The sequence below is a fragment of the Talpa europaea genome (assembly GCF_964194135.1).
Source record: "Talpa europaea genome assembly, chromosome: 11".
NCBI lineage: Eukaryota > Metazoa > Chordata > Mammalia > Eulipotyphla > Talpidae > Talpa > Talpa europaea.
Window position 1 is genome coordinate 72,722,790 of NC_140078.1, and position 69,785 is coordinate 72,792,574.

General features: G+C 49.1%; 5 protein-coding genes across 5 annotated transcripts; 4 read left to right on the forward strand and 1 right to left on the reverse strand.

Annotated features, from left to right (window-relative positions):
* Positions 1 to 4,390: 4,390 nt before the first annotated feature.
* LOC311180108 (serine protease 44-like) lies at positions 4,391 to 7,736 on the forward strand (the record flags this gene model as incomplete). The annotated part of the gene is made up of 6 exons (XM_084247770.1): positions 4,391 to 4,466; positions 4,539 to 4,715; positions 5,023 to 5,179; positions 5,865 to 6,052; positions 6,788 to 6,951; positions 7,500 to 7,736. 6 exons carry the CDS (start codon positions 4,391 to 4,393, stop codon positions 7,734 to 7,736), a joined length of 999 nt encoding a protein of 332 aa, XP_084103896.1.
* A 2,504-nt stretch (positions 7,737 to 10,240) lies between these two features.
* Positions 10,241 to 26,776, forward strand: PRSS50 (serine protease 50; the record flags this gene model as incomplete). The annotated part of the gene is made up of 6 exons (XM_084247771.1): positions 10,241 to 10,349; positions 12,917 to 12,943; positions 24,331 to 24,496; positions 24,947 to 25,221; positions 26,066 to 26,229; positions 26,543 to 26,776. 6 exons carry the CDS (start codon positions 10,241 to 10,243, stop codon positions 26,774 to 26,776), a joined length of 975 nt encoding a protein of 324 aa, XP_084103897.1.
* Positions 26,777 to 26,843: 67 nt separating this feature from the next.
* LOC311180110 (serine protease 46-like) lies at positions 26,844 to 45,642 on the forward strand (the record flags this gene model as incomplete). Its single annotated transcript, XM_084247772.1, has 5 exons — positions 26,844 to 26,874; positions 31,385 to 31,562; positions 31,728 to 31,987; positions 32,731 to 32,894; positions 45,388 to 45,642. The coding sequence occupies 5 exons, from the start codon at positions 26,844 to 26,846 to the stop codon at positions 45,640 to 45,642; spliced, it is 888 nt and encodes a 295-aa protein (XP_084103898.1).
* Positions 45,643 to 48,545: 2,903 nt separating this feature from the next.
* On the forward strand, positions 48,546 to 52,152 carry LOC311180111 (putative threonine protease PRSS50; the record flags this gene model as incomplete). The annotated part of the gene is made up of 4 exons (XM_084247773.1): positions 48,546 to 48,784; positions 49,753 to 50,036; positions 51,092 to 51,258; positions 51,919 to 52,152. 4 exons carry the CDS (start codon positions 48,546 to 48,548, stop codon positions 52,150 to 52,152), a joined length of 924 nt encoding a protein of 307 aa, XP_084103899.1.
* Positions 52,153 to 54,475: 2,323 nt separating this feature from the next.
* TMIE (transmembrane inner ear) lies at positions 54,476 to 61,606 on the reverse strand (the record flags this gene model as incomplete). Its single annotated transcript, XM_084247691.1, has 4 exons — positions 54,476 to 54,576; positions 54,858 to 55,007; positions 58,163 to 58,280; positions 61,511 to 61,606. The coding sequence occupies 4 exons, from the start codon at positions 61,604 to 61,606 to the stop codon at positions 54,476 to 54,478; spliced, it is 465 nt and encodes a 154-aa protein (XP_084103817.1).
* Positions 61,607 to 69,785: the final 8,179 nt, after the last annotated feature.

The window sequence follows — 69,785 nt, forward strand, 5'->3', positions numbered from 1 at the left end:
GGGGGAACTAGGAGCAACTCTGGTGTCCTGGCTGAATGACAGTGATCAATAAAGGGTGAGCATTGGGGGCTGTAGACATGCAGAGGCTGGGGAGGGTGTCAGGGTGGTGTGTCGTTGTGTGTCACCATGTGTCATGGCTTCCAGAGGAGTCAGCAGCTGAGGTATAGTTAGTTAGTTGAAGGGGAACAGTGCAGAATCTTAAGGCAATGATGGGGTGTGGTACAGAGTGGAGGCAAGTGGAACCCGACAATGGGGTTCAAATCATCTTCAGTAGTGAGTGGGGACTCTGTGTGTGTGTGGGGGGGCAATGCTGAAGAGGGGATGCTCCGGAATTCCCAACTGTAACTGAGGGACAACGGCTAAGATAGCCTTTGGGGAACTTGGGATCCAGTGGAGGAACAACTCACAGGAGCCACAGTGAGAGCTGGAAATGGGGAGAGGAGATGCAGGAGGCAGGCAGGCAGTGAATGCCTCTGGTGGCTGGAATATTGCTTGTACTGTGCTGGGGCCTGCCCTCTCCAGATGCTTGGGGCCTTTCCTGAAAGTAAGTAGTAACAATAAGACACGTTAATACTCACGGGGCACTTAGTGTGTGCCAGGCAACACTGTAAGCATTTATAGCATTAATGCATTCTCTCTTCACTACAACTACATTCATTCATTCATTCATTCACCTGGTGTTTATTGAGTGTATACTGTGTGCCAGGTATATTCCAGTTCCTGGAAAGACACAGAAAACTACCCACATAAAGTTTACCTATGGAAGGGGAAGACAGCTAATACATACATAAGTAAAACAGATAGCATGCCAGATTGTGAGATGCACTACAGAGAAAATTAGATGAGAATAAAGTGGGTGAAGAGGGCATGGAGGGAGGTATAATTTTTCAGAGGGTGACATGGGAGAGCCTCACTCAGGAGGTGACATTTGCATGTAGACCAAATGTGGTGCACTTCTTTTAGCTAAGAGTGCTTTTTACAGAAGAGAACTTGCAATTAATTACCCTCCTAAAAGAATTCCATTTTCTTTAGTAGACATGTATCACCAAATATCGAGCAGCAGCAATCAGTTCTTATATTTTGAAATTCATCAATAAAAATTCTAGAGAAATTTGTTTCTGTTGCTGTCGGTACCTACATAATACTCTTGCTTTTGACTCCTAGCCCACAAAGCTCAAGATATTTACTGTCTGGCCCTTTGCAGAAAAAGTCTACTGATCCTGGTGTAGCCCCAGTAGGTGAGGAAATGAGCTGGGTGGATATTTTGGGGGGTGGAAGGAATAGCCAGGGCACAGGTCAGGAGCCATGAGCTGGTGAGATACATCCAGGAGGCAGTGTGGCTGGAGCCCTGTGAGGAGGAGAGTGGTAAGTCAGGGTCAGAGGAACCCCGGGTGGATGGTGCAAGGCCTTGCACCTGTTCCTAGGTATTTTTGAAAAATGTCCATAGCTATCACTAATGGAATATCTTTTGGGGGGTTATATTTTTTAATTGTTTATGCTGCTGGAAAGAAAGTTATTGATTTTGTATATTGATCTTTTCCCTCAGGCCTCTTAGTTCACTCCTTTGTAGTTCTATTAGTTTTTCAGTTGGTTCATTGCATTGGTTTTAGAAGGCAATTACATCTTCCACAAATGATGCATTTTGTATCTTCCTGCCTATATCTAACTCATATTCTTCCTTTCTTCTCTCTCTCTCCATGCCCCTCTCTTTTCCTCCCTCCTCTCCTCTCACTTCCTTCCTTTCTCCTTTCCTTGTTCTTTCTCCGCCCTTCCCAGCTCCTCCTTTTTGCTTCCCTCCTTCCCCTGTCATTTCTTGCACCCTTTCCCTCCCTCTCTTGCCTCTGTCCCCCTTTCCTCTCCCCACCTTTTCTGATACTCTTCTCATGCCTCTTCCCTCCATGCTCCTCCTTCCTCTCATAAAAAATGAGAGTTTTGGTTTTCAAAAGAGCCTCCCCAAGAGGTGTGTCCATCATGTTTGCTGGCCTCCCTGGGGTAGGGCCCAGGAAGCATGGTCCCCTGACTGGGCCTGCAGGTGGAGGTGGGGACTAGAAGGTCATACAGAGACTCTAAAAGGTGAGGTGGAATGAATGCTTGTGCCAATCAGGAGCTGCTCGGTGGTAAGGAACAGAGCAATGATATCAAGGGACTGAACACAAAGGGAGCTGGTGGAAGCCATCCCTGGACAATCCAGCATCAGGTGGTTCCAGTGGGTACACCCAGGGCTTTCTGTTCTGTCACCCTCAGATCAGTGGTGTTAGTCTGGCTTCAGTGGCCTTGCAGGGGGGTCTGCACTGGCCCAGCCCGTCAATCTGTTTCCATTCTCTCTCAGGAGGATGATGGCATGAGGCTGGGGGTGGGGGACTATTACTTTGGAAATTTCTTGAGAAGAATGAGAAGGCTGTTTCTTCCTGAGGTCTTAGTAGTAAACTTTCCTGATTCTTACCGATTGGCACCTGCTATTCCTGACCCAACAGTTTTGGCTTTGGATGTGATAATGGTGAATCCCTCCACATTTGGGCACTTCTCAAAGACCTGTGGGCACCTAATAGAGACGAGTAGTTACAAAGTAGAGGAATCTTCGCTAGGGCAGCAACTACTCTAAGGCATTGGTCAATCATCAGATCCTGACATGTAGATACACAGCTATGCATATAGCATGAGCTTTTTGTTGCTACCCAAGTGGGATCATAACTGTAAATCATCAACTTGCATTTTTTACTGAACCGCTTGCTTCCTAGAAGTCCAAAATTAGACTTAGAGGGCTAATATCAAGGTGTCAGCAAGGGGGATTCTCAAAGCCCAGAGGACAATCTGTTTCCTTGTTTTCTCCAGCTTCTCAGGTGACTTGCATTCCTTGACTTGTGGTTCCTTCTTCCATCTCCAAGGTAATCTCTCTGACCCTTCTTTCATAGTCACATCACTTCTTGATTCTCCACTTTAAAGAATTTATGTGATTAGATTGACCTCACCCAGTTAGCCAAAGATAATATCCCCATTTGAGGTCCTAAACATGAATTACATCTGCAAAGTCCCTTTCATCCTGTAAGGTAATATAGTCACAGGCTTTGGTGATATGAATATATGTATACAAATACTATTAATATTGTAAATAAAGCTGCTAATAAACAGTATAGTACAAGACTCTTTGTGTCTATATGCTCTTGCTTCTTTTGGGAATAAACCTAGTGGTGGAATTACTGGCTCATAGAATAGATGTATGTTAACTTTGTTAGACATTTCCAAGAGTTTTCCAAATGAGTTGTACTACTTTACACTCCTTCCAGCAATTAGAGAAAATTCCAGTTGATCCACATCCTTACCAGTACCTGGTCTTTTTATTTGACCAGTTCTAAGAGTTATCAATCTAAGTGGTATCTTACTGAGGTTTTAATTTGCATTTTTCTTTTTCTGTATCATTTATGTCTTTATTTTTCGGGAATGCCATTACTGGGTTGTGTGGTAATTGAATAGTTTGTTTTCTTTTTTTAAATTTATTTATACAAGAACTGGGGTACAGGTCAGAGGCATGGGAGGGTGAGAGAATTCACCAGAGACAGAGCGGGGAGCAGAGCAGGCAGACTGACGAAATACACTGCTGATGGGGGCAGCGGGGGAGGCAGGAGAGGTCTGCCGCGCCACGTGGGTTTCTCCCTGACCGGGCCTGGAATCCAATCGACGGCTGCAGAGGCTGTGGACAGCTTCACAGCGTGGCGCTGAACTCGCTGCACCACCAGGGAGGCCCTGAATATTTTGTTTTCTAAGAAACAGCCAATGTGGTTTCCAGAGTGAGTATTTTACATTCTAACCACAATGTATGAATGATGGAATATCTCCGCATCCATACAGCCTTCGGTCTTGTCACTACATTTTAGCTCTTCGTTAGGTGTGTAGTGATACTGCATTGTGCTTTTAATTTGCATTTCGCTAATGGCTTTTTCATGTGGATGTTGATTTAAGAAAAGGTAGCTGCTATCATCTGTAATGCAGTGGTTAGTAATGTTAAGTGTAACAGTTATATTAAGGGGTTTTAATTTTTATTACAAATGATGGGGAGGGAGATGCTGGGAAAGGCCTAATGCAAGTCTGGCCGAGAGTTGTGGGTGTAGCTGGGTGAACAAACGCTGGTGGGGTGGCGGAGACCGAGGTCAGGGGATGCTGCTGGCTGGGGAGGCACCTCAATTACGAACCCACGCAGAGCTCGGAAGACCGAAGACTCATTTGAGTCACGACTCGGCGCTCCAGTCCCGCCCAGGCCGGGTCTTCCGGTGACGCAGGGACGGGAAGGACGCGTTCCCGCCTCGGGAGCTGTTTCCCGCCAACTCTTGGGCAGCGGCGGGAGCCGCCGCGAGGGCGCGCTGCGCGAGGTGGGGTGAGGCTGCCGGCCGTGCCCATGGCGCGCTCAGGCTCTTGCGGCGGCTCTCTGGGCCTTCTGCTGGCCTGGCTCCTGCTCCTTCAGCCCTGGTTCAGTGAGGCCAGGAAGGTTGAGGAGGGGGCACCGGGGGGCTCCACGCTGCCCTCAGCCTCTCCTCTCCCCTCAGAAGGCAGCCGCGAGGACCGGCTGATAAATATCAGGACTCCGCGACCTCAAGGGACTCTGGGATCCCCTGGAACTCCCGAACTCCACGTGACGGGCATGTCCCCCGACTTAGTGACAGAAGACTCCCAGGCGTCAGCTACACCACCAAAGGCCGAGGGAGCACCGCCGTTTATTTCAGGTGATGCTTCTGGGTCAGGCCCTGCCACAGGAAAATGGCCTGGTCTGAGGGGAATGGAACCCTGCCAGGGGTAGGGGTGGAGAATGGGGAGCATTCTTCAGGGAAACACTATTTTTCCCCGGGAAAGGGAAGTGTCTGAGTGGACCCAACCCTGCCCTTGAAATCTGAGAGGCCATGGCCATTCCTGGGGGATCTGAGGAGACAAGGTCTTGCTCTGAGGGTTCTGAGACTTCTGAGGATTATCTGGTGGTGGTTGTGGTGTCATTGGTTTTACTTTCCGTCCCTTCACTTCATGGACCTGCTCCAGGATGTGGCCATAAGCACTTGAGGATAGTTGGTGGAAGGCCAGCTACAGACACGAAGTGGCCCTGGCAGGTGAGCCTGCAGGTCAATAACAAACACATATGTGGAGGCTCCCTCATCGCCAAGCAGTGGGTGCTGACCGCTGCCCACTGCATATTTAGGTGAGTGTTCAGGGCTCCCAGCTTGGGCTACTGATCAGGGCTGGATATGGTCCTGTTCCCCTCTTTAGGCTTTCTTTTCATCATCTGAAAAAGGGACTATAGTCCCTGCTTTTCAGTATGTAGTCAGAGGTAGGTGAAATTAGGGCTCTAGGTAGCTTGGAGAGCCAAGACCCAAAGTCAAGTTCAAAGCCACTTCTTTTAAGGCTGTGCCGATTAGCCTTCAAGCCAAGTGGCAAGAAGGGGGAGAGGCCAGGTGGGTGACAGTATGTGGGAAAAGACTTGCCAGGGGAATAATTATGGGGACTATAGAACTAGGTTAGTGGTCTCAAGCTTTAATGAGCTTGCAGAATTTCTTAAAAAAGACTGCCTAACCCTAGCCCCCAGTTTCTGATTCAGTAGTTCAGTACTGGGACCTGAGAATCTGCATTTCCAGCAAGTTTCCTGGTGATGTTAATGCTGCTCAGCTGGGGAACCACTGTGGCCAGGAGTCTGCGGAAGGGATTTGATTTGGAAGGAGGGGGTGGCTGATGTCTAGCATTGGAGATAGGAACAAAGTAGGAAGAACCTAGAATATGTGGAAGGGGTGTTTAGACCCTCAAGGATCTCTCTGCAGCGAAATGGAATACACGGTGAAGCTGGGAGATGTGTGGCGTACCTCCAGAATGGCACTTGTCGTCCCGGTCAGAGACATCGTGATCCACCGGTATTTTGGTTCTTCGACAACAGTCCAAAATGACATTGCCCTTGCTTTCCTTGACTTCCCTGTGAATTACTCCTCTCACATCCAGCCTGTGTGCCTCCCTGAAAAGACTTTCCTGGTGCAAGATAATAAAGAGTGCTGGGTGACTGGATGGGGAAAACGAAACGAAACAGGTGAGACTGTGTAACAAGACTACAGCAAACTTAGACCGTGGAGAAGGCTGCCTGTTGTGCTGGGGTTAACCTTAAGCTAAAGTAAGAGACTGGAAGCCAATTTTCTAGCAAGTAGGTAAGGAAGGAGGGTGGAGAAGATATTGGTAGGGAGTAACCTGTTGGTATTACAAAGATCTGGGGTTTTCTCTGGGGGGATTTTAGCTCTGAGGGGGTTGATCTCTTTGCTAGCCTGAACTGTCCCAAACGAAAAGTACTTGCTTGATGGATAAAGTGCTTTCGCTGGGTGGGAGGAGGCCAGAGAACTCCTCTTAGTGAAACTATAGGGCCTCCTATCCCTTGGGCAAAGCCACATTTGGTACCTTTGGGGCACTACCTGTCTAAGAGTCTGTGATCCTGCACTAAAATAAACACACTTTACTGAAGTACAGACACTAGTCACTGTTACTAATGATACTCAGAGTGACAGACACTTGCTTTTGATTTCTCAGGCTTTTAAGACCTCACCTCTTCTTGTCTTGATAAGTTCTTCCTAACCTGTATTGATGTTGATTTTTACCTAATCTTCTCATGTCAATTTTGCTCTCATTTCCTCCTCTACTGTCAGATGGGGATAATATCCTAAGCCCTAAGAGGGTGTATCTATGTGAAAATACTATATTGAGACCAAAGTGGATGTCAGGGGCTCCTGTCCTGTCCCACTAAGGAAACCCGCTGACTACTAAATTGTCTTTACAGATAATGCAAAAGCAGCTCCCCTGACTCTTCAGGAGGCTGAGCTAAGTATTATTCGCCATGAGAAATGTAATGAGCTGCTCAAGAGAAAGTTGAAAAGCAATGCTGATTTAGTCAAGAAAGGGGCTATCTGTGGCTACAGTGAACAAGGAAAGGACACTTGCCAGGTCAGTTCATGGACCCTTTGCCACCTTTATATTTTGGTTGCCACTCAATGTTTCCTCATTTACAGGCAGTAGAACCTGCATTATTTTCCAGTCCCTCCATTTGCCCCTTGTTCAAGTTAAGGTGATTCAGGGGGACAAGCTGCTGAGGCTGGGTCAAGCTGGCCTGATCCTACCTTTCAATAGAGAGCAGCTAATGCTGCTTAGAGAGGGACAGGGAAGAGGGGAGATTCAGACAATAAATACCATAATTCACGTCACACATTTTGACTCCTCCTGTGTGATAAGCAACATATGTGGGCAAGGATTTTATTCATTATTATTATCTCAGAGCCTGTATTTTTTGGGGGCTATATTCAGTTTTTTTGTACACTTATTTTTTTTGTTAAACATTTTCAACTCTCAAATCTCATATTTTTAGAGGGCAGGTAGAAACGAGGGGTACCTGGGAAAGCCCCACTTGTGCCCAGCTGCCTAGTCCTTTGCAGTGAAACCACCCTGTTCTGATATTGGTCATCTTCCATTCTGTTTGTTTCTTGTTCTTTCTCCAGGGAGATTCTGGGGGGCCTCTGGTCTGTGAATTTAATAAGACGTGGATCCAGGTGGGGATTGTGAGCTGGGGTATTGGCTGTGGTCGTGGAGAATATCCTGCAGTTTACACAGAAGTTAGTTTCTACAAGGACTGGCTCATTGGTCGTCTAAATCAGGCTTACTCTCAGAACTCAACAGGTTTCTTCATCTTAAGCCTGTGTCTGGTGTTGCCCCTTGGCATTCTGGCAACCCCGTGATGATCTGCGCTCCTGCCTTCCTCTTTCTGAGCTTTCCCCTAAGCCTCTTCTCCGACCTCCCACACTGCAATGCCCTTTCCTCAAATTCCGGTTGGGATGCACTGACCCCACAAGATCCATACAGTAGAGTGGCAGCAAGATCGGAGTCCGAAAAGTATTCCTGCCTGGCACTCCAGTTGCCAGCCCTTGTCATGCCTACTCCTTGGCTGTGCTCTACCTGTCAGGAAGGAGGGTACAACCATCCAGCCAGGGGGTCAGCCGGCCTTCCAGGGGGAGCATGATGCTTCATGGACATCTTGGAGTACATCTACCAAAGAACAGACATCACCAGCACTAGACTTGGTTGTGGTTTCAGGACTCTCAAGCCGATCAGCTTGGTGATTATTCAGAGTGAGTTAGGAGGCCTCGAATGTCCCCGCTGAGGGGTAACGCCTGGGACCTGCACATCTGACTCGGGTGTCTTGGACCAGGAGAAGTTCCCTGTGCTCAGTATGGATCCATCAGCGAGCAGCCAGCCTCTGCCACACTAGCCCTCCTGGGGTAGCCCCTTGTCGGAACCCCCTTCCCTAGTGCCCTATTGGCCACATCCGGGCTCACCCCAAGTTGTGTTGATATTGTTAAGAAGTGCAGAGATTTCAGATGTCGTGAAATAATATTATGTCAAAATAAATGTTAGGAGAATTGCTTGTGTGTTCCTTATCTCTGGGATCTTGAGGGTCTGGGAGTTGCATATAAATACTCCGTAGAGAACTAGTTTCTTATTTAGCCAAGGAATTACTTGTGGTTCTTGTTAAGCCCTTGAGGGGTGGCTTCCCCACCCCCCCCATTCACATGTGATTCCTGGGGATGGTTTTAAGGCATCCCCCTCCCTGTACATCAAATCTTTGCAAGGAGTTCTGTAGCCTAACTGAACAGTCTCTGGAGCTCAGAATAGAGGACCAGGAGAGTGGAACTGGGAGCAAGAGTGCAGTTGGGGTGTGAGAATATTCCTCTTCCACTGCTTGTACTTGCTGCTTACCCTCACGTTGTTACCATGGTTCTGTATTTCCTCAGGGAGGAGACCAGAGAGATTCACTATATGCAGCACTGGTTCTTACCCTAATTCTAGAGTCAAGTGTCTCAGTCTTTCTGCCTAGCTATTCATCAACTCTCACAATCAATCCTTTGTCCCCTGCTTTTCCAGGGGTCGATGTTTCAGCTCCTAGATATCCATGGTTTCAGTGGAAGTCTATTCTGTGTGTTGCCTGGGGAAGGCTGGGATGGAGAGACTGAAAGCTTAAATCTATTAAGGGGTTTAAAAAAAACCACCCAATATTCATGTGTTAAATAAATCTAATTTCTTATTCCTATAACATCCTAATCTCACGGTAACACCTCCATCTTGAGGCACTACTTAGTCCTATAGTTCATACTTCACCTGTATCAGAATTCCGTGGAGGACTTGCTAAAATACAGACCATGGGTTCTGCTCCTGGAGTTTTTAATCCTGGAGGTCTGGCATGGGGCCTGAGAATGTACATCGAGTATGTTTCCAAGGGCTGCTGCTGCTGCTCTGAAGTCTGCACTTTGAGAACCGCTGGCTTGCATTAACATAAGCAGGGAAGGCAACTGCCCTTGACTGCAGTGGCATAGAAGTGACACACATCACCTCTACTCACCTCCTAGTGGTAGAAACTCACCCAGTGGACCTCTTTAGATGTCAGGCTGTGGTCCCCCATCCTAGTCATGGGAAGTAAGAATCTTTGTGGCCACCTCCCAATATCTGCTACACCCCTCAACCCCAAAGACCCCATCCTTCTGGAAAAGCTCCCTGTGACCGTTCAAGGCCTGACACGAGCCACGTTCTCTTTCAGTTGCAACACTCCTCTTCGTGGTCTGTGAAGAGGAAGAAAGGCTTTCCTTCCTTTGGACCCAACTATGATGCATCATTCAAATCTTGGTCCAGCTCAAATGTCACTTTCTCAGTCGTCTGATTCTTTAGCCTTACTGTTCTGTTCTTGTGCTTTCTGTATCTTTTTAGATTGTCAAATCAACATAAATTGTGTACCTCTCCAATGCATCAATCTTAAGGGGCCAACAGTGTGATCAGAGGCTGAGCCACAAGGTTTCATAACTGGCCCAGATCCCCGTGTGCCTTCACTGGCCAGGTGCTGGCATCAGTGTCAGTGGGGGGTGCTTTCATGGACCTGCCACCATGGAGGCAATCACAGCTACAGAGCCCCAAGATCATCTTTAAGGAATAGGCACGAGGTTGGGGTGAAGGAGACAAGCCAACACATGTAGACGCGTGTGCAGGGCTCCAGGCCACCGGTATGTGTCCACAACGTCATCACGCACTGTACGTCCCCCGGCCTACGTATGCGGAAGTGCTTCCGGTACTAGCGGCGCCCTCAGGCGTCTGAGATGCGCAGTTTGTGCTAGTGCCCTCACCCATCAGGGAGCCATCCCGTGGCGGGATTGTGGGGGCTGTTTCTGCAGCAGCTAGGTGGCGTCTCCCGGGCCTCATGACCTCCATGCTGTTCAGTTTCAGCGATGGGCCTGGAGACTCGAGGCTCTGGGGCCTAAGTCGCTGCCTCTTGCTGCTTCTGCTGCTGCAGCCCCCACGGAGCTCAGGTGAGGTGGAACCGGCAGAGCCCTCCCGCCCCTTCCCCCCTCCCCCCTCTCCCCCATCCCTGGAGGCGCACTGGTCGGGGTTGTTATCACAGCAGACTGGGACTCTGTAACCGCACCCCCCACCCGCTCACCAACCTTTAACCCCTCCCAGGATCTTGCTAGGGTGATTCCCACTGCCCACTCAGCTTCTCCCTCAGGGCCCACCTGCCCTGCCACCTCCTGGGACTAGTACAGCGAACCCTTAGCATTTTCTCCTAGGGGATCAGTTGTTTCCTTCCTCTGTCAGTGTGGACCTCCAAGTGACTAAGACCTGAACCACCTTCTTGACAGTATCCTTGCCACACTCTATGTGGCAACCCCTCCCCCACATCTTCTTAGGTGCCTGGCACTGCTGGAGACCCCATAGGCATACGTTCTGGGTTAGGTTAGTTCGTGGTCTCAATACACTTAAGGGAATATTCCAGAATTCACTTTTCCAGACCTTTTATTCAAACGCAGGGTGCCTCCCTAGCAGCTGGTTCAGTCAGAAAAGAGGAATCAGCGACCTGGCATTCTGTTCCAGGTCAGACCACTTACTTGTGCTCTGGACTGTGAGCCTTTCCGGGGCTGTGCTCCCTCCCCCAGACTCTCAGAGATCTTTATCCTCTCCCTTTTTATTTACTGTGTTTCTTCACCCTCTTTCCACACACTGCCAGGTTTCTCAAAATAACGGTTTTCACTTCATGCTTCCTTTTAGTGCTTCTCACTTAATCCTCAGCCTATTCCTGGCATGTCTCTGCCCTTATTGTCCCTGACTTTCTACTACTGTCTCCTTCATTTTCTCTAGTCCCTTGTCTTCTCTCAGGCGATGCCTCCTGAATCCCCTCTATCTCAGGGACCCCTTCTATCTCAGGCCCCTCTTCTGTGGCCCTCCCAGACTACCCTTGCTCGCTTCATTCTGATGTATTGGTGTTCTCAGGTGCTGTCTGGCTTCCCTCTTCAGTGCTCCCTGGTGAGCTAACTTACCCTTGATGTAATAGTGCTGCTATGGATGTAATGCTGCCCCCTGAAATGATGTGTCTGATGTGTGGCCTCCTACTGGACATCTCCACTTGACAGACCTAGAAAGAGTTCAACTCCTTAGAGTTCAGAGCTGAGGCTTCATCTTAGTATACAATGGGTTTGCTTACCTTTGTTTACTAACTCAGTGGATATTAGCCACTTGTCTCCAAAATCAGACTAAGACCTGAACTACCTTCTTGACAGTATCCTCAGGCCTCTCATACGTTATGCGGCAGCCCCTCCCCCACATCTTCTTAGGTGCCTGGCACTGCTGGAGACTCCAAATGTTCACTCATTCCCCCAAGTCCTACATCCCCCCATCTCATCAGACCTTTCTTTCTTGTTGGCTTTTGTAGAGCCTACATTTGCATCTCATTGCCTTCAGTCTTGTCATGTTCCTATTTATTGTTCATGCTGCCTTCATAAGATAGCCTTGATTGTCACCCTTTTGTCGTCCTCCTCTCAGAGGGCTTCACCCAGGCTTCTTTTTTTTTTTTTATATATTTTTTTTAAGATTTATTTATTTATACATCACTGGGTACAGTCAGAAGCACAGGAGGGTGAGAGAATTCACCAGAGCCAGAGTGGGGAGCAGAGCAGGCAGAAGGACCGAAGTACACTGCTGAGGGGAGCAGCGGGCGGCAGGAGAGGTCTGCGCGCCATGTGGGACCCTCCTCTGGTGGCCGGGGAGCAGCCGGGGATCGAACCGGCGCTGCAGAGGCTGCTGACAGCTTCGCAACCCAGCGCTCAACCGCTGCGCCACCGGGGAGGCCCCACCCAGGCTTCTTGACTTGGCTAGTGGTCCCTCCTGATTGACCCCTGACTCCCCTCCCCACATCGTTTCTTGCCCTAGCCTTGTCCTTTATCCTCAGGAGTGTCTGATATCCATGATTTTTTTTTTTTAAAGTTTTGTTTATGCATACAAGAGCTGGGGTACAGGCTAGAGATGTGGGGGGTGAGAGGATTCACCCGAGACAGAGTGGGGAGCAGAACAGGCAGACTGACTGAAATACACTGCTGAGGGGAGCAGCGGGCAAGACAGGAGAGGTCTGCTGTGCCATGTGATTTGTGCTTCATAGTGTGGTGCTTAAACCCTTGCACCACCAGGGAGGTACAATCCAGGATGTTTTTTCTGCAAGGAGTGTCACTGTCACTTTTCATCTCTGTTCTACCTTCTCATCTTTAAGATCTGGCACAATAACCACTTTCCCCAGAAGCTTCTCTGTCCATCTTTTCTTCTGGCCTCTCCTGACACCTGTGGCCTTGTCCCTGCGTTGATCTCATACAGGTGATTGTTTACTCTTGTCTCCCCTCCTGTACAGCATGTTTCTCAAGGGCAAATATTGGGTGTATCTTTCTAAAACACCTTTGTCCATTTGGTTTCAGGTCCCAAGGCTGGGAACAGAATGGGAGATTAGGAAATATTTGATGAGTGAATGAATGAACTAATTAATGAAAAATGCACCTCTTTTGTATCATCCTGTCACAGCCTCTCACTTCACCTCTGTCCTCCTTTTCCCCTCCAGGTTACAAAGAGGACAACACCAAACGAGGTGGGTAGGGTGAGCCCCTCCTGCAGGAAATCCTCAGCTCCCGGAGGGTATGTTCTGAAGAGGGCCACATAGATAGTGTATTTGCAGGAAGCTGGAATTTAGTCTAAGGAGCCTGTTTTCTAAAGAACAGCCTGCAGCTCCCAGGACATAGAGACCTAAAGGTGTAGAGGAGGGTATCTGAACCTTCAGTGGAAATGCTGAACCTTTTTGAATGCAGTGCTAACTGCAGCCCCTTGGGGGACATATCCAGGAAGCTGATGCAGACCCTTTTCCGCAGACCTTTTGAACTCTAAACTGCTTAGTTGCAAATGGAGTCTCCTGGGCCCTGTGGCAGTGTCTGCAGAGCCTGACTCTTGTGTGTCTCTCTGGCTCTTTCTTTAGTCTTGGGGTAGAGGGTGGGTTCCTCCTGCTTGTCCATGAGCTGCATTGTCACATGCCCTGTCAACATTCCACCCCAATTTGGTATAGATTGTTTGGTTGATTGATTAAGTTAGTTTTTCTTGCTCGTATCCACGGCCTACTTCTTTTCCCGGTCTTCATCCTCCTCTCAGTCTTGTGTGTTCAGTGTGTCTTTCTGTTTGTGTGTGTTCTTGTTGTAAAACTCCGTATTGTTGTTTTGTGTGCATGTATTTTTAGCTTACGTAAATGTTAAATGCTCTAGATCCCTGTTTTTTCCTCTTTTCATTCAGCCCCGTTAAAGACAAACATTTTATTTGGAAATAATTTTAAACTTACCACATGCTGCAAAAATGCAAATAGTAGAAGGAACATAATCTTTTATGTGCATATAAAATCACATAATGTTTTCAGACATCAGCTGAGGATAATGTGGTATCTCTGAGTACTTGGTATGTATTTTCTAAGAATATTGTCTTAGGTAATCACAGCACACTTATCAACTTCAAAAACTTACATTGGTCTCCTGCCTTTATCTAGTGTCCATATTTCGGGTCAGCTCTCAGCAGTCCTAAGAGCAGTTGGTGGGAGTGTGTACATGGCAACAGCTCTGTCAACCCAAGCCATGATCTAGCTTTTGGCTTTTTTTTTTGCCAGTCTAGTGGAAAAAGCATGACTTCCTGATGTAATTTACATTTTCCTCATTATCATTGAGTTTGTCTCAATATGCTGTTGGCCTCTTGTCTCTTTTAGTAAATCGCCCGCCTTATTCTCTGCATGTTGTCTCTTGTTCTTTTTTCTTGTTGATTTCCTAGAGTTCCTTGTATAGTCCTAACAAAAACCTTGTGTTGATTTTAGATACTGCAAATATTGCCTCCCAGTCTGTCTGTTAGCTTTGTTCCTGGGCTCAAAAAGCCTTGATTTTGATGTAATCAGGCTAGTTGATTTAATGCTGTATGGTTTTTGCTTTGAGGTTTTGTGTAAGGAACACTTTCCCACCATACATCACGTGGTCTGCTGTTAACTGTGGTGGTCTAATATCAGGGTGAGGCCAGAGGTACGGAGCTGAAAGAACTCACCAGAGACAGAGTGAACAGAAAGGTGGATTTACTGAACTACCTGGTATGTAGTTCAGTACGGGAGATATAGTTCTGTGTAGGAAGAAATATTTGGAGCTCCTTTTTTACAACCAGTTTTCACAGGCTTTTTCATGACTGGGGGAGTCTGTCTCTGCCAGTTGCTATCTGCTGGAACATCAGGCTTGGGTGGGCCTTCTGCATAGGAGGTGTCCTGCCTGGTTCTGTTTGTCCTGTTCCCTCATTCCTGGGAATTCTCCATCTCCCCCTATTGGTCATGTGAACCTGTGGCCAGGTCCGGTGGTTGTTTCCTTTTCTTAGCATTTTGTGTCTCCCAACATTGTTCAGCTGAGTGAAGTGCAGAGTTTTCAGTTTTAACTCTATTAAATGATACCACGATATTTTTTTTATAAGTATATCTATTGTTTTATTTTTTCACTCACCCCCCACCCCACCATGGCAAGAACAATTAACATGACACCTACCCTTTTAAGAAATTTTTAAATATACAACAACATATTACTAACTACATGTACAATGCAGTACAGTTGATTTCCAGAGTATATTCATTTTGCATAACTGAAAATATATACCCATAAAATGCAACTCCCTATTTCCCCTCCTTCCAGTTCCTGGAAACCACCATTCTGTTCCTGTCTATGAGTGTAACTATCTTAGATTCCTCATGTAAGTGGGATCATGATACCCCAACATTAGCTCAGCAGTTTTATCTTTTACATTTAGGTCTTTAAGTGCTATGAGAAAGGAATCCAGTTTTGTTTTTCTTATTTCTCTTATAGTGAGCCAGTTTCCTAACACCATCTACTCAACAGTACTTCCTTTATCCACTGATTATGGTGGCTCCTTTATACGCTGAATTCCTGTATGCCATAGAACCATCTCAAGCCCTGTTCCCTTGGTCCATATTGTCTGTCCTCGTGAATGCCATATTATTTCTGTTATCATGACTTTGCTGTGTGTCTTAATATCTGCTAGAACAACTTTTCTTCCTTTGCTCTACTTTTTCAAAGACTGAGCTATTTGTAGACTTTCGTTTTTCTATTTCAATTTTATTTATTTATTTATTTATTAATTTTTTTAATATTAAATTTTATTTTTATATTCCCCCATACAATTGCAAACACCCCATTCTGACCCCAATCCTTCCCCTCCCGCCCCCCACCCCCCAAAAAGTGTCTCTGGTTCATAGTTTTTTGTTGATTTTGATTTTCACTTTCTTATATTCATTTTCCTGGTCCCTTATTTAAGTTTTCTAGATTCCTGCTATGAGTGAGACCATCCGGTATTTTTCTTTTTCTTTTTGGCTTATTTCGCTGAGCATGATCCCTTCCAGCGCCATCCATGTTGCTGCAAATTGCATGTGTTTATCTTTTTTGAATGCTGAGTAATATTCCATGGTATATATGTACCACATCTTCTTGATCCAGTCATCTATTTTTGGGCATTTGGGTTGTTTCCAAAGCTTAGCTATTGTAAACAGTGCTGCTATAAACATAGGGGTGCAGGTGCTCTTTGGAATTGATGTTTCTGTGTCCTTTGGGTAAATACCTAGGAGTGGAATTGCTGGATCATATGGAAGCTCTATGTTTAGTAGGTCCAGAAATCTCCACACAGCTCTCCATAGTGGTTGGACCAGTTTGCACTCCCACCAACAGTGCAGAAGAGTTCCTTTTTCTCCATCACCTCGCCAACATTTGTTGTTGCTAGTTTTTTTAATATGTGCCATTCTCACTGGTGTGAGATGGTATCTCATGGTAGTTTTGATTTGCATTTCCCTGATTACAAGTGATGTTGAACATTTTTTCATATGTCTGTTGGCCATTTGCATTTCCTCTTCAGAGAAGTTTCTTTTTAGCTCTTCTGCCCATTTTTTGACTGGATTATTTTCTTTGTTGTTGCTGAATCTCATCAGCTCTTTGCAGATTTTTGTGATCAGTCCTTTATCATTAGTGTTGGGTGCAAAAATGTTCTCCCAGTTGGTGGGGTTTCTCTTTGTTTTTGTTATTGTCTCTTTTGCTGTGCAGAAGCTCTTTAATTTGATGTAGTCCCAGCTGTTTATCTTTGTCTTCACTATCACTGCTTTGGGTGATGTGTCTGTAAAGATGTCTTTGATGTGCAAATCCCGTAGTGTTTCGCCTATATTTCCTTCTATGTATTTTATGGTTTCAGGTCTTATGTCTAGTTCTTTAATCCATTTTGAGTTGATTTTTGTGTATGGTGTGAGGTAGTGGTCAAGCTTCATTCTTTTGCATGTAGCGACCCAGTTTTCCCAGCACCATTTATTGAACAAACTTTCTTTGCTCCAATGCATAGTCTTTGCTCCTTTGTCAAAGATTAGTTGACCATAAATCTGTGGGTTTATTTCTGGATTTTCTATTCGATTCCATTGGTCTGTATGTCTGTTCTTGTTCCAATACCATGCAGTTTTGATGATTATGGCTTTGTAGTATAGTTTGAAGTCTGGGAGTGTGATGCCTCCATTGCTTCTTTTTTTTTCAGTAGAGCTTTGGCTATTCGGGGTTTTTGGTGATTCCATATGAATTTCATCAATAATTGTTCTATTTCTTTGAAGAATGCCATTGAGATTTTGATTGGAATAGCATTGAATCTGTATATTGCTTTTGGTAGGATGGCCATTTTAATAATGTTTATTCTTCCAATCCATGAGCAGGGGATGTCTTTCCATTTCTTTGTGTCTTCTTCCATTTCTTTTAACAGTGTTTTATAGTTTTCTTTGTATAGGTCCTTTACCTCTTTTGTTAGATTTATTCCCAAATATTTGATTTTTTTTGTTTCGATAATAAAAGGGGTGGTTTTTTTGATTTCTTCTTCTTCAGATTTATTGTTTGTGTATAGGAAGGCTACTGACTTTTGCGTGTTGATTTTGTATCCTGCCACTTTACTGAATTGATTGATGAGTTGAATTAGTTTTTCTGTGGAGATTTTGGGGTTCTCTATGTATATTATCATATCATCTGCAAATAGTGATAGCTTGACTTCTTCTTTTCCTATTTGGATTCCTTGGATGTCTTTCTCTTGTCTTATTGCTCTGGCTAGGACTTCCAGTATTATATTGAAAAGCAGTGGTGAGAGTGGACATCCTTGTCTTGTTCCAGATCTTAATGGAATTGCTTTCAGCTTTTCACCATTGAGAATGATACTGGCTGTTGGCTTGTCATAGATGGCCTTTATGATGTTGAGGTATGTTCCTTGTATCCCAAGAATTTCAAGGGCTTTTATCATGAATGGGTGTTGCACTTTGTCGAAAGCTTTCTCAGCATCTATTGATATTATCATATGGTTTTTATATTTCTTTTTGTTGATGTGTTGGATAACGTTGATTGATTTTCGGATGTTAAACCATCCTTGTGCCCCTGGAATGAATCCAACTTGGTCGTGGTGAATTATCTTATGGATACATTGTTGGATTCTGATAGCTAAAATTTTATTGAGGATTTTTGCATCTGTGTTCATTAGGGAGATTGGCCTATAGTTTTCCTTTTTTGTGTTGTCCTTATTCGGTTTTGGTATTAGTGTAATATTGGCTTCATAGAACGTGTTTGGTATTGTCCCTTCCTTCTCAATTTTTTGGAAGAGTTTGTGAAGGATAGGCACTAATTCGTCTCTGAATGTTTGGTAGAATTCATTTGTAAATCCATCAGGTCCTGGGCTTTTGTTTTTGGGGAGGTTTTTGATTACCATTTCAATTCCGCTGCTTGTAATTGGTCTGTTTAGGTGTTCTATTTCTTCTTTATCTAGCTTTGGGTGATTGTAGAGTTGTAGGAATTTGTCCATCTCCTCTAGATTGTTGAACTTGTTTCCATATAACTGTTCATAGTAGTTACTGATTATTCTTTTGATTTCTGCTGTGTCCGTTGTGATTTCTCCTCTTTCATTTATGATCCTGTGTATTTGTGCTTTCTCCCTTTTTTCCTTTGTGAGCCTGGCTAGGGGTTTGTCTATTTTATTTATTTTTTCAGAGAACCAGCTCTTGGTTTCATTGATCTTTTGGATTGTTTTTTTAGTTTCAATTTCATTTATTTCTGCTTTGGTTTTTATTAATTCTTTTCTTCTACTGGTTTTGGGGTTTTTTTGTTGTTCTTTTTCTAGATCTTTGAGCTTCGAGATTAGGTTGTTTCTTTGAGTTCTTTCTTGTTTTTTGATGTGAGCTTCTATTGCTATATATTTTCCTCTTATTACTGCTTTTGCTGCATCCCATACATTTAGGATATTGGTGTCCTCCTTGTCATTCAATTCAAAGAATTTTTTAATTTCTTCTTTGATCTCCTTGTTAGTCCAGTGGTCTTCCAGTAGTGTGGCTTTTAATCTCCATGAGGTAGGATAGTTCCTTGCCTTCTTTTTATGATTTATTTCTAGTTTGATGCCTTCGTGGTCAGAAAAGATGGTTGGTATGATTTCAATCTTGGTGTATCTGTTGATGTTTGTCTTGTGCCCCAGTATGTGATCGATCCTGGAGAATGATCCGTGTGCACTTGAGAAAAATGTGTACTCCGTTTTTTTTGGGTTTAGTGTTCTATAGATGTCTGTTAAGCCCAAATGCTCTAGGTCCTTATTTAGAGCTTTAGTTTCTTTACTTATTTTTTGTCTTGTTGATCTATCCATTGTTGATAGTGGTGTGTTGAAGTCTCCCACTACGTATGTGTTTTTTCTGATGTCTGTTTTCAGAGAGGACAACAGTTGTCTGATATATTTTGGTGCTCTTTCGTTTGGTGAGTATATGTTAATGAGTGTTATTTCTTCTTGAAGTATTGTCCCCTTAATCATAATGTAGTGACCATTGGGGTCTCTTTTTATTTTTTTGAGTTTGAAGTCTGTTTTATCTGATATAAGTATAGCTGTTCCTGCTTTCTTTTTTGGCCCATTTGCTTGTAGGATTGTTTTCCATCCTTTGACTTTGAGCCTATTTTTATCTTTTGTAGCTAAATGTGTTTCCTGGAGACAGCAAAAGGTTGGGTTTTGTTTCTTAATCCAGGCTGCAACTCTGTGTCTTTTTATTGAAGAGTTTAGTCCATTTACATTTAGAGTTAATATTGATATGTTAGCATCTGTATTTGCCATTATGTTTGTCTTTCCTTTGATTTTATTTATTCTTTTAATAACTTTTTTTTTTTTTTTGGTCTTCTTTCGTTGTTATTCGTCCCTCTGAGGTTCTGGCTTTAGGATTCCTTGTAGTATTTTTTGGAGTGGGGGTTTATTTGTAATGAAATTCCGGAGTTTCTCTTTGTCTGGGAAGGTCCATATTCTTTCTTCATGGAGGAAAGAGAGCTTTGCGGGATAGAGTATTCTTGGTTGGCATCTGTTTTCTTGGAGTCTGTTGACTATGTCCCTCCACTCTCTCCTTGCCCGTAGTGTTTCTTCAGAGAAGTCTGATGTCAGCCTGATTGGTTTTCCTTTGAATGTTATCTGTTTCTTCCCTCTTGTCAGCTTCATTATTTTTTCCTTGTCCTGGATTCTTGGGAGCTTTACTATTATGTGTCTTGCTGTGTTTTTCCTTTTGTCGTGGAAGTTTGGTGTTCTTCTTGCTTCTTGTATATCAATTTTCAGCTCCTTCTTCGCATTTGGGAAGTTCTCTTCAATTATCTCCTGGAATATTTTCTCTGTTCCTACATCTCTCTCCTCTCCTTCTGGAATTCCTATAACTCTTATATTTCCTTTCCTCATGGAGTCAGATAGTTCCCGAAGTCTTTCTTCATTCTTTTTCCTTCGTACTTCTCTTTCCTTTTCTGTTTTGGTTCTTTTTATTTCTGTGTCTTCAAGAGAACTTATTCGTTCTTCCATTTCATCTATTCTGCTTTCCTTGCTTTTCCCGGAGTTCTTTAGTTCCTCCATTAATTCTTTGATCTCCTGCATTTCTTTTACTTCCCTCTTTAGGGACTCAATTTCATTCTTCTGACCATTGTTTTCCCTCTTTAGGGACTCAATTTCCTTCTTCTGATCTATCACTTTTTTAATCATGGCAATTTTAAATTCTCTTTCAGGAAGGCTCAGAAGTTCTTCCAAGTTGCTGTCGTTGCAATCTGGGGAGTGGTTTTCTTTTTGTGGTGTGCTTCTTTCCTGAGGAGTTGTTAGGTTGTGTGTGGTTCTTCTACTCCCTACTGTCTGTTTTCTAATTTGTCTTATGCGTTGGGACACTGTGTTGCTCGGACTGACTGGCATCTTGGGTGAACTTCTCCGCTCCCCTCTGGCTCTTCCAGGAGCCATCTCTGTCTTCTGGGGGGGCTTTCTGCTGGTTTTAGGCAGTTTTTACTGAAGAAATGTCCCTGTTCTCAAATGGCGAAGCGGGATGCAGTCCCTGCGCCTCCGGTTTCAGGCACACTCTTCTGCGCACCTGGTCTGCCCCGGACGTGGGTGCCTGCTCCCTCTGTGGGCTCAGACTGCTGGTCGGAAGGGGCCTGGCGTGGAATAACTTCCCGGCTGGCCACTGGGTCCTCCAGAAGCCTTCTGCCCTTTTCAAGCAGTCTTAAGAAATTTCCTGTTCTATGGGGTGTTAGTGACTTTTTTTTCCTGGTTGCTAGGTGGCGCCAGAGATCTCTCCTATTGTCCTTGGGGGGCTGTTTTTCGCCTCCCCCCACCCCGTGGGACAGGGAACAGAGCAGGAATGGTAGGGTACACCTCAACAGCTTTGGGGTGCTGTGTCTGCCTTGTGCCCCACCGTCGTGGAGAACCCATGCCCCGAATTTTCGTGCCCCGGGTCTCAGTTCAAAGCCCTCAGTTCCAGGACGCGGGCTGTAGCCCAGTTCAGTGGCGCGGGAATGGCGCCTTTTGCACCCCGCTCCCGTGCCTGGGCGCCTGGTTCCTGCTTACTCAGGGAGGGACCTTCACCTCAGTGAGGACCTCGGTGTGTCTCCCCGCAAGCCTAGGTCGCAGGGGCGGGGACCTGGGCAGCCGCGATCCCGGTCTGCACTTGCTTTTCAAGCGCGCCCAGCGCGCCGCTTTTCCACGCAAGCTTACTGGCAGCCCGGGCTGTGTGCGCGTCTCCCGGGGTCTTTGTTCTTCTCTAATGGCGCCCGGAGCCGTTCGCTCACCGCCGCGGTGAATCCTGCAGGGTTCGCCTCAGCTCCCGTTCACAGGGTGTGGTGGCTGCAATAGTTCCTTTCCACTCACAGTCCCGCTTGCTGCGTCGTTTGTTCTTGTTGGCCGTTTTGGTTTGTTGTTTTCCTCCTCTCTGCCGGTCGGAGAGTGCCGCCTCTGTGGGCGGGGGAGGGGAGCAGGGTTCTGCGCTTCCCTCCCTTCTAGTCCTCTTTTATGGCCACTTTCTTCTTCGGGTAGTTTGCTGGAGTCACCCGTTTATCTTCCGTGTCCCAGTTCTCACTGGGACCTGCCGCTTTTCCTCCCTATTAACTTTTTTTTTTTTTTAGAGGCATGTTTATTTATTTATTTATTTATTTATTTTTGTTTATACATGCACTGGGTACAGTCAGAAGCGCGGGAGGGTGAGAGAATTCACCAGAGCCAGAGCCGGGAGCAGAGCAGGCAGAAGGACCGAAGTACACTGCTGAGGGGAGCAGCGGGCGGCAGGAGAGGTCTGCGCGCCATGTGGGACCCTCCTCTGGTGGCCGGGGAGCAGCCGGGGATCGAACCGGCGCCGCAGAGGCCGCGGGCAGCTTCGCAACTCAGCGCTCAACCGCTGCGCCACCGGGGAGGCCCCTATTAACTTTTTTTAATGGGAGATCTTACTTGCAGCGTCTCCTCGCCGCCATGTTGCTCCGCCCCTCCCCTGAACAATTCCTTAATCTCTATTTCAATTTTAAAGGAACTATCAAGTTTCCTAAACTATCAAAGTTTATATGAAGTTTTTATAAAGGAACTATCAAGAGTCCTGACATGGAAAGTGACTTTATAGGTTAATTTTGGGAAAAATTGCATCTAAAATATTTAGTTGTTCTGCTTAAGAACGAGGAATGTCTCTATTTTTGCTAATAATTTCAGTGTTTCTTCTTTTCTTTCCCCAAAGAGCTCAAATTTTTATTACTGACCAATCTTCTAGGTACAGAGACATACAAAGAGAAAACATGTCCAGTTAATAGTGATGTTTTCAATGTAAAATAGTAAGATGCTACTGATCTTGATACAGCATAAATATGTGTGCTGTATCATGTGGGATTCCTTATAGACCTAGCTTGGTTCTTCTCCAGTATTTTCCCTGGGAGTTGTATCTGATTTTATCACCAGTTTTCATTTGAATCCACTGGAGAACAGGACGATTCTGCTTTTGTTTCTTGGCCAGGAATCACTTGGTCCTTAAAGTGAGAGTACGTGGTGAGAACAGCTAAGTGCAATCAATCACCTGATGGTGGAGGAGAGCAATATCAGTCTCTTTTTTATTTAATAGAGGCATGTTTATTTATTTATTTATTTGTTTGTTTGTTTGTTTATACATGCACTGGGTACAGTCAGAAGCGCGGGAGGGTGAGAGAATTCACCAGAGCCAGAGCGGGGAGCAGAGCAGGCAGAAGGACCGAAGTACACTGCTGAGGGGAGCAGCGGGCGGCAGGAGAGGTCTGCGCGCCATGTGGGACCCTCCTCTGGTGGCCGGGGAGCAGCCGGGGATCGAACCGGTGCCGCAGAGGCTGCGGGCAGCTTCGCAACCCAGCGCTCAACCTCTACGCCACCAGGGAGGCCCGCAATATCAGTCTCTTATTAGAGTTTTAACTTTATTATTGCAGAAATGTCCCATAGTGTTGGATAAGTCAGTTCTTGGGTACTTCATAATTTTTTGCTACTAAAAATGTATTTTATTTTAACTATATTTTTTAGTTGGTTGTGCTGGGGTAGAGAAATGTTATTGATTTTAAGGATAAGTCGTTTTATCAAAGTATTACCTACACATAAAAAGTATATAAATTGTAAGTGTCCAGCTCAAGAAATGATGACACAGTGGACATACCTGTGCACTCACCTCAGTGTTAGAGAGCAGAGCAATACCAGGACCTGGAAGAGCCCTTAACCTCCTTCTCACAAAGTATCATTATGCCTGGCTTTTGGCCATGAAGATTCTTTTTATCGGTTTTTAAATGTTATATGATGTTTGCTATAGGTTTTGGCATGTAACTTATAAAATTAAGAATTTCCTTTCTATTCCTAGAGTTTTTTCTTTAGTCATAAGTCTGTGTTGAATCTTCAAATTGCTTTTTCTGTGTCTCTTAAGAAAAGCACACTCTCTTTCCCTCTTTTGAGAAAAAGAGCAGGTTATATGGAGAATACCCTGAGAACTCTTCCATGCGGAGACCACTCTTGTAGTCCTGAGACAAGCCCTACATGATCACGGTGCATTCCTTAAAAAAAAAAAAAAAATGGTTTATATCTTATTTTTAGTTTCTGTATCATGTTCATACACTTGTATAACTTGTCTGTGGAAACGATGTGCAAACCAAGTGTGTAAGCTGTTGAGTGGGGGACCTCAGTGGGTCCTCAGTGGGCCCCCCACACCAGGGGACTCTTTGTTGAATGGTCTGTGTACAGACTTCTGACCTGGAAGTCTGGAGCTTTTCTTGACTGTGCACAGTGTGAAGAGAGCGGCCTTTGCAAGTGCGATGATCTTTCAGGAGTGTGACCCAGGGACTTTATTCCAGACATACAAACATGAATTTCTTGCCCTAGGGCTCCTTCTCCACTACTTTGATATCCTGACTGATTGCTCCCTGTGTGCCTCAGTATCTTTCAATCTCCCTGTGATGGCTCTCTGTCTTTGTCTTGGTGCCATTTATCTCTATCACTGCCATTTTCTGTCTAGCTCAGTACCTTTGGGTAGGTCCCCACCCTTCTCTCCTCCTCAGTCTCCCCCTGAGTGTATAGCCTCATGCAAATTGGCCCTGAGGAGCATCTTGTTCAGTCTTTCTTATCTTCTGCTGTGTGACCACTGTGTCTCTGCAGCCACACTCCATCCTGATGAGTGTGGCAGACCCTGGTGGTCCGATGATTTGGACATGACCCGCCATTGGCCCTGGGAGGTGAGCATCCAGATGGAAAATGAACACGTGTGCGGAGGGGCCCTCATTGACCTCAGCTGGGTGGTGACTGCTGCCCACTGCATCCAAGGGTGAGTTTAGCCCACATGTCCAGGGTCTAGAGACCCAGGGCTGCAACAGGCCCAGCCTAGCCTCATTTCCTCTGTGAAACAACATGGGAGTGGGGGAGGTAGTGTGGGGTAAGTGGGAAAGGAGGTCCAGTCATGCTCAAGGTTTCACAGGGGCCAGCGACTGAGCAGCAAAGACTGTCTCAAAAGCAGGGAAATGGGAAAATCCAGGATATCCCCTTGGCTCCCATACACATGAAAACACACATGTGTATCAACACCTACACACCTGCACTGTTTGAGCCAATGTGAATTATGAATGAGACAGTCCTATCTGAGGGCTTGCAGGCAAAGCCAAGCTAGCAGAGCAAATCAGGCAGCCTGTGGCTAGGGCCGAGGGTCCTCGCACCAGGTAGGAGCATAGTCTTGCTGGGAACCTGACATTTGCCTGGTGGGGCTCTCTGTCTCCTGCAGCAACAAAGAATACTCAGTAATGCTTGGCACCTCCAAGCTGAAGCCCAAGGACCCCACCAAGGCCCTCTTGATCCCCGTGAAGGACATCATTATGCACCCCAAGTACTGGGGCCAGACCTTCTTCATGGGTGACATTGCCCTTCTCCTGCTTCACACTCCTGCCATCATCAGCAAGTACGTGCAGCCCATCTGCCTCCCAGAGCCCAACTACATCCTGAAGACTGGCATACAGTGCTGGGTGACTGGCTGGGGCCAGGTTAAACGGCGGTTTTCTGGTGAGTCGGGTGGGATGGGGGTGGGGTTCAATACACAGAGGGTGCATTCCTTTCTTTTCAGGGTCTTGCCTGATGAACCCCCTCATGGTACCTGTCAGGGAACTTGTGGCTGTTGCCTCTTTGGGTGTGTCAGGGTCACTTCTCTTGTGAACTGTTGTCATGGTTTATATCATTGTGCTTGCTGTGGGCGCTCATTCAGTCCTAGCAGTGCCTGGGCTGGGCACGATCATTTGCCTCTTATAGCAGCTTAGAATCATGTTCACAGATTCACTCACTCATTCATTCAGTTGATAAATTGAGCATCTGCCACTTGCCAGGCCATTGGCATTGAGAATACGTGTCCCACTTGCCAGGACTCAACTGAGGCTGGATGTAGCGGTACAGGCTGACAAGGACTAGACTTTGTCAGTGATCTTAAGATTAAACCAGGAGGAATTTGGGAATGAACTCTGGGCAGAGGGTCTGCCTAAAATGCCCAAGGAGGAGCAGGTGTTCATCTGCTAGTGAAGGGCCACAACTAGTACAAAACTCAGAGGCTGGAGAAAAGCAGGGTGGGGTTGGGGGTTTCAATTTGTAAGTGGTTGCATTTGAAACTTTGATTGTGGCCTACTTGGTTCATAAGCATAAACTTCCCAGAAAATGGGTTTCTGAAACAGCCTGAGAGGCCCTGGGGTTTATCAGACGTGGTCTGCACTGCAGAGGGAAGGGCCAAGTGAAGGAGGGCAGGGAGGTGAAGGGGCGTGTCTTGGTAGAATCTTGAGGATGGAGGTCACACCACACTGGGAAGAGGCCAGGGCTGACTGGAGTGAGGAATCAGTTCTCACTCCACTGGGCTCCTCCACAGCCAACTCCACGCTGACCCTAGAGCTGCAGGAGGCCGAGGTTTTTATCATGGACAACAAGAGGTGTGACCGGATTTACCGCAAGAAGTCCCTCATGCCCCGCGTTGTCCCCCTTGTCCTGGGGGACATGGTCTGTGCCACCAATTATGGAGAAAACTTGTGCTCTGTGAGTTTCTGGGAGATTCTGGCAGCTCTCCTTCAGGGTGAGGGGAGGGGAAGCTCCTTGGGAAGTGGTTTGCTTGGTGTCCCTCTTTGGCACCATCACCAGGCAGTGTTTTGCTTGCATCTACCTTCCCCTGTGACTTTGATTTTTTGGCTGATAATCTGGGATGGGATCCCCAGCTGAGGACCTGAAGGAGGACCCCAGGTACTGAAATCCTCAAAGAACCATCCAAACAGAACACAGGGGTGGGCATTCTGGGTCCCCTGGGTCTTGGCTGGGCCTTGAGCCTCCATCATCTCTCTCTCTCTTTGCCCAGGGGGATTCTGGGGGCCCATTGGCTTGCGAAGTTGATGGCAGATGGATTCTGGCTGGGGTATTGTCCTGGGAAAAGGCCTGCGAGAAGGTACAGAATCCAGGCGTGTACTCACGCATCACGAAATACAGCAAGTGGATCAAGACTCAAATAAACAGTGGGGCTCCCTCAGGTCTGCGCACCTCTGCCTGGTTCCTAATTCTGTTCTGGCTGCTGCAGCCCCAGAGGGACCCCTGATCTCCGCCCTCCCTTCTTTCTGCTTGGCCTCTGCTGAATGGCGCCAGATCAAGGTTAGACCACGGTCATGCATGTGTCTGTGTTCAACAAGAGTCAAGGTGGGGAAAGAGTGACTCCTGGGAGACTGGGGCCTGTTTTGGTTCTCCAGTGGGGAGGAATGTGCTGGCTGCCTGGATTTGGATGGACATGAGGAGGAAAGTATGGTCTAGGATTCTGGAATTGGGGACCAGAATAGCAGAGATTAAATTTGTGCAAATGTGAGCTGATTCTGTTCATTTCTGGGTGATTATGGGTATTGGGTGGAAGGAAGGGGAAGGCCTCCTGGAATTAATTTTGCTGGGAGGCCCCCCTAGACTGGGGGCTGATGCTTTTTGCCTGATCGCTACTGCTGGCACATAGGGAAAGGCCTGGGCACCTGCCACCTCGCTTTCCTCATTTTAAAGTAGATGAGGAATCTGTACTCTGTAAATGCAGTGAGGGGGCAGTTGAAACATGCTGTGTAAACTGGTAGTGGCAAGAACCCACATAGTGTGCTCCAGTCAGCTTTCTATTTTTTTAAATGGCATTAAAAAAGAAAAACTTGATTACAAAAGTATTACAAGTTCATCTTTTACATATTTTGTCTTAAAACATTTTGTCTAATTACATCAATATCTGAATATATTCTTGTGATCTACTAAACTAAGTCAAAATTATATCCAGCCTCTCCCCAGAAGTAATCATTAATATCCTTAAATAAAATATCTTGGATTTAAAAAAATAAAGAGGGTCTCATATATATTATTAATAACATACAGTAAAAAAATTATATGCCTTGAAAACCTGTCTCTATCAGCACCTAAACCTATTCATCATTTCACATCACTGCATGTGTGCTGCCTGGACGTAACATATATTATTTACCTGGAACCACTTCAGACAGTTTCTGAATTCCCAGCATTGCAGCTTGAGGCTGGGGGTGGGGGGTGCAGGGAGGATGCACTCTCGGCATTTTCCTAGGGTCCCCCTAGGATGGGCTGAGGGAGGACAGTCAAGGAAACAAATTGAAGAATTTTAAATACAAAGGTTTTAAAATTGTGATTTTATAAAATTTTAGCTTATTTCCTATAGATTTTCCTTGAGTTTATTTTGAATCTTTTATATTTTGTTAATTTGAACATTTAATTCATTATTTGCATTCTTTACTCTTTAATACGTACTTTTTTTTTTTTAAGATTTATATATTTATTTATTTATACAAGCACTGGGTACAGTCAGAAGTGCGGGAGGGTGAGAGAATTCACCAGACCCAGAGCGGGGAACAGAACGGGCAGAAGGACCGAAGTACACTGCTGAGGGGAGCAGCGGGCGGCAGGAGAGGTCTGTGGGCCATATGGGACCCTTGCCGGCAGCGGGGAATCGAACCGGCGCTGCAGAGGCTGCGGGCAGCTTCGCAGCCCAGCGCTCAACCGCTACGCCACCGGGGAGGCCCTTTAATACATACTTTTAAGGTTACAGATCTGCCTTGAATACACACAAGTTTTTTTCAATGCATTGTTCTAATGATTGGTATTTTCTAAATTGTTTGCGGAATGTTTTTCTTTCCTCAAAATACATCAACAAAGTGTATGTGTAGTGTTTTCAAATCATTTGGTTTATTTTACTTACTCTTTTGTTATTAAATCCTTTTCTCATTACATCATGGTAAAAAATGTTATCCGAACTATTTCAGTTTTTAGGAAAGATATTGTAGTTTTATTAGTAGTCTAGTGTGTGGTTTTTATAGATACTCCACCCCTCAAAGACAGAGTTGGAGAAGACCCTTTCACTACAAGTGAAGTTTTTTTCAATTTCTCACATACTGCTGATTTTGCTTTATGTTTGATGTTATTTTATCAGTGAACAGAACTTTATGAGTTCCATATTCATTGTAATTTTTATTTTTCAACACAATTTTTTCTTTTTTTGTCCCAAATCACATTTTCAGAAATTAACATTTCCATTTCTATTTTTGCGCGCATATACTTAATATATTTTTGCCTGTCCTTTTACTTTCAACTGCTTCATGTCACTTTGCTGTATTCACAGTGGCGGTGATAAAGAATTTTATTCTGTTTGTTGATGATGTTTATTTTGTTTTATTGATTGATTGTTCCTGTAAGGTATTATTTTCCGCAAAGGCAGAAGAATAGACAGGGCTTTTCTTCTCTGGATTTTCTTTCTCCTCTCTCTTTCCCGCTGATGAAATCTGATGGTAGGGGTGAGCATTTCCTTGATTTTCTGCCATGTAGCCCTAAAAATAGTTTGTTTGGCTTGTTTTTGAATTTCAAACAGGATGTACCTTTTTTTGTCTGACTTTTGCTCAACAGAATGTCTTTGAGATTCACTGTGTCTCCTCGTTGAGTCCTGTGCCTTCGCCCCACCTTGACGGCAGTTGGGTGGTTTCACCCTGGGGCTCTGCCCAGCAGTGCACCTGAATACAATCCCTTGTTTGCTGCTGTGCACACCAACAGGAGTGGAACTGCAGGCACATTGTCTGCTTTACCACATGATTCCAGTTTTCACATTGGGGGCCCCTGTCCACTCAGTTCCAGCAGTGTGTGCTCCTCACTACCCCATGCTCTCCACAACCCTGGCAGTGGGGTGGGGCAGGAGTGAGCCAACCTCATGGAGAAGCCTGCAGCCTTGCAGAGGAGTCTGCGTGGAGTGGTGGGGAGAGTTCCCAAGATGTCATTTATTCTGATGATTCACGAAGACCCAGGCAAGCTGCTGCTTCTCAGGAAGCTGCCTCCTCAGACCAGAACAGGTGGTCTCTTGAAAATTCAGAACCTGTGTGAAAAAGGAAAATGCTAGTTCTGAAACGGGCAAACCTAGGGGAAAAGTGATGACTGGTTGGTGGTGTCTCACCAGTGGTTAAGTTGCTGTCTCCTACCACAGGCAGTGTCTTCTGAGAAGAGACCAGGTCCAAGCCAAAGCTGCACGTGGCAAGCAGGCAGCTTCTCCACCTACCATACACCAGAGGCTTAAGGGCTGAAATCCCAACTCGGCTCCTATTTCCCATCACCCCCTGTTCAGGCCATCAGGGGGTGGAATCTGGAAAGCTCCACCTTCTACCATCAAGTTGGTGATGAGTGCCACCCACTGGCTGGGAGGCTGCTCCTCACTGTTATCTTATTGTACCAGCTTAATCACTTGGGGGAGCAAGTAGCCAACCCCCTCTTGGGGGGGTCAATCACGAGGGCTTCATAAAGGAGCTTGTACGAGGGGAGCCTCACAAGCCTGGCACCCAGCACTGTCACAGGCCATATACCTGGCACTCACAGACTCAGAGTTGGGCATGGGGGGGGCACCATCAAGGCCAAAAGTGGCACCCGGGAGGCACTGTCACAGGCCAGATCCCAGGTGTTGTCACAGCTTCAGGCACCAGGAGCTCCATTACAGGGGGGAGCCTGGTGGCAGCACCACAGTGTGGCCCTAGTGGGGCATCTCCATGACCACACTGTCTCATTCCCAGGCTCCCGTTGGTGTCCCAGCTGGGTGAAACCCCAACCCTAGGTCAGAGACTCACTCCTCTGTTACCCTGAATAAGCAAATCTCATGTTCTAGAATTCTCGAATAGCAGTGATGCCCTGCCCCACCCCCACCTTCTATTATGAGAACCATTGAGGGCTGGGCACCTGTTTGCCATGGCATGTGGGTCAGGAGATCTACAGGGCCCTCCATTTGCTTCTGCCAGGCTTACAGATGTTTTCTATGTTGATGGTAGGCCTTCAGGGACATGGGGAAAGGCAGAAGGGGTTTGTTTGTGTGGTGTCAGCTGGCATGTCTGAAGAATCTCCATTTCTCCATATCCTGATGGGCACATCTGTATCTGACTTAATGGTGCACCAAACCTGAGGACCCAGATGGCGTGCAGGCAGTTTAACTTTGCTGGGTGACCATGAGGGAGTAAACTCATTAGAAAACTGGGGAACAAACCAACACCCATGGAACAGATAAGTTTGTTTGGGAGGCATAATCTAGGAGAACCAGGACTTGTGATGAGGATGGTGTGATGTGTGAGTGATCACTTAGTCTACATAAGGCACTGCTCGGACGCCATCTGAGAGGTGGGCTCCACCAATAGCCCCATTCACAATAGGAAACCAAACCACACTGGAGCAAGGCTTCAACACCAGTTTCAATAGACTCCTTATGGGTGAAAAGTTTGGGGCTTCAGAAGATCTCTGGGGTCCCACCCTAACCGATCACATGTAATCTTGTGGTGGCAGCCCTGGCTCGGGTCACCTGCCGACTGCCCATTCTTCTGCTTGACAGAAGACATGTTGGCATGGCATCTGTGAGCAGGGATGTGTCTCCTAACTCAGGGACTTTCTTCTTTCTCCTCATTGTGAGACTCCCCTTCCTGGGGAGCAGAGTAGGAGGCTCCCGCAGGCTTTGTGTCTCTGATTGCCTTTTTCGGGCAGTGGGAAAAGCCCCTCCTCACATGTGCATGGCAGCTGCTCTTGTGATGGCTGGAAGATGGCTTTCTCTGCTTCAGCGGTCTGCTGTGTGCAGGCTCCAAAGCCTGCACTTTGCTACCTGAGCATGTGCATGGGACTGACAGCCCCATTCTACTTCTTTCCTTAGAGACCTGGTTCAGGGGCTGCGGTCAGACCAACCTGGCCTGCAAGATGGTTAAGGGGAAGCTGGAGGAGGTAGGCAAGTGGCCATGGCAGGTGAGCATCCTATTCATGGGCGTGTACATTTGCAGCGGCACCCTCATCCACCTGCAGTGGGTCCTCACGGCTGCGCACTGTTTACAGAGGTCAGTGGGGATGGCTCATGAGCTCCAGGTACTTTCCTTTCTGGCTTGGGACATCCTGGGATCTGGGACCAGGGGCCTGGCTGAATGATCCTATGGTCAGTCCGTGTCTCTCCAACCATTATGGTCTCATTGTTGGTGATGTGCCTCCTACCCATGGTCCTGCAGATCCAAGGACCCCCGAATGTATTCTGTAAATGCGGGGATCGAAAACCTATCAGAAAATGTCACTCAGCTCCAGCTTAGTCGCATCGTGATTCATGAGGACTTCAGCAACGTCATATCCCAGGACATCGCCCTCTTGAAGCTCAAAGACGACATCTCCTGGTCCCCTCTTATCCAGCCTGTCTGCCTACCCAACCAGAAACTCAAGCCATCTATTGGAACCATGTGCTGGGTAATTGGGTGGGGACATGTAAATACTAGAGGTGAGTGAAAGCAGGCAGAGGTCCCCAGACACCTGTGTCTTCTGAATACAATGCCCCCAGCGGCTCATTCATTTGTTCCTTCACTCATTCCCTCCCTCTGTCAACCCACATGCCCTTCCATGTGCTGCACAAGTCTTGGCTGCCATTGACAGCAAGATGTACACAATGCCCTAGTATAAAAGACATGGGCCATGCAAGGACCTCAGTTCCCAAAGTTAAGCTCAATCTAATGCCAAGCCCTTGCAGTGCAGCATGGCAGGAAATTAATCCTTGGCTATTAATGAGGCTCTCTATCTGCTGGTGGCACAAGTATCTCAGGAGATACTGAGGCACTGGGCATTTATCATAGACACTTGTAACTTTGAGACCCCAATGATTCCTGGAGATTTGACACCTTGGGGGCCACCCTGGGGTTCTAGAATCTAAGAGCCTTGTGGGGACTTGCCTTCCAGGGGGGGGGTGGCCCATTTCAGGGTCTTGCCACTTGCCTCAACGACCTTCAAGTTTATGGACCCAAGTTATTAGGGTGATCTTCCTTGTCCTCTTTCAGCTCCTGGGGAGACTTCTGCTTAGTCTTTTGAATGCTCTTGGGCTATTTCAAAAGGCAGCCTGTGGGCTGAACCTTTACAAGTGACCACCTCGGGAAGGGGCCCTACCTCCCATATTAGCTAATGTAGACAACTCCAAGATGGGACGTGCCGAAGAACTGCAGGGATGACGAGGCAGGATTGGTCTCTTTCCAGACACCACAAAGGCCCCCCAAAGCCTTCAGGAGATGGCTGTCAAGATTGTAAACAATGAAGTCTGCAATAAAAAGTACCAGTTCCTCTTCTTAAAGGACCAAAAGAAGTTCATCGGGCAGGACGTACTGTGCGCCACTGCTTACTGGGGCCTGGATTCATGTCAGGTACGGAGTATGTGGACAGGACAGAGGGCCTTTTGGTGCCTTTCGAATGGCACCGGGAAAGCTTGGGAAACTTGCCTTTCCCTGCCCTTCTGTTTCCCAGTCTGTAAAATTTTGTTTCTGTCCACAGTGACGGTAAGTCTGGCAATACTTTCGGGTCATTTGAATACTTCTGAACATTAGTCACATGCCCAGATCTGAGTCGGTTGCTGGTGCACCCAGTTTTGCGTAAATGACAGCATTTTATAAGCATGTTTCTGACTCTCCCATCTTCTATTCAACCTTGTTTTTGAGATTTTTTCCATATTGATTATGTAGCTGTAATTCATTAACAGCTCTATCTACAATAGTCTTTTTGTGAATACGACCTGATTAACCCCTCTTCTTGCTTGTAAATATTGAGGTAGTTTCCAGTTTTCTCTTATCACATACTCTGCTGTTACTAGTATTCTTACACACATTTCCCTGTTTACACATTCCAGAATTTCTAGACAGGGTATATTCTGCTAGGCACTTGAGGCTCCTAGGCTTGTACATACCTTCATCTTTAATAGTACTTGCCAAATTGTTTCCCAAAGTTGTTCTTTTAACCTATATTCTTTTTTTTGTTGTTGTTGTTGTTGTTGTTGTTTGTACATGCACTGGGTACAGTCAGAAGCGCGGGAGGGTGAGAGAATTCACCAGAGCCAGAGCGGGGAGCAGAGCAGGCAGAGGGACCGAAGTACACTGCTGAGGGGAGCAGCGGGCGGCAGGAGAGGTCTGCGCGCCATGCGGGACCCTCCTCTGGCGGCCGGGGAGCAGCCGGGGATCGAACCGGTGCTGCAGAGGCTGCGGGCAGCTTCGCAACCCAGCGCTCAACCGCAGCGCCACCGGGGAGGCCCCTTAACCTATATTCTTAAGGTAGTGTTTGAGAATTCTGTTGCTCCATGTCTTTGCCAGCTTTGATACTGTCATACTATAAAATGTTTGCCATTCTGATGCTTGAGAAACAGAAATAGCACTACCTTGTGATTTTTTTTTTTTTTTAAACCCAACCAGTGCTACAGAGGCTGTGTGGGCAGCTTCACAGCCCGGCTCTGTCTCTGGTGAATCCTCTCACCCTCCTGTGCATCTGGCCTATACCCCGGTTCTTGTATAAATAAATACATCTTTTAAAAAAATCTTTGTTGGAACATATTACCAATATTTTCTTCTATATATTTTATTGTTGCAGGTCTTATGTCTAAATCTTTAATCCATTTGGAATTTGTTTTTGTTTATAGAGCTGGAAAGTGATTCAACTCCATTCTCTTATGTGTGGTCTTCCAGTTTTCCTGACACTATTCATTATAAAGAGACTGTTCCTTCCCTGTTGTATGGTGGTTGTGGCTTTATCATAGTTTAGGAACGGATATGTATGTGGATTTATTTCTGGGCATTTGATTTGGTTCCATTGATTCATATAGCTATTTTTGTGCCATTACCATGTTGTTTTTATGGTAAAGTTTGAAGTCAGGTAACATGATGCCTTTGTTTCTCTCTTTTATTGTCAGGATTGCTTTTGCTATTCAAGGTCATTTGTGGTTTATAGAAATTTCAATATATTTTGGCCAATTTCTTTGAAAAATATTGCTGGTGTCTTGATGGGGATTGTGTTAAACGTGTACATAATTTTAGGCAGGAGAGTCATTTTGTTTATATTGATTCTCCCCCTCCATAAGCATGGGGTGCCCTTTCATCTCCTTATGTCACTAGGTCCTTTAATAATGTCTTATAGTTCTCATGATATAGGTCCTTAGTTAGGTTAATTCTCTTTGAGGCAATTATAAATGGAGTTTTTGATTTTTTTTTAAAGATTTATTTATTTATGCATACAAGAGCTGGGTTACAGGCCAGAGATGCGGGGGGTGCGAGGTTCCACCAGAGACAGAGCGGGGAACAGAACAGGCAGACTGACGAAATACACTGCTGAGGGGTGCAGTGGGTGAGACAGGAGAGGTCTGCTGCACCATGTGGGTTTCTCCCCGGCAGGCCAGGATTGAACCCGCACAGCAGAGACTGCGGACAGCTTCACAGTGCGCCGCAGGGAGGCCCTGAGGTAGGTATCCCCGTTTAGTTTAGAGTTTTTGTCATAAATGGGCCTGAATCTTCTCAAATGCTTTGCAACCCCTTTCAATGACGGTTGTTCCTGCTGTGTGCAGTAGCTCCCTGTTTTTCTGTCGGGGTTATTGACTTTGTTCTGCTGTCATCTAGTTGTGATTATATGGAGGGGGTGAGCCCACCATTGTCACTCTGCCACCATATTGCCAGACTCTCATAAATCAAATTTAGGGGCTAACTTCTTGAGTTGAATACCTAATACTTTATTTTTTGTCTTTTTTTTCTTTGCTGATACAAGTTTTTTTTTTTTTATACAAGGGTTTTTTTTTTTCTATGATTTATTTATGCAAGAACCGGGATACAGGCGCGCAGACCTCTCCTGCCGCCCGCTGCTCCCCTCAGCAGTGTGTTTCGATACTTCTGCCTGCTCTGCGCCCCACTCTGGCCCTGGTGAATTCTCTCACCCTCCTGTACTTCTGACTGTACCCAATGCTTGTATTAAATAATAAAATAAATAAATAAATAAATCTTAAAAAAAAAAGAACCGGGGTACATCCTCCTGGGGTGCGTGGGAGGATGAGAGTATTCACCAGAGACAGAGTGGGGAACAGAACAGGCAGACTGACTGAAATACACTGCTGAGGGGAGCAGCAGGTGAGACAGGAGAGGTCTGCTTCTCGCCAGCCGGCTGGGATCGAACTGGCACTGCAGAGGCTGTGGACAGCTTCACAATGCTGCGCTCAATCTCCTGCGCCACCAGGGAGGCCCCGTGCTGATACAAGTATTTAAGGCTACACATTTCTCTCTAAATATTGCTTTAGCTTAGTGCCACACATTTTGATATGTATCATTTTTATCAGTCTAGTTTTAAATATTTACATAATCTCATTTTTATTTCATATTTACCATTATTTAGATTTTTTTTTCACATTTCCAAATACATGTTTGTTTTCATTATTGATTTCTAACTCAGTTTCCCGTTAGTCACAAACTTAGTTCTACAGTAACACTAGTTGTATGGTATATGTTGAGACATGTTTGATGGCCTATAATGTAGTTAATTTTTTAAATGTTTATTTCATTATTTTCTGTTTCTAGTCGTCTTTCTTCTGCTTTCCTTCAGAGTGATTTGGTTTTAATTTTCAGTCTTCTTGAAAAAAAAAAAGATTTACTCTTTCCAGGTTTGTGTTTGAACTATTTAAAGCCATGAAATCATCTTTTAGTTAAGTTTTGGATTCATCTCTTAAATTTAGACTGTTGTGGTTCCATTGTTATCTTATTTTAAAATACTATGTTTTGTGATCTGAAAGTAAATGTACACATTTTCTTATAAAAAAAGTAATACATACATGAAAAAATTAGAAAATGAGACTTTCCTATAATCAAACTACCTAGAAGCTTCCACTCTAAGTTGTCTCATTTATACCACTAACATTTCTTTCTATACATATTTAAACCATTTTAGGTTTTTTTCTGGTTTTGACTTTTAACAAAAAATTATAATTTTATCCATCTTTTAAATTTTCACTTGAAATATATTTGGGATGCTTTCTTTGTGAATATAAATTTATTCCATTCCCTTTAACTGCTGGATAATGATTCTTTCATATGACTATGTCATAATTTATCTAACCATTCTCCAATTGATAGCGATTTTAGCTCATTTCAGTATTTTCTTACCATTTTCATATATCTTTTCACATTTGTTCAGGTATTTCTCTAGATTGCATTTTTAGAAGAATAATTACAAGATCGTTGTATGCCTATTTAGAATTTTAATGGATATCAATAAATTAGCATCCTCAAAGATGTGGTCCCATTTGTGTTAATACCAACAGTAGACGAGGGTCTTATTTTCCACATCAGCAGCATTAGGTGTTATTTTTTGTTCTAACTTTTGACACACTAAAGCTTTAATTTTTGTTTTGGTTTCATGAAATTGAGCTATTTTATAACTTACTTGTGTAATGGAATATTTAATAGGAAGTTTCAAGGAAGTCATCAGAATACACTTTGAAAGGTTCGGCGCGGTAAAGAACAGCCAGGCCAAGCTTCCTTGGGGGAAGGGAAAGTTTATTGCTCCCGGGCGGACCTCACAGACCCAAGGTGGGGGTCAGTGGAGTCACGCACGTTGTTAGGGGGAAGCAGAATTTTATAGGGTGAGGCGAGGTCAGGTGGGCTCGTTCAGCGGGAAAAGTTTGTAGGGCGCGAAAAGGTTCGTGGGGCAGGTAGGGGGTTCTTTGTCTGAGAAGAGACTCGTGGGGGGGAGGGGGGAGGCGCACCGCCTGAATCCTCCAGGCAGGTATCCGCATTCCTGCCCCCAGGGGGGCTTCCTGGTTGGCTCCTGCATTCCGGCCCCCTGCAAGGACCTTTCACACTTGGTACCAGAATTCAAAGAGAATTGTGTGACTGATAATCTACTACACTTGGTACTGAAGGGTAAGGAGGGTGGAGCAGGAGGTAATTTTGTGAGGAAGATTTCTCCGGAGAGATTCTCCTGTGCTCTCACCCAGCCCTTCTAACAGGATGGACTGAGGGTATCCTCGAGTCTCCCAGAAGGAATTTTAGCAGGATGCGTGCCTCTCCAGGGGAGAGACTGCAGTAAATCTTCCCCAGGCCTAGATAGCAGGAAGTGCCGGTGAGATAAGCCAGCATTCCTGCCTCCTCGCTCTCCTGCTTTAACCTTGCAGACTCAGCATAAAGCCATAGCAGGATGGGGTAGGAGTGGGGAACTAAAGGGAGGGGTGGGGAGAGAACAGACCTGGCTTCCTCCTTCCCGGGCCTCCAGTGCCAAACCCCTAGATGGCAGTGGGGATATTTTTTTTTTTAAATGAAATTTAGCCTTGTGATTACTGCATGGAAATAGATATTCTGATTTCTGAACTGAGATGTTTATGTGACAGTGTAATTGTAGTGATTATGATTACATTAATCACAGTGAGCAAAACATTCTGGTTTTGTCCAAGTTTATATGTAGTCTCAGGGAAAGAACTCACCTTTTAAATAAATTTTGAAGGGACAAGGGAAGTTCAAATAGTAGTTCAATGTACCATTTATACTTTTCCCTCTCCTTTGCCCATATTTTTCTATTAAAAGGACTTGTTTCTATTGATTTCTAAAAAATTGGAATATTATATGCTATAGTAATTAGTAGTAAAAGAGCATAGTGTGTTTTTAAATTTAATTTCAAGTGGTTCATTATAGTACAGAAACTCCTCTTATCCCTGAGGGATCTATTCCAAGACTCCCAGTGGATATCTGAAATCATGTATAGGGCCAAGACCTGTATGTTCTGTTTTCCCCTATACATATGAACCTATGATACAGATTGATTTATAAATTAGGCACAGTAAGATTTACAACAAAAACTACTAATAAAATAGAACAATTGTAACAACATATATACCAAAATAACAATTATGTGATGTGGTCTCTCCTCAAAATATCTTATTATACATAATGATTTGGGACCTTAGTTGACCTCAGGTAACTGAAACCATGGAAAACAAGGAACCAAGGTTAAGGGGGACTATACGCGCGCACACACACACACACACACACACACACACACGGACACACTTAATTGTTGAACAACATGGAAGTTGGGGTGAAGACTCCACACACAGTCAAAAATGTGTGTATAAGTTTTGATGCCTACAAAAGTAACTACTGTTATCTCCTGGGAACTTCAGGAGATTGGTTTCAGGACCCTCCTATCCCCTTTCCCCCAAAGGTACCAAAATTTAAGGATGCTCAAATCCCATATAGTTAGCCCTCCATCTCCGTGGGCTCCTATGTGGATTCCGGTATGTACTTTTTATTGGTTTTTGGTATGTATTTACTTTGTAATAAGCAAATTCCCTGGATCTAGTTGATTCTCTTGATTTTAGGAATGATAAATTTGCCTTCATCTTTTCAACATCTGGGATTGGTTGAATCTTGTATGTACAGAGCCCTCTGATAGAAAAAAATTCACATGCACAGTTCAAACTGTTGTTCAAAGGTCAACTGTACACATACATATTGATGGAGAGAATATAAAACAAATATGGTAAAATATTAATAATTGGTGGATCTGGGTAAAATTACAACACTTTTTTTTTATAGATTTATTTATTTATACATACAAGAGCTGGGGTACAGGCCAGAGATGTGGGGGTGAGAGGATTCACTAGAGACAGAGTGGGGAACAGAACAGGCATAATGACTGAAATACCCTGCTGAGGGGAGCAGCGGGCCAGTCAGGAGAGGTCTGCTGCGCCATATGGGTAGCTCCCTGGCTGGGGATCGAACTCGTGCTGCAGAGGCTGTGGACTGCTTCATAGTGCGGTGCTTAACTCCTTGAGCCACTAGGGAGGCCCCAAAATCACAACACTTTTAACTTGTCTGTAAGTCTGCAATTATCTCAAAGTAAAAGTCACCCCCAAAACTTTGGGAACTGAAGTTCTAACCCTTTGTAAACAGCTTTACAATATTTTACCTGCTTGTCCATCATTTACCTTTCCTTGGTATGGGTTTTTCCCCCCAGTTATTTAAAAATTTGATGTGTTCACATTTATCATTATTTCCCTTGTGCTTGTAGTTTTTGTGCAGTGCTTAGAAGTACCTTCCCTACCCCCAAATTATAAAATTATTTACTCATACATGTTGTTAATTGTTTTCTTCAAATGCTTTAATTTTGATTCATTTGTAAGGTTGAGAAAGGGAATCAAATTTAATTTTTTCCAAATATTTTTCTCCAAATGTAACCAGTTATATAAAAATTCTTTTATTGAATACTTATGCTTTTTTTGGCAGTGAATTAGAAATGTCCTCTTTTTTATTTTCTGCATTCCCATCTTATTCTGGTTTGTTTCTGTCACTTGCTGTCTCATTCCTGTGCCATCACCACTCTGTTGAAATTATTGTAGTTTTGTAAATTTTTTTTATATGTGGTAAGGCAGGTTCTCTTCCTTATTCAGTTACTTTTAAATAATTTACCTGGCTGGTCTCCCATGTTCATTCTAATCAAACAATTTTAGTATAATGCCAAAAACAAAACTATGTGGGAATTTTGGTGGAAATTGATAGATTAATTTGGGGGAAATAGACTATTTTGCTCTATTTCTTTAGGTCCCCAGAGCAGACATTTTTTCCACATAATTGGTATAAGCTGCTGTTTAATTTTATTCCTCAGTGCTTTATGTCATTACTGTAAGCAGTATGTTTTCTTTCATTGTATTTTTAAAAAAGATTTATTATTCATTTATACAAGAACCAGGGTATAGGTCAGATGTGCGGGAGGGTGAGAGGATTCACCAGAGACAGAGCGGGTAACAGAACAGGAAGATTGACTGAATACACTGCTGAGGGGAGCAGCGGGCACAACAGGAGAGGTCTGTTCACCATGTGGGACCCTCTCTGGCTGGCAGGGATTGAACCGGCACTGCAGAGGCCGCTGACAGCTTCACAGAGAGGCATTCAACCGCCTGGCCACCAGGAGAGGCCCCTTTCATTATATTTTGTGTTAGTATTTTTTATTGGTTTTTGGTGTGTATTTACTTTGCAATAAGCAACTTTCCTGGATCTAGTTGATTCACTTAATTTTAGGAATGATAAATTTGCCTTCATCTTTTCAACATGTATGCCTCTTACTTCTCTCTCCGTCTTTCGCAGTGTCTGGAGCTAGATTCCAAAACAACTACTCTGTCTTCCAGCAGACACTGTGTCATTTTGTTTTAGGTGTGTTTCTTCTAGACACCATTAAGCTGGAAGCTATTTTTTCCCCCAACACATCTGCGAGCCTGTCCTTTAATCCATTTACCAAGAAGAATGTTTCTTTTTGTTCCCCCGCCTTACATTTTGGTTTGATTTCTTGCCCCACCACTTTTCCTCTGTAGTAGTTTAGAAGTTGTCATATCTGTTTCCTTCTACTGCCAGTCACCTTATATTTTCCACATATTTAAACTTGAATTAAAAACAGTGGACTTGGGCCTCCCTGATGGTGCAGCGGTTGAGCGCTGGGCTGCGAAGCTGCTCGCAGCCTCTTGCAGCAACGGTTCGATCCCTGGCCGCCGGCGAGGGTCCCACATGGCGCGCAGACCTCTCCTGCCGCCCGCTGCTCCCCTCAGCAGTGTACTTCGTCAGTCTGCCTGCTCTGCTCTCCCCTCTGGCTCTGGTGAATTCTCTCACCCTCCCGCGCTTCTGACTGTACCCAGTGCTTGTGTAAATAAATAAATAAATTAAATAAATAAATAAATAAATAAATCTTTAAAAAACAAAAACCAAAACCAGTGGACTTGTAGCTTCTACCTTAGCACGACCAGAACCTTCTTTCATTTTCACTTTTTCAGTGGATTTTTTTGGGCTGAGCTTCATGGAAGTACTTCTACCTCATCATGAAACATGTCATGTCGGGAAGAGCCATTCCTTTCTGTATCACTGTGGCATTTCAGGAACGAGTGTCATAAGACATGTCTTCTTCAGCTTCTAAGATTCCCTGTGCCCTGACTCTGTGCAGAGTCAGTTCCATCTCTCCCGCGTGCCAGGACCATCCCTTCCTGGTCATGGTGTGCTTTTGTTTCACTCATCTGTTGGCTTCAGATTTTTACTGTCTTTTTTTAGAACATGTTTAATTTATGCATTTGTCCAACAGACGCCCTGTGCTGGGTCTTGGACTCTACCCAGGATGGGTACACTGCCCAGGAAAGGGGCACACTGCAGGCAGAAAACAACAAACACAGAGGTGGTGTGGATTGTGCTCCATAGATCACATGCTTGTCTAGACCAGCAGCAGATTATAGAATAAAGACTGTATTTCACTTGAAAAATATTGGTCCACGTTCTGGAACATTCATTCGGAGTAAGGTAACTTATCTGTTCCTTAAACGTTAGGTAGAAGTTGCCTGTGAAACTAGCTAGGCCTGTTTTCCTTTAAGGGGTTGATCTTGGGCAATATTTTAAGTTTTATTTCCCTCGGTTGTTGGGCTTAGATGGTTTGCATTTTCTTCGAAATTAGTCATTTCATCCAGAATATAAATCCACAAAAAGGAAGTTATAAACATTCTTCAGATTCTGAGAAAGTATATTTTCCTTGCATGTGGTTCTTAGTCCTTTTTCTACTTATACCATTAAATCTTTGCATTTTCCTTTTCTTCTGTTTTTCTTGGTAGGACAAGGTGCTTATCTATTTTTGTTGTTTTTTAAAGAACGAACTGTGGACTTCTTTTTTCAAGTCTGTGATTTTCTGCTTTCTAATGCATGAATTTTCCCCTTTTTGTCTTTATTAATTCCTTCTCCAGTGTCCTGAGCTGAATATGCAGTAATAAATAATTAATGACGATAACAAAAATTTATTTTCATTTTATCTTCTTTAATATTAAAAGGGTATGATCAGGGATACTTATTTTTTCTGCACTCTAATCATAGATAATTGTTTTTACTTTAGCATTTTTGAAAGTTAATTTTTCCCCCCATTGATGGATTGTTTCACACTTTGTTATTGGATTCTGGTTTTATTTCACTGTGGTATGAGAATGCCCATGTATATGATCTCTCTCTCCTTTTTTTCTCTGGGATCTAGTTAATCATATTTCTCAGGTAAGAGTCCTCACTCTGTCATCACTAGCTTGATTATCACTGCCTTAACTTCTCTCCATCATCTTCCCCCAAAAAGGCTCCTACCCTAATCTGTTTAATAGACATCATTAAAGATGATGTATTGTTGCTATATGATCATTTAATTTGCATAAAGACGATGCTACACATCCCCTCCTGTATTTGTTTATTGAGGAGTCTCAATTTGTTAGAGAATCCACATTGATTTTATTCCTTCAGGTCATTGCTCCCACATACCTTATATCAAGTTTTTCTACCTCCTCCAAACATCATTTTGGGCAGCATCCATAATTTTTAGTTGCTTTCAGTTATTACATGCCTGTCTTACTATAAGGTTCGATTTAAAAATTGATTTGCTTTAAACCTGACCAAAGCCTACCCATCTCCCTCCTCCTGTGCTTCTGGGGACTGGGGAGTTCTGCCTCTCGAGTGTCTTTCTCTGTCTTAATTTTCAGGATTCCCCTAGATGTGCTAAGTGTTGACCTCTAGTTGGTTTTATTTTATTATTTTTTTAAAGATTTATTTATTTTTGCATTCAAGAGCTGGGGTACAGACCAGAGGTGTGGAGGGTGAGAGGATTCACCAGAGACAGAATGGGGAACAGAGCAGGCAGATTGCCCGAAGTACACTGCTGAGGGGAGCAGCGGGCAAGACAGGAGAGGTCTGCCGTGCCATGTGGGCAGCTCCCTGGCTGGCTGGGGATTGAACTCGTGCTGCAGTGGCTGCGGACTTCTTCATAGGTTGTGTCTTAACTGCTTGTGCCACCAGGGAGGCCCTCTAGTTGGTTTTAGACAGCAAAGGCCTTGTCAAAATTCTTCATCTGTCTTCAGTGAGATTCTGTGTCCTTCATTGAACAGAGAGCCTCAGTTTTGCTACAAGTAAGCCCCTTCAGATTTGTCGATCTTGAGTATTATTTTAAAACAGCTGCTTCATCCTAAGTCATAAAGTCCCAACACCACATGTTTTTAATTAGCTTTTACCTTCTTAACTCTTGACATTTATCTTGCGGAGTGTTGTGATAGCAGCGTACACCTTCGTTTTCTTTGTCTTTCCTTCACCATCTATTGCAGGGACCTCCTTCCCCACAGACACAACACTGAGGAAGGTCTCCTCACGTGCGGCGTGGCCTTGGTTCTCCACGGCGCCACTGGTCTGTTTTTCTCTCTGCGCCACTACCACTCTTTCTATAATTATAGCTCTGAAATATCCCTCGCTCTCTCTTAACTTCTGGTGGGTCAGATTCGCCCCTAGCCTGACCAGTCTGTTCTTTCTCGAAACTGCCACAGAATTCGTGGCTATCCTTCCATATCAGCTTTAGAATCAGATTGTCAAGGTCCTGAAAAGTCTCGCTGGTGTTTTATTTGACATTGCTTGAACTTTAGAGATGAATGTAAGGAGAATGGACATTTTATAATTTTTAAATTATTTTTACTCTATTGAATTGACACAAAAGAATATAAAATATGTATGGAGCATTAAAAATATAAAATATGTATGTCCCCACCACCCAGCCTATGAAATAACATGTTACCAGAAACCTCGAAGCTTCCTGTGCTGGTCCCCAAATCTCGAGCCACAGTCTCTGCTTCTGTGCTCTGGCATTTGCTGATGCTGTCTCTTCCCTGTGTGCAGGGTGATATTTTATTAAGAGGGAGGACTTGTTTTCTAGGGTGTTTTCTGTAGGGCCCTTCTGAGCCATGGCTCAAAAATGGGTTCCCTCAGACAAAGTCCATATTTGTTTCTGCCAGATACCCGAGTGTATGACCACCCCAAGACCACTTCACATGTTAGCTCTGGCTCAAGTCAAGCGGACGCTGAGGGGTCCTGTTTGCAGTTTTTTCTCACCAGAAGGTGTGGTCCTCTTTGGAAGTGTAGCTTTTTCCAGGTTTCCTCTTAGGCCCCACTTGGTGGCCAAGCCCTGGGTTTTGGGCTGTGAAGACCAAAGCTGCATTTCACTGAATTTGGCAAATGCTTTTGGGGCAAAGCTGACTTCTGGGCTCTGTCGCCCACTCTCCCTTGGGCTTTGGGCTCTGAGGATCACCCAAGCATTTAATTACAATCACAAACAATCTCACCTATTTGGTTCTCTTTTCGGCAAGGCTGAATCTATTCTGTGCTACAGAATGCCAAATTCTGAGAATGGACTTTTTTTTCATAGTTTTATGTTGCCTCATCTGTGAACAATAAGTAGATATGCTTTAATAGAGTATGTTCTTAGGTGTAGATCCTTTCCTGTTAAGTGTCTTACGGTCTCTTCATTAGATTATGTCCTGTAAATCTTGATTGGCCCCATATTTAAAAATACATATCAGAGGTTGAGATTGTGTGTGAGTGAGCTGTTTTACTGATTTATAAAATCTTTTAACAATACAGAAGGTAAAGAAAGATTTTTAGAAAACCATAAGAAACTGGCATTAGCAGGAATGACAATGATTACCCTTTAATGTCTGTTGTTGTAAACATTATTCTTATACATGTACCTGCTTTGCACAAAAAGTGGGGTCTGCTGTGCATTTCAAGTAGCTCTCCCTGCAAGCAGGATTGAAGAGGGTCAAGGGCAACAGCTTGGAGGTCCACCGGGATTTAAGGGCAGCAGAAGAGGAGGCCTGAGAGTTATGGTCTGAGAGTCAGCAGAGGCCAGTGTTGTCCGGGGCTTGGCCTCCCTCCCACCCCATCCCTGTACAACTTCTGGGTCCTCAGAGCAGGACACATGGTGGGGACAGCACAGGTCTAAGGCAGCTGTGGTAAGGATTTGGCCGGGAAGGCTTGCAGGGAGCCCTTCCTGTTCCCTCCCTTATGCATTCCTTCTTCCCCTCCACAGGATAACTCTGGCAGCCCTCTTGTCTGCCAAATGAACAAGACCTGGATTCAGATGGGGGTGGTGAGCTGGAGCTTTGGCTGCACCAAAAGCCGCTTCCTAGGCATCTACACCAGCACCTCCTACTTCACCCCGTGGATCAAGAGGCAGGTCAAGGAAATGAAGTTCACCAGTAGGGCCACCTCTGCCTTCCTGAGCCCAGTCTTCCTCACTGGCTACATTCTGCTGGTCTCCTTGGGCTCCCTGTGGCTTTTGTGAGCAGTGTTTCCAGTGTGGTCGGTCTCTGCTGTCTGCCCTCAGGAGAAGACTGGGAGGAGGAGCACAGGCCAGCAGGGCACAGTGATCTTGGGGGAGGGTCCCAGAGCCACTGCTTTCTCAGTTCAATGAAGATGCCTTTGAACGCTGCATCACTGAAGTCATCATCTTTCTTCTTGACTTCGGCCAGAGCCTTTTGGAACCTCCCCCAGACCAAGAGGCCTTCCTAACCATCCCACTTGTGCTCCCCCTCTCGCTCCACTGTCCTCTTCTGCTGGTTATGGGGTTGGACTCTGCCCCAGTCTCCGCTTAGTCTGGCAGCACACCAGCAAGGCCAGGTCCTGTGCCCTACCCTGGGTCTTGACAACAGTTTCCTTCAACAGTTTCTGTGAGAGCTGGCCTCTTCCTAGGAAACTCAGTGGCCACAAGTGCACTTGTGGGCCTTGTTCCAGAACCCGTGGGGCTCTCCCAATCTCCCTAAGGTTCTACAAAACCCATGGATCTTCCTCCCTACCAGGAGGATTATTGTAGGGCAGAGTGACCTCGAGTGCCTCAGGACCTCAAGGACAGGCTGAGTAAACTAGTCAGAGGGCAGAGCCCTAACCCCTCTACCATGTGCACCTCAGGTGCAAAGCAGCTAGCCACCCTTGCCCTTTGGGCCTCTGAAGGGTACAGTGTGATTTACTATCTCTTCAGAGGTTGGCGCCCCAAATGGCCAGCCTGAGTGTCTCTCCCAAGGCCCTGTCAAAGGTTAGAATGTTCTAGCTTGATTTAACTTCAACTATCTCTTTCATTAGGTTAGACTTTTCCAAGAACCAAAGTTTCTCATAGGCTCTTTCCCCTGCCCCCCGCCCCCCAGTTATTAACTGTCACTGAACAGTCAGATGCAACATACAAACATACAAACTGGCCTTGGCTCCCTTCAGAGGGCCTGGTGGTCGCCATCACTCTTTCTCTGTGAATGGAAACCTCACCTGTGCCATCTTTCCTAAGCAAATGAATCTGTAAAGGAAGATTTGTTAAATGGAAGTGGTGGTGGTGGTGGTCTGGGGAAGTTGCTTACAATTAAGTCATCTTTAAAAACCATCATTGCAAACATGTCAATGTGCTTAATTTCAGTGCTCTGGTGTGAGCCAGACTGCAGGGAAGGGAGGGGGCGCTTGAAAATCCTGGATGCCTGCCCCAGAAATTGGGCCTTCCTCTCACCAGGGGAGGGATGGAAGCATGAACCATCAGGGGCTGTGGGCTGCAGAAGTGAGGAGGTACAGGAACTGGCCGAGGTTAGACTGAGGGGTTCCAGGGCTGCTCGGCCAAGGGGAATGAGCAAGGGAGGGGGGCAAGGAGGGCAGAGGTGTGGCCCCAAACAGGTGGGCTAGCTGGGTCCTCCTACCAGAACCCTGTCTGAGGAGGAAGGCACACCATCATTAGGGGCGCCCTCTCCGGGAGCACCATCGCTAGTGGCCACTGGGGGGCGCCCGCCTAAGGCGGAATGGGCGTGGCCTCACTGACCACACGCCAGAAGCCGTCTGGGGCGGCCAAGAGGGGGCGCCGTCGTGAGAGGAGCGCCGCTGAGCAGTTGCTGCTGCCTCAGCATGGAGCTCTGGTGCAGGATCCGAGCCTGCAGACGGGGACCCCAGGGCCCTTGGAAGTCTCCCCCCTTCCAGGCCCACGCTGTTCTGCTGCTGCTGCTGCTGCTGCTGTTGCTAAGACCCATTGGTGAGCCCCGCCCTTTGCCTTGTCCCCCACTCGGGGCCTCAGCGGTCCCCCTCTGATCTTTTCTGTGTCCTCCGGCAGGTAGCTTAGACACAGATGCCCTAAAGGGGGCACAAGGCCCCTTGGCGCTGTCCACGGCTGCTCCAGCTAATACTGGCAAACCCTGTGCCACCAATACCCCCCGTCCCTTGGACAAACCTCAGCTCTCCCAGGCCCCTAAGAGAGGAGCCTTGGATGGGAAACTCTTGAACGACCCGCCTCAGTCCTCTGCTTCTCAAGACCAGATCAAGCCATTTCCCTGTGAGTATGGTGGATTCCACTGGGGCGGGCTGGGGAGGAGAGCTCAGAGAAGTCTTAAGGACCTTTGATCCTTGTGGACAAAGTAGGTGGGAGGAAGAGGAAGGAGAAGAAATCTTCCTTTCACAAGTGTTTACTGAGCACCTAGAGGAGGCAAGGCAAGTTGGAGTAGTCTGGGGTGAGCTGCATGTTCCCACTGACCTCAACTGGGGCCCTTCAGGTGGCCTCTCCACAGGTTTAGGCCCTGCCTGGGCCTGCCCCGGACCCAGGCTTCTAGCCCAGAATTTTGGGGATCTCCAGCATAGCTTTCAGGGAGTGTTCCTTTGGGTTCCCACTTGAACAGTAACTTTCAAGCATGTTTAACTGAGACCCCTATAAGAAACACTTCTTATCCTGGGACACAGTGTGCCCAATCTAACTGCCCCGCCAAGTCTCACCAACAGGAGCTGGCGGCACTGTGGTGTGCATGCTGACCCTCCTTTGCCTGTGTCAGCCTTCACGAATGCAGGTCTGGGCCCACGTGCATTGATTTCACAGCCCACTGCTCACATTTGGGAAACACCTGGGCTGCTGGGATGTTGGACATGTGCATCTTGTGTTTTCAAACTTTTCCAGAGTGGCTGAAGCCACTGACCCTCCAGCAGTGAGTCAGAGGATAAGTTTTTCCATCGAGAGCTGAAGGACCCAGCAGGGTACTACGTGGATGTGCTGGGAATTCTCTGGAGCTTGGACTGTGGGAAAAAGGCGAGGGATACCTGGGGAGTGCAGAGGCCCTTGAGAGGCTGGAAACCCCAGTCTGCACTGGATGGCATAGTAACATGGTGGCCAGCAGAAAGGAGACTGGTTGGGTTTGGGTCAGTGACTGCAGAGGTGGGGGACCGTGCTGAGGAGTGGGGATGGGAGGTGGAGGAGAGGTGAATGGATGTGGCAAGAGGGACCCATCCCTCACCGAGCTCTTATCATCTTCCTCAGCCTGTGGCTTCTCCCAGGAACCTGACCTTACCCTCAAGTACCCAGAGGCCATGGCCCGGCGGTGGCCTTGGATGGTCAGTGTGCGAGCCAACGGCACACACGTCTGTGCGGGTACCATCATTGCCTCCAAGTGGGTGCTGACTGTGGCCCACTGCCTGATCCAGTGAGTTGGGGCCTAGATGGGTGGGATCCATCAGGAACCCAGTCCTCTCTGCAGAAACCCACTGTTCCAGCCCCAGCCTCATCCAACTGCAAGCAGGTGGGGGTTGAGTCCTGCAGCTTCCTTACCAGGAGTCAGTCTTTTAATCTCCCACCCCTTGCTGCCCTCGCCTGGCCCTCAACCTGTGCAGTCTTTCCCTCAATAGGAACTGGAGGCTTGGGAGCCTTTATCATGTCTCCTTTCTCCTAGCCCCAGAGAAAGCCCTAGTTCTTTCGTTCTACACCCTCTGCTCATCATTAGTAGTCCCTTCCTTCATTAAACCAAAAACCTTTGATTCTCCTTTGAAGCCAGGCCTGACCCAGGCTCTGGGGCAGATAGGGGCCCAATCACTCTTCTCAGGTTTCTAGGGGAGTCAAATAAGAAGACAGATGCTCCCAGGGGAGCCTGCTTGGCATGGGGCCAACAGAGAGTGTCTGCCGGTGTCAGGGCTAGGGAGCACCTGGGGGTAACATCTGCACTGGTGTGAGGACTGACCCATGGAGGGTATCCTCCAAGCCTAAGAGCTGACATAGGGTCTCCAGGGGCATGCTGGGAAAGGAGGCTGGTGGGAAGGCCATGGCTTATTGCATGGAACCTCTGTTACTTCCCAGGGTCCTGCATGGGGTGTTGGACAGAATCCAGAGTCCAGAGTTTGGAGCCAGAGGAAATTGGGTCCACTTCCCAGCTCCAGCACTTCCTAGCTGCATAGCCTTGAGCTGGTAACTCTGAACCTCAGTTTCTCCTCCTTAAAAGGAAGGATCGTTGTGAGGACCGCACAATGCGTGTGCAGGGCCCTGTTCATATTTCTTATGAAGAGTGGGTTCTGGGCCGGCCTGTCTGTCTGCACGGAGCACAGCAGTGAAGAGGAGGCAGGGTGGTGGCTGGAGTGGGGGCCTGGAACTGACAGCAGACTACCCCTTTGGGTCCCCCAGGCGCAACACTGTCTACTCAGTGCGGGTAGGGATCCCGTGGATTGACCAGATGGCACAGACTAGCTCAGAAGTCCTGGTGAGCCAGGTCATTGTGAACAGGCGGTACCGGGCCCAGCGCTACTGGTCCTGGGTCGGCCAGCTCCACAACATTGGCCTCCTCAAGCTTCAGCAGGAACTCAAGTACAGCAGCTACGTCTGGCCCATCTGCCTGCCCGGCTTGGACCGTGTGCCAAAGGCTGGGTCCCGCTGCACCGTGACGGGCTGGGGCCTCCCCAAGTTTAACGGTGAGACCAGGGTTGGTGGTGCAGGAGAGGACGTGGTTGCTGGTGGGGTCCTCCAAGGACAGCTGTTTCTGAGACATCTTCCTCAGGGAGCCCACTATCCTGGGACCTTCCTGGTAGCATTTATCTCCAAGGTCTCCTTCCCCTGGAGGGTCTCATCAGTGAGGGCATCATGGCCATTCTGGCCTGGGGAATGCAAGTTGCCCTTGAACCCTCAGGCCCAGACATGTAAACAGTCTTCCTTGACTGCAGAGGGGCACAGAGTAATAGCTCTGTCTGTGCACAATCCCGTGGCTTCTGTGACCAGGAGCAGAGGGCTGGGATGGGGAGAGCATCCCAGGAGACCCCGCGTGGTGTGCTAAGGGCAACCTGCACCCAGAGGTTGGGAGTCACTCAGGGTCCACCCGAGTGGTCCTCAGTCCCTTGTCATCTCAATCGGGCAGCAAGTCCCAAAGGGCATGTTGTCCCAGGCCCAAAGGTCCATCTCCTTATGAGCCCCAGGAATTTCCATACCCCCCAGGGAGCCCCCATTGCTTTCCCACAAGTGAGGGACCCTTCCCTGTAGCTTCACTCAACTTGCCTAAAAACAGCCCTGGTGGGTGTCTGGGGAAGTGCCCTGTCCCCCAGGAGCCGAGACTATGGCCAGAGGCACACTTGAAAAAGGGGAAAGGGTAAGGCAGAGGCGGGGAGGAGAGTCAGCCCTGCCTGGCACCACGAAGGGGAACCTGCAAAACGGGAGGAAGAGGCCTTTGTTGGGGGTGGGGAGGGACTTGGATTTGGACCCTAGAGGGGCTTGGCAGGCGTTTGGGATAGAAGGAGTGGCAAAGTGCTGAGACAGCGATGGGCCCTGCGGGAGGAGAGGCCAGGCCCGGCAAGGCCACGGCGGGTGGTCTGCTCTGCGGTCTCTGTGGCGAGGCGCCTTGGGCCGTGTCCGCTAGAATAGCAGGTGGACTGGGTGGAGAACAGAGGAGGCCGGAGAAGTGGAGAGGAGCAAAGGGAGGCTGGAGACCAGGTGGCAGCAGTGAAACCACCACAGAGCAGGGGCCTCTGTCCCACAGGCACATGGCCCCAGTTCCAGACCCTTCAGGAAAAGGATGTCACCATCCTGAATAGCAAGGAGTGCGACAGCTTCTACCACAGGTTCACTAAAATCCCCTCTCTGATTCGGATCATCACGTCCCAGATGATCTGTGTGGAGGACAGCGACAGGGAGGAGTTCTGCTATGTAAGCATCTCCCCTTTGCCCACTCACTTCTAAGGGCACCTGCCAGGAGGGGGAGATGGGGGTGGGAAGAGCAGGGCACTGTGTCTGCAAAACACTCCCGGGAGACCCCACGTGGTGGGCGGGGTATGGAGAGGGTATGGAGAGGGTATGGAGAGGGTATGGAGAGGGTATGGAGAGGGTGTGGAGAGGGTATGGAGGGTATGGAGAGGGTATGGAGAGGGTGTGGAGGGTATGGAGAGGGTATGGAGAGGGTGTGGAGAGGGTGTGGAGAGGGTGTGGAGAGGGTATGGAGAGGGTGTGGAGGGTATGGAGAGGAACAGATGGGCCTGGCTGGTGAAGGGTGAAGTAAGGGGGGGAGAGAGGGGGCTGCGTGGAGATGGAGTGTGGGGGTGGAGGCTGGACGTGAGAAAGAAGGGCGGGATGGGTGGAGGGTGGGTATTAAAGAGGCTACTCGCCTGAGGAGAAGAGATAAGCCCTCTGAGGAAGGTCTCCTGGGTTTCCACCTCAAGGGCACCTCTCAGGCAGGTGACACCTGGGGCCACGGAGACTGGGGCATGGCATCAGGTGTAAGGTGCCTTTTTTGTCTCTGAGCTGGGTCACTTCTCCCTCAGGCCACATCTATCCTCCCTGTCCCTTCTGTTTCCCCACCCCTCCCTGCAGGAGATAAGTGGTGAACCCTTGGTCTGCTTCACGGAGGAGAACACGTGGCACCTGGCCGGAATGATGAGCTGGGGCCCAGGCTGCAGCCAGGACGAGGCCCCGCCCATCTTCCTGCAGATCTCCTCCTACCAGTACTGGATCTGGGACCGCCTCAGCGGGCAGACCCTGCCCTCCCAGTCCAGGGTCCTGCTCCTGGCACTCCCTCTGCCCCTCAGCCTCCTTGCTGCCCTGTGATACTCGTGCCATCCTCGGGTATGTCTGCTCTTGCCGGGCCCCTCCCCACTCGCTGTGCCTGGAGCCCTCCAGGTGCAGTTCCCACGGCCCCACCAGGCAGGGCAGAGACTAGGTGCTCAATTAAATGCTTCTTTTTCCCATACCGCCTGCCTGCCACCTGGGCCTGCTCAAATGAGCCAGATGAGGTGGAATGGGGGACACAGGGAAGTTTATTTTGAAAAGTGCAGCCCCCCAGGATCTGCCTCTGTCTAAAGGTTTGATTTGGAGTGTGAAGCGATGATATTGCGGGCAGATGATGGAGAGCTTGGAACTTACTGCCCAGGCTGAGGCCAGGGCGAGGCTGAGTGAGGGTGAACCCAGTCTGGGCTGGGGAGGAGAGCTTTTTCTTTCTGTGATACTTTAGTGGGAGACAGGCTCCCCTTGACCACTGGTCAGTGACTAAAAATCAGGCCGTTGCCCTGAAGCGCAGTTGTGAACTTGGACTCTCTAGCTCTGCCCTCTGCCTGGAGATGGAGGCAGGTGCCCACCGGGACCAGACATTATCCCCACCATCAGCAGCCATGCCCTCCAAAGGCCCTGCGGAGACCCCAGGTCAGAGGGTGGGGGGGGGGCAATAGGCAGGGCAGGTGATGCCCAGGTCTTAACTTACCCAGGTTTTGCCTGTGATTTGTCTATGACTGCAAGTGGCCCCTGTCCCTCCAGGCTTTTGCTGTTGGCCCACACAGGAGGAATTCTCCTGTATGGGCAGGATGACCTTTGACACAATCCTATGTGAGAAGCCCCTAGACTGACCACAGAGGTCAGCCAGCTCTTCCCACTGCTGTCCTGCTCTCAGCCTTGTGCTTCCTCCCACCCCTACCCTGTCAGCCTGGAGCTCTCTTGGGCAATAATAATCTGGGTCCTAGGCAGGATCCAGGTTGTCCTCTGTGTCCCCAGTGCTGGGCCCAGATCATCAGAGGCCTACTGAAAGCCACAAGGAGAGGGGAGGGAGTGGAGAACAGCCCCCTCCTATCTGGTCCTGGTGCCCTGCCCTGTAGCTGCCCCTCATTCTCTTGGGAGGAAAGTCAGGGGAGGGGATTTCAGCCCAGTCTGTGCCCACCTATCACAGCTGCCAATTACCCTCCACAGATGTCCTGGGACCCATTCTGAGGGCTGGTCTCAGGTCACAGGGTCTGAGGAGGCACTCAGCTTTGTTTCCAAGTGTCTGCAGGCCCCTGTAGATAGAGCTTTTTTAGTGCTCTCCTTGGCTCAGAAACCTCCCCTGCTGTCTCCCCAGTTTCAGGTCCAGGTCTGAGTGCCTCAGCCTGTGTTTTCTGGAAGCCCCTGCCCGAGGACTAAGTCCTCAGGTGGTGTTTGGGCCTTGGCCTTCTGGTCAGCCTGCTTCATGGGGGCTTTTTCAAGAGGAACAGGAGAGGGAGCTGCCGCCTGTGATGGTCCCCCACGGCCCTGACATCTCCCTCCTCAGCTGACCGTAGAAAGAGGCACCAGAACAACCTGAGATTCCCTTTGGCTTTGTATACTTCCTGGATCCCCAAGAAGAGACCCAGGACCCAGCTTTCCCCTATTCTCCTTCTGGCCCACTGATCTCAGCCTCCTGCACCCCTAACTCGCTCCGATAGCCTCCAGCCCTGTGCCCCCGGGGCCTATTCTAGGTTTCTCAGCAACCTCAGCTTCATCCCAAGGTATAAAACAAGTGCATCCCATTGCCTGGAGCTTGGGATCTGCTGTGCTGAGTCTTCTTCTTCTGAGACCACCTCTGCTCATCTTCCTGGGCCAGAACCCCTGTAGGTTTGGGACGTTCTTCTGGCCCCCAGGACCAGCAGAGTCTGAGAACCTTCTGATGCCATCATTTCCCACAGTAACCCCTCCCTCCTTGTGGCCAGTCTGGGTGTGGCCTTAGTCCAGCCATCTAATTCAGCCAACCCCTTCCAGAAGGGGCCCCACATGCCATTGCTCTTTTAAGGCCAATGCCCTTCCTGGCAGAAGCGTGGAACAGACACACGTCTGGGTGGGTGTGAAGCTGCTCTAGATATGCAGAGGGACAGCGGCTCAAGACCAACTTTGTTGAGCGGTCACGTGGATGGGTGAAAGGACCGAGCTTGGGCTGGGAGGCAGGACACTGGCGCAGTCTTGCCGCTGCCCCTGATGGGTTGTGAAGATGCAGCCATGGCCTCCCCACCCCACCCCCCGCCCCGAGCAGGGAGAGGCTGTTCTGCAGCTTCTGTGGTCCATGGATGAGTCTGGAGTCTAAGGTGCCTGGAATCTGGCCAGGACTAGAGCCCAGGGCCTGCCAGTCCCCACTGCCACCTCCAGGAAGCTCTCCTCACTTCTCTCCTTTCTTCTTCTTGGCCTCGTTCTTCTCATCCTCCTCTACCTTGATGGCCACTGTGTCCACGCTGTCCTTCTTCTTCTTCTTCTTGTCCTCTGAGGGGTAGAGGAAAGAGCCCATCGACAGAGGTGAGACAAGCTCTTGGGCTTACACGATGCCTCCATATCCAGCCCTTTTCTTCCTCCTTCCTTCCAAGCCTCTCCTTCCTCACACTGACCGATTTCTATGCTCTGGTCCCCAGGGAGAGGGCTGGGTCCCCTCCCTGAGCCTACCGTGGGTATTGGGGAGAGCTAGGGTGACTCTGGGTGGTGAGGCACAGGCCCCCGCCAGATCAGCAGGGTGAATGGGGGCTGGGTTTGGGGCCGGGCCTACTCACCTCCGGGGATTTCTGTGAGCTCATTGAGGGGTGGCACTGTCTCTAGTTTGTCCGTGTACATCTTGGCTGCCTTTCGCTGCAGGTACCGGGCTTCAATCTCTTTCCGGGTCCGTGGCACACGGCAGTTAAAGATGCAGCACAGAATGATAACTGGAGGGAGGACAGAGCAGGCTTGACTGGGGCTGGACCTCAGACACCCAGGAATGGTGCCCACATTTTAGCCTGCCTCCCTTTTTCCACATGTTTCACCCAAGAGACTGTGGCAGGAGGTTCCTCATCTTGGCAAAGCCCTGTGGGCCCTGGGATTGCCAAGAATCTGTCCTGAGCAGGACTGGGTTCATGCAGCACAGAGCCCCACTCGTAGAAGGTCCTTGTGCTTGGTTCAATGCTCTGATCCCACCGTCTTGAAGTCATTATTTTTGAACAAGGGGGTCTCATAGTTTGACCTTGCACTGGTCCTCTCAATGACCACATTCCCGGGGCTGAGGTTGAGAGCTCCAGGAAGCCAGGACAAGAGCCTGCGCTATGGCTCAAGCTATGGTTTCTGGGGGCTGTCCTGTCCTTTCTATTCAGGCCTCCAGAGGTGCTCCCCTGCCCCCGGAGAGGACCTTAGACAACAGGATGTGTCTGCATCCTTCTCACCTTCCCTGAGGACAAATCGAAGCTCCTCCTGGCTCTGAGAGCCCGTGAGAGGGCACAGGCCCTGCCCTGGGGTGTTCACCTCAGACACTTATTCCAGGAGTGGTTTTCCGGAGGAGTGCAGCTGTGCCCACGCAAGCTGGGCTGTGGCATGGAGCTGGCCTGTCTAGTGATGGGCAGAGCAGGGCAGGGCTTCCAGGACCTGGCTGGGACTGAGTTTATTATTCTAAGGCCCAAACGGTCTGACAACCTGGGCCCCAACCTCAGGGGAGGGGATGGCACTGTTTCCTATTATAAATCAGATGACCAGACGTTACTTCCTGGCACACTCCTGGGGGCAAGAGGGAAGGGCAGGACAAGCCAGAACTATTTTGAGAAAGATGGATCAGCTCCCAGCTTGAGCAGGGGTGGCCTCTGAGGTCATCCTGTGCAACTCTTTCAGGCAAATATTGTAGCCCCGCTGAGCCTCACTCAGGCTCACAGAATGAAAGAGAGGAATGAACAAATGGGTGATCTCAAAGACTTTGCCGCTAAGGAAAGGACTGGATGCTTGAATCCAAGTGGAGGAGCCAGTAGCATCCAGCACATTGGGGGGCTGCACACTGCTGTGCAGGGGAAGACCTGAGCAGGCAGAAGGCCTTTCTCATCAAAGAGCTGGGTTCTAGGCTTCCCTGCACCTGGTGTGTGTGCCTGAGGCCACGTGACCCTACTGGCCTGGGCCACCTCTTCCAGTCTCTCTACCAGGCCCCTCCTTGGGACATACCCACTCCGGCTCTCCACAGAAGTTGGGTTCAGGCCCGGGGAGGCCCTGGCTTCAAAGGGCATGCAGGAGTCAGCTACTGGCAACCAGAGCGGGGTTTGCCTACCACCCCTCACTCTAGACCTGGCCTGGTTGCTTTTCAAAGAAAGAGAGAAACCAAGTGTCTTAGATCAAGTTCCAGGCACTACGCAGTGGCTTAGGATAGAAGTCCCTGGAGTGAAGTTGGCGCCCAAGGCACTCTAGCCCCTATGGACAAGGTTCTGGGGTGATGCTCCTCCGACACCATTGACAAGGGTGTGCCATCCCTACTGTCCAGCACCTTGATTGGATGGTGACAGGTGTTGACCTGCTGCTCAGTGGCCCTTGAGACCACCCCTTCCCTTTTCTAAGAAGTGGGGTTAAGAGTAGGAGTCAGTCTGTGGTTGAGGCCCAAGTGCCTCTTTGGGTCTGATACTGCAACTTTCTTGTGTGACCCCAGGTATTGCCAATTTCTGGGGTCAAGCAGAGCCTGGGAGAGGCCAGTGTGCATCTGGAAACCCCCCAGTGCCCTGAGCCCTCTCCCCGGGCTGTCCTATAGTTGCTTACTGGACCTCACCCCCGCAGCTCCCCTGTCCCCTGCCTCTTGATGCTGGAGGTTGTTGCCCTCTCTGGGGATACCTCGGCCGGGGCTGCAGCCCGAGTGTCTGGCTGGAGGACCTCCACTGAGGCCTGGCTGGTTCTCAGTCTTGCCTAGGCACAAAAGGCAGCCTCTTGCGCAGATCCTGCTCCCACCTCAGCCGTAAAGGAATGGTGGAAGGGGTGTGGATATTTTTCTGCAGAGAGGACACTTTTGGTGCCAGAAGCAGCAGCACATGCAAATCAGATGTCACTCTCTCCCTCAGAGCCCGCACATCTGGATGGATGCTTCATTATTGGCCCTGCATCCTAGGGGATCTTATCCTGGGACAGAACTGTCAATGCTCCCTTAGCTCCTTCACCTCCCCCCTCACCCAGGGTGCAATAGTTAATGGCCTATAGTGGCCATGAGGACCTTGTGTGGAGGCTACTTTCCTTCCTTCACCCATACCATCCCCCTGCCTGACAAGGCCTAGGTCATCCTCCCGTGGATCTTCAGCTGAGGACCCCTTCTCTATGAAGCCTCTGTGGGGTGGGGCTGGGGGGATGGGTATTCTTTCCCTTCACGGCCTGTATCCCCTATCCACCCTCCCCCACCCCGCCACACACACCTTGGCCTCATAGGAATGTCTCTCAGACTCTGCTTTAGGCCTCTGTGACCTCCCCCCCGAGCCCGCATGGTCTGACCCCTCCCTTAACTCTGGATCCCCTCTCTACGCGGGCCCAAGGGTGCATGCCAAGTCCACTTCTGTGCATCAAGCAACTCCCAATCCCAGGAGAGGAGGGTCTCCTGCTTCTAATTGAGGTGGCTGTGAGTCATTCTGAGAAAATGGTATTTGACAAGGCAGGGTTTGCAGCCCGAGAGCCACATCTGCTGGGCATCTGGGGAGCCTCTGGGCTGAGCTGTGGCCACGGGTGGCCTTGCTGGGGCCCCTGGGTGTGGGCCCTTTAAGCTGGCCAAACTGCAGGAAAAGCATCGGGAGGCCAGAGATAGGGAAAAATGACATGTCCTCATCCTGGTTCAGTGGAGTCCCCTGTAATTTCCATAATTGCTGTGTGGCTGGTCGGCAGAATACTTCAGGTCACCAGCGGCCTGTCAGCCTCCACAGGGACTTTGTGTGAATCAGGAGGTGCCAAAAACCACAGTGGGCCTCCTGCAGGCGCCGGGCCTGCTTGCACTGCCCGGAATTGCTGCCCTGAGCCCCTGGGGGTGGTGCTGGGGGGGCAAAGGGACAGCGGGTGCTGTGTTCCCACTGCAGCGAGGTGGGGAGGGTGGGGAACGGCTACTCACTGATGGACAACACGAAGAGCGAGAAGATGCCCACCACGTGCCACAGGCGCATGTCCCAGAATACCACGGTCTCCTTGGTCAGCGGGGGTGGCTTGGGCTTGGGCGGTGCCGTGCTGGGCTGTGGGTCAGATGACAGGGGAGTGAGCCAAGCAGAGGCGAAGCGCTGGACTGGACCGAGAGACGGACCTAGGTCCCAGCAGGGACCCAGCCCAAGTATTTCAGAATCTCCTGGAATCAAGTGTTTCAGACATTTATAACCAATGCCCTAGACGTGGGAAGTTGCAGATTTAGGTCACAAGAGGAGAGTGGAGCCCCAGTACCCCATAGCCAGGGTCTTGGAATTGATGCTTGGGGAAACCAAGGCATGAGGGGGCAAATAGAAATGACCAGTCCCAGTCAGGTTCAAGTTTCCTCCAGGAAACCCAGGGGTTTCTTCCTGCTCTGGTCCTGGGCCCCACATATGCAGGCGAGGTCTCAGGACCAAGGCCAGAGACAAGACAAGGCTGTGCTGCCCTGGGGGACTTTGCTCTCCTGTACACACGGGGCAGGGTGGGTGTGGAGCTGGAGTCAGCGCCTCATAGCTCTGCTGCCTGTCCAGGACCCCCACTAGGTAGCCTCAACAGTCACCCCCCCATGAGAGTCACCTCCTCTGAGTCCTCACCAGACAACACTAGATAATTTGTCTGCAATGTGGCAGCGACACCTGGAGGCCAAAAGATGTAAGCGTGACTGGCGCGAGCCAGGCACAGCCAGCTACCTCCCACTTTCCCATTGGGACACCACCCTGCTCTGGGGTCTAGGGGACACAGTCCTGCATGAGGGGTCTAGGAGACGTGATTCTGCCCTGGGAGACTGAGGGGACAGGCCCCTGACCTATGGGGTTGACCTGTGGGGTTGTCACCCAGTTTGGCCGAGGGGTGGGATGGGAGCTGGTGCTCAGGGAGAGAGGACCATCTGCAGTACTTCTTCCCTGGTTCCCCAGGTAAGGACAGACATGAGGGGTATCTTCTGGCTCTCTGGGAAGGAAAGGCAGTGCTCAGCTCACCCACCCATCCAGTCCCTCCCCTATCCATGGACATGGATTGGGCGCCTACCATACGCCAGGCACTTGCTCATCTAATGACCACCCTCTGGCATGTGATGGGACACTCAGAGGACCAACAACCTGTCCTGGGAAATGCAAAGGACCTGTGTGCCAGGGCTTGGTACATGATTCCCCGTACTTTTCTTCTTACTAGGGTGAACTGTGGTAGGAGCCGTCTTTTCTCTGGGCCTCAGTTTCTCCATCTGTAGCTTGAGTGGGATGGTTCTAGGTCTCTGGGAAGCTCTCTCTCTACCCAGCCTGAGCAATAAAATTGACAGGACACCCCTTCTCGGCATCATCCTGAGTCAGGATCCATTTTCAGGGTTGGGTACATGTATGAGGGTCAAAGAAACTGTGGGTTCAGGGCATATAGCTGGGGTTGGGCACATGTGTGGTTGTGGTACGTTTGGTGTGGTGGGGCACATGTCTGTAGATTGGGGCAGAGCCTGCACAGTAGCGGGTTCCCTGACTCTAAGTCTCAGTCTGTTGGCCTGGTTGGGTTGTATGATCAGAAGACTCCAGGCCCACAATAAAGATCTCAGGTTCTGAGGCTGGACATCTGAGAGCTCACTTTTGACACATTCTTGTTCCACCTGTGTTCTGGTGGAAGTGAGCCTGTGCTCTCACCCTGACAGGGGCCTTAGGTGGAAAACAACAGGTAAGAGTCCAGCATCTTGTGGGCACTGCTGGGAACTCTGAAGCTTGGAGAACCTGGCCTCCATCAGCTCCTCATAGCCCGATGGAGGGCCCTGTCTATAGGGGTTAGGGTGAGAGGAGTTCAGGACCCCATCCCTGCCTTTCTTTCTGGTGTTTCTCTGGACTCCCAGGACTTGACCAGTTCTCTGCTCAGACTATAGGCAGATAGCAGGCAGAGGGACCCCAAGTGTCTTCCCTGATGGTCTGGGAGGAGATGTGTTTCTGGAGGCTGGAGGAAGTAGTCCTTGCTTCAGAATTGAAGCAACCCACCATCAGCCTTCTTCTGCACCCAAACTGGCTCAGTTCCTGAACTTGAGGGCCCAGGGCAGCAGATGAGGGGTCCAAGTATACTCCATGGAGCTTAAGTAGCCTGACTCCCCTCACTGGAACTGGCATCTGACTCCAGCCCAGCTTTCTGACCACACCTCCTGGTCAGCAGCAGGGACAGGCCAGCATTCAATGCAGGGCTCTGTCCCAAGCCCCTCTGACCCCTCCAGGGTATGCCACTGTCCTCCAGTCCAGCCACCTTGCTATCTCTTCTGCTTCTGTGTCCCTGCTCTCTCAAGTCTGCCCCTGCCTGCTAGGCTCCAGCTGCTCCCTGCCCCCTATTCTCTGGCCCTGCCTGTTGGGCCTTCTCCCTCTGACCTCACGCTCCAGGATTCTGGGCTTGGTCTTCCTCTTTTCTTCCCCTTCCTGGCTCAGCAGGAAGAATATAGAGGGAGCAGGGACATGGCCCCTCCTACACATGGCCCCCTCCCTGCCCTTCCCGGCCCAGGCTCCTCACTGCTTTCTGAACTATCTCAGCAGCTCCTTCTGCCTCTCCCAACGTGCGCTTTTGCAGTTTATTCTCCCCTTCCCAAACTAGGACTCATCACCACTCTCCTGCTCACAAATCTTTGCTATCTCCGGTTTTCACCAGGATCAAGAAAGACCTGAGTCCCTGGGTCCTGCCCTACCTGCACCTCCCTCCAGAGCCTAATGCTCCACACCCAGATGAGCTCAGCACACGGTTGCTCTGTGAAGGGCATCCTGATCTTCCTGCCCGCATCCTCCAGCTTGGAACGCCCCCCTCACCTCCTCCCCAGAGCTATGTCGCCCCTACTAACAAGGGGTCCTGGAGAATTTCTGGAGGCAGCAACTTTCTCCTCCAGCAGACTCTAGGACCGGGGACTAGATCTCCCCCATCAGACCAGAGGTCACTGGAACCACAGACTATAACCCCCGTCCCCCCTCCGTTAGACCAAACATTCAGGATAGGGGCTGAGTGTCCCCCATCAGGCTTGGCAAGACTGTTCCTCAGATTGGGAACCTCTAAAAATTTGGGCACTTCTCCCCTATCACGTTAATGTTAGGGATGTCAGGGGCTGTGCCCTTCCTTCACACCAGGGGTCCTAACCTGGGGCCTGAGCCCACCCCACGGTCAGGAAGCACTTGGTCAGGGCTGTGTCACCCCATTAAGCGAGGTCTCCTAGAGCAAGAAGGGCAAAGCCAGCTTTCAGGCAGAAAGATGCCCCCCACCCCCCCGGAGGGCGACAGCCACCCCAACCCTTCCGCGCCGCCCGCCTCACCTCCACCAGCTGCCCGGCGACCCCCGCGAGGCACACCCCCAGCGCCGCGCCGCCCAGCACCCACGGGGGCCCCGCGCCCCGCCGCGGCCCCGCCATCTTCGCGCGCGCCCGCTGCACGGGGGAGCGATGTGACAGCCGGGCCCCGGGGCCAGAGAGATCTGGGCGCAGACTGTGGGTGGGCATCATTTATTCATCGGCGGTGTCTGGTTCCTGTGCAGCCGCCGCGCATCGCTGCGGGCGGACGGCCCGCCCCCTCCTGGGAGCCCAGACTCCAGACTCCCCTCCATCCCCCCCCCCCCAGACGGACTCGGCGGTGGGGGCGCGTGGGAGGGAGGGCGGACTGGGGTCAGGTGCTTGAACAACAGGTCTCACCCCCTCCTCCCCTCTGGGGCCTCAGTTTCTCCATCTGGGACACAGGGAGGGGCTGGGCTCTGCTGACCTCGGAGACCCTCCCGTTTCGTTTCGGAGGTCCGAATTTGAAAAACCACACGGACCAGGTGGGGAGGTGGGGGAGGGTGGCAGGCAGGTTGCCATAGTGACGGGCACTCAGGGATGTCCTGGGCTGGCTTACTGCCCAGAGGCAGCTCTGATCACCCTGGACACCAGAGCTGTGGTGGGGGGATGGGGAGCAGAGACAGTGTGGTAATAGCCCACAGCTGTGGGTACTGTGGAAAGTTCCTGAAGGAGCCAGCATCAGCAGCCTCGCTGAACAGGGTGGATTCCTCCTGGAAGGGCTGGAGGGCCATTTACAGACACTGGTGGGCCCTGGCCCCTGCCCTAGCCTGAATCATGGCCCTACTTCACACTAAATGTGGCCCATGTGCACTTTGGTCCAGATCCCAGGGTGCGCTTTGACCAACCAGGCATGGAGGGAGGGAGGGGAGGCCTGAGGAGCTGTGGAGACCTGGGGAGGACTTTGCATGAAGAATTAGGAAGCCTGGGATGGGAGAGGCTTCTAGGCCCTTCTCCCTCTTTCTTTCCCTCCCTCCCTCCCTCCTTCCCCTATTTCCAATATTATGAAACTGAAACGCCTGCCTGCTGAGCGCTGGAGAAGCAGCCCAGATGTTGGACCCCTGCATTCCTCACCACCACGGTCACCAGAGGAGACCTGTGCCAGCTGGGTGCTTTAGGCCTTGGGCTCTGGCTCAGAACTAGAGACCTGGTAGACTCAGAGGCTTGTGGGTCTCCTGCTTGGAGATGCCACAAATGGTGAGGACTGAGGCTAGCTGCGGCAGGGTTAGGAGGTGACAGAGCAGTCAGGAAGATGGGAGAGCCACTGGCAAAGGGTGACTAGCCCAAGGAACCCATCTAGGAGACCCTCGACAGTGGAGAACAAAGTTGGGAGGCTGGGGGGGGCTGGGTTGCCCTATCCACCCCAGGCTTGCCCCTCTCAGATAAATGGGAAGTCCATGAAAGCCCAAATCACTTGCAGTGGCTCTCTGCCTGCACCCCCTTCCTCATGCCACCTGTCATGGGTCACACTAGGGAAAGTCACACCGACCAGTCAGGAAGGTCACTCTAGGAACATGGGGTCAAGAGGCCTTGCCTGAATTGAGCCAGACAGTGACCTTAAACAAACCTTGACTCCTCTCAGCTCATCTACGGAACGGAGAGGGCAAGCCTCTCACCGAAAGGCTGATGTGAGGATTATAGGAACTAACAATTATGGGATGCTGAGTTGTCCTTGAGCATGTGCTGGTTGTCCTTGATAGGACAGCTCAGCCCAGAATGGGGAGGGTGTCATTGTTTCCTGTAAAGTTTGTCTTTCCATCCAAGTAGGGCAAGCCCAGTGAAGAAATCTGCATACAATCATGTGTGTCCCCACTGTCCCCAGAGATGGCCACTGCTTCCTCCTGGATCCTACTGCTCTCTAGGCCCTTGAATGCAGTCAAGATCTCACCATATGCTATTTATCACACTCCTTTTTACCCAACACCAGCATCCTAGAATCCACCCCCCACCCCCCAAACCTCCAAACCCACTGTTAAATATTGTCACACAAAGTTTAAAGTCAAACTGACTTAAGATAATAGAAATTAAAATAAGTTCTGAAAGTCTGACAGCCATTTTAGGCTTTAATAACTTCAGAAATGTAAAGTTATAAATTTTAAGAAACACTACTGGAAAGTTTAATTATTTAAATTTCCTTTTTTGCCTTCTGGAGATGGCAGAAGTAGACTGAAAAAATTAAAGTGATGATTCAAAATGCACAATGTCCAATTAGCACAAGAAAATTTAAATAAACCTTCAAACAGTGCCTTTCGTAATTTGTAATTTTATACATTATATTGATGATGTCTGAAGTTACTAAAGCTTAAAACTGAGACTTCTGAGGAATGAGCATATTGATAGCTGTGAGCCTCAGGGGGCTACTTCGCTCAGCTTTCTCCCCTCACCTGTAAAATGGGTGTAGCTATAGTATAATTCCGCTTCACACACTTAGTAAATGCTGTTCATTATGATTCTTACCGTCATTGTTAAAGGCAGTGTGATAGCATGCAGTAAAAACCCAACAGCACCTGTTCAATCAACACCCTATTGCTGAACATTTGCGTTGTTCGCAACTCTCCCCGGTGAAAGGACCGTCCTGAAAGCTGAAACCTTTTCCACCTTTGAGGGCTTTTCTTCTTCCACTTACTCATAAGAAATTGAGGCCCCGAGAGGGCTTGTTCCCTGCCCAATGTCACGGGAGCTCGGACCTTAAACTCAGCCTTTAGCCCTTAACCCAGGGCTCTGCCTATTGTTCAGTACTGTTTCTACTTTTTATGAGGTCCCCACATATCCCTGAACCCCACTCCCGGGTCTGGGGTGACAGCTCTGGACCCTCAGGCTGGAAGACCGTTTCCCCTTCCTGTGGTGGCCTGAGAGCTGGCCTGCTGATCCTTGTTTGTCTCTGTGTACTATATTTGGCTCCTGTGGGTTTCCTGTAGGGACCCAGTCCAGCCTCCAGGGCCTCGGGGTTGGGAGAGATGGACACAGTCAGTTGGCAGTGGTCAGGAGATGCAGTGGACAGTTCTCTCCTGAAGACTGAAATTCCAAAACTCAAGGCCCGTAGAGGCAAGGGGTAGGGAGCAGGGATCCCCCTCAGTCATAGAGCCAGATGGGATTCGGGGCATCTTGGACTTAGTTTGATCTGGGGATGGGGGCTGGGCAGCCCAGGCTTATGACACAGCGACTGGGCCTGCTGGTTGCTGGCAGTCTCTGACCTTGTTGGCCCCCGGCCCAGGCCCAGAATAGCTCTGGGGCTGGGTGGGGCCTGTGTGAGAGCTATGTGTACATAGACATGCCCTTGTGTCCCAGGGCACTCGTGTATGCAGGAATACACATGCACACTGCATTTGGCTATGTGTGTCTGGGTGTGTGGCTCAGTGTGCTTTCCATGGAGCATTGTGGGTCTGTGTCGCGTAGAAGTGCACATGGTCTGCACACGTGCTCTAGTACAGGGCTGGCACTAGAGTTGTGCAACATGTGGCCCTGCCAGTGGGCTCAATAATAGATGGGTCTGTATCCCCCATACACACATTCCCATGACCTGAGGAATCATACATGTGTGCAGAGGGTGTGGGAGGGATACACATCTGTACTGGACTAAGCAAAGGCCCTTAGCTGTTTTTCAGGGCCCAAGGGGAGGTGGATTTAGTGGAGATTGCCTTTAGGTGCCACCAGGGACCCAGAGGCCTGAGCTGGCGCTGGACAGGTCTTACCCCATTTGGCAGATAATAAAACAATGCCTGTGGCAATGCCTCTGAGGTCATCGGGAAGTGGGCAGTGGGTGAGGGAAGACTGACCCCCACCCCCCCTTAAGCCCGAGCTCAGCCAGACTTCTGAGGCTGCTGGGAGGCATGGTGCTTGCTGCCAGTCTAAAGAGAGCCAGAAGTGGGTAGGGGCAGAGCATGGTGGGTTTTGAGAGACTCCTGTGTGCCAAGGGAAGTGATGGAGCACCAGCCTGGTGGCCAGAGGGTGACTGGGTGCCAGACAGCAGTCTCCTTTGTATAAGCTTGAACTAAGGTCCCTCCCCCTTCCAGGAGGTTTGTGGGGATTAGGCTCTGCAACCCTTTCCAAGGTCGAAGGCCTTGGCACAGGCAACTGCTGGCTTCATGCTCCACTGGGCCATATTCAGGAGTGGGGGTAGGGGGATTTTCTTGCTTCCACAAGGTCACACAGGAGTGGCGGCTAGCCCTGCCTGGCTCAAGGGGCAGCCTGTGGCCTCTGTTTACCCAGTACCAGCTACAAGTTTCACAAACCCACCCAGCGCCCGCTGGCGCCAGCCTCTGTGACTCCATGCACCCCAGGCCCACTCAGCGCAGAATCGGTGTGGGAGGGGGGCTGGGAAAGCCGGACACTGCCCGGCTCCCCCTGGAGCCCTAGATCGGGAAGCAAGGCGAGCTTGGCGAGAGTGCGCCTGTCAGGGGAGGCTGGTGGGTGTCGGGGCTGGGGGGAGTTGGGGTACAGGCTACTCCGCTTCCTCCTTTCCCCACCCCCAGCCGGGCGCCGAGCGCCTTTGGACCCTGGAGGGCTCCAGAGGGGGACCTCAGGAGAGGCCGCGCGCGAGGGGACTGCCAGACGCATCGTCCCCCCTCTTCCCTGGCGAGCCCCTCGGCGCCCCCACCCGCGTGTCACACTCCGAGGCGGGGCGGGGGGCGGGGCCGGGGCGGGGCGAAGATGTGGGCGGGGCGAGGGGCGGGGCGGGGCGGGGCGGGGCGAGGCGGGAGGGGGCTGCGCCCTTGCCGCCGCGGCTGCTTTCCCGGCGCTGGGCACCTGCACCGCACAGGTAAGGGCGGGTGGAGGTCTCGCGCCCGTCGGCCGGCTTCTCTGCTCCCCGCTCTCCTCGCTGCAGGTGGGACTTTCGCCGCCGCCCCCGGCTTGCTGCGTCGCTGTCCCTCCTCGACTTTCAGTCTCCGCGGCGCTCACGCCCAGGCGTTCTGCGTTTGCCCGAAGGCTCCCTCTGTCCTAGCTGGGATCAGCTTCGTCCTCCCTGCCCCGCGGTCACCGGGGGTCGGGTTTAGGGGCAGCGCATAGACAGTCCCTTTGCCCCCAGGGCCTTACGTGACACGAGCTCAGGGCTCAAGGGCTTGACCTGGGCGGAGGAGCGAGAGCCTGGGGTCTCACCCAGCCGGAGACACTGACAGGTGCAGGTGAAACCTGGCGTAGCCTGCAGTGAGAAGGGCACAGACAAACGCCTGGTGGCTGGGACAGGATCCCATGTTTGGGAAACTCTAGAGACAGTGTGCCTGGATAGAGAGAGGGATGGAAACTCCAAAGTGGGGGGGAGGTGCCCTCTGGGATAAGAAATTTGGAGCCTTAACAGGGCAGAGGAAGGAAGCTGAGAGGAGTAGCCGGGTGAAGACTGGTCAGTAGTGATAGTTCACCACCCACTCCTCGGGGCAGCCTTCTCTCTGTCTCCCGCTGGGCTTGCTGGTGGGCTTCCTGGGTTTGCTGGTGGATTTCCAGGGCAGTGCAGAAAAAACCTCCACAGCAAGCAGAACTTCCTTGCCCGTCCAGACCAGGAAATACCAGAGTGGGTGCCATGACAGGGTGTGGCCCAGGGGCCTGAGGACTAGGTCTTTGAGAGGGCAATGGAGGCCTCAGTGATCCTGCCCAGGAGAGACCCAGTGTGGACAGGGCTAGGAACGCAGGGGAGAAAGCAGGTCTGGCTGCTCCTTAGATTGCTAATGTGACAGGGAGCTGACTCACCTAGGCACGCCAAGACTGGCCAGGTCTGTTCTTGCCCCACCCCATGCTAAGCTTTCAGGATGCCTGGGGAGGTAGGAGGCTGGGCCCTGCCAGGAACTTGCTGTGTGCCCTCAGGTGAGTTGCCTAGCCTCCCTGAACCACTCAGTTCAGGTGAGCCTGGTGGGGCTGGGAGCCAGAGACCTAGGTCTGAGCCTTCTACATGCTCTACAGATGTGTCTCTGGGCCCTCGTGTTCCTTCCTAGGCCTCAGTTTCTCCCTATGTATAGCATGTGCACCCTCCCACTAGGTGGGTATAGGGAGAGCTGTGTGTTGAGGGTGGGACTGGAATTTGAGTGGGGAGTTCTCTACCTGGGTCCCCTCCTGTTAAGGCTCAGCATTTCTTCCTCCCTCCCATATGTACTCATATATCCTCATGTCTGGCCTGCCCCTGCCCTCACTCTCTCTCCTTATCATTTCCAGAATGAAGCGCAAAACTCCCTAACCTGGAAGCAGGTCCCCTTGGAGCCATCAGACCAAACCCCCAGCCTCAACTGCAGCCTCCCCTTACACACTACCTTACAGCTGTGCTAAATTTCTGGCCTTACTATAGGGAGTGCAACTCCATTTCCTAGGTAGAGTTAGAGATCCCTTCGGGGTACCACAGCTAGAAAGATCCCAACTGGGGACTGTAAGATTCATCCTGAGGAGCCCTAGGCTGATTTCAGAGGACTGAGTCTCCATACCTAGAGCAATTTGTTTCTACCTATTTATCTTTTCTAGGGGAAACTAAAATAGTTTGAAGCTCTGGTCTTGTTGGTCCCCCATTTTCATAGAGGGGGTGACTGAGGTCCAGAGAGGAGTTGGGCTGTGGATAAAATGGGCATGGCCAGGACTGAACAGCCTGGTAGGGTCAGAGGAGGCCTATGGGAGCCTGGGCCATGGGTCCAGAGTGGGGGAGCAGCTGCCAGCCCTGTGGGGGTGATGAAGAGGAAGGCTGAGGTGAGGAGAGGGAGAGAGCTCACTGCCTGATTGTAGCATTGGTTGCAGGTGTGCTGCCTGGCCCTCATGTGAATGTGGGGGTGCTGGCATTCATGAATCCCCAGCAGCAAGTTATTTATCACAGGTTTTCTCCTGGCTCACCCTGATCTGGCACCTAGTGCATACCTCACATCCTGGCTACATCCTTTACCTTTAGTCAATGTCCCCTCTCTCAGCTAAGACCCCCAACTGACTGCCAGCTGAGGGTGAGAAGGTCACCACCCCCAACATACCCAACACACACACACACACACACACAAAGGGCCAGGCTTGCTGTGCCCCTGACCCCTTGCTGGGCCTTGCCTGAGCTGACCTGGAGCAACTTGACTGCCAGCATAGGAGTGGGGACTGGGGCTGGCACAGGGGCTTGCAGAAGAAGGGGGCTGCCTCTAGCAACTTCCCTTCCTGCCTCTTCCTAGAAGAGCCTCGCCCTCCTGAAGCAGCAGCAGCAGCAGCAGCAGCAGCAGCAGCAGGAAAGGTGGGGCAGGAATGCCTGAGCCCGGCCCTTGGCCAGAGTTCTGAGGCACCCGCCCCACTCTGCCTCAGAGTTGATTAGTTCCCTGGCAGTCATGGGCTCTTCCAGGGGCCTGGGATGACTTATGGTGTCCTGGAGGTGGGATAGGGGAGGCTGAGACCCCTTCCTATTTACTCTTTTGGGCCTGCTTGCATTGCTTGCCCATCACTGGTTGCCTGGGCTGTCTCCTGCCCCACCCAGATCAGCTAACGCCAGAGCCTTCGTAGTCTAAGCCAGGGAGAGGCAGAGTTTGAAGATCTTGGACTAAAAGACTCTTGAGCTCTCAGCCCTGAGATGTCCGGTCAGGTCACCCGGCAGACTTCCTCTGGGGGTGAGGACACCAGGCTTGTTGGGGGAGGGCTGTGTCTGAATGGAAACCGTAGCCTGATGGTGCGGATGGATTTGCCTCTAAGTTGGAGGCCATATTCCCAGGTGAACCCTGCCTGCTGGGAGTGGTGGGGAGGTCCCTCCCTCCATGGCAGGAAGTCCAAAGTCTCTAACCCACCTGCCCACCCTCACTGCCCCATGTCTGGAGTTGGACCCATCCAGCAGTGCCAGCTGGGTTGGGGTGCCCACCCACACCCGCTTGCTGGGCAGTACTCTCTCCTCTACATGTGTCAACAAGTCCTGCCCAAGTCTGGCTTTGGGCCCCGCCACTCACTTGCTCTGAGGGCCTCCTTGGCTCCTCTGCTGGCTATTAGGGTCTCTGGATGGGCCATTCATGGAGCCTGGGCCCTCATGCTCATGAGCCTTTGCGCTCGTGTCTCCCCCACCTGCTTGCCTTGTCTTCTCTGCCTCCTTTCTTGCCCATCCTTCATGACTCCAGCAGACCACCCCTTCCTTATACAACCCTGCTGAGGCACAGTGTCCTGGGCCGTGACCTGGAGAACAAGACTGGGTTTCTCTGACAGCATGCTCTTGTTTCTAGAGACTTGATAGAGAGGGGCAAGGTCAGAGGTCCACTAGACTTTACTCTGAGCCCTTGGGAGCCAAGGTCAGTATTGGATCAGGGAAGGGAGCAACCCAGGACTGGGCTTAAGGAGCATCTGC